The sequence below is a fragment of the Macaca nemestrina genome, chromosome 9 (genome assembly GCF_043159975.1).
Source record: "Macaca nemestrina isolate mMacNem1 chromosome 9, mMacNem.hap1, whole genome shotgun sequence".
NCBI lineage: Eukaryota > Metazoa > Chordata > Mammalia > Primates > Cercopithecidae > Macaca > Macaca nemestrina.
The window spans coordinates 108,211,186-108,283,274 of record NC_092133.1 but is presented as its reverse complement, the minus strand read 5'-3'; the positions used below and the strand labels follow the sequence as shown (position 1 = coordinate 108,283,274).

The window sequence follows — 72,089 nt, the reverse complement described above, 5'->3', positions numbered from 1 at the left end:
ATGGATTTTCTGCTGCTAATTTCTGCTTTCTTTTCGTGAAACCACCATTTTGTCAGCACAGGCCGGGCACACAGTGGCTCATGCCTGTAATCCCAGCACTTTGGGAGGCTGAGACAGGTGAATTACTTGAGGCCAGTAGCTCGAGACCAGCCTAGGCAACATGGTGAAACCCCATCTCTACTAAAAATACAAAAACTAGTCAGGCGTGGTGGTGCTCGCCTGTAGTCTCAGCTACTGGGGAAGCTAAAGTAGAAGAATCATTTGAACCTGGGAGGCAGACGTTGCAGTGAGCGGTGATCGCACCACTGCATTCTGGCTTGAGCGACAGACTGGGACTCTGTCTCAAAAATAAAATAAAATAAAATAAAATAAAATAAAATAAAATAATATCAGCCACGGAGCCTGCAAATCTCTGGATTATCATGGTTGCCTCTGATTTCAACCGGTTTCTAAGTCATATCCAGTATTATTTTCCGAAGGATATTTCTTTATTGTTTTTCATCCCATTGTCACCAGGCTACTCAAGCTTCCAAGCCTCCTCAGTAATTTTTCTGTTGTTAGGAAACTGGTTTCCCTATTGCTTTTCTTGTTCATTCTGCATACCATAAGTATATGCATCAATTAATTACTTTGAATCATCTAATTCACTGGCTTAAAAATATCCGGCGGACCCCTGGCTTGACATCCAAAGCCCAAACTCCTTCACTGAATGTGCAGAGTTCACCATCGTTTGATCCTAGTGGTTCCTGTGTATAAATATGTTCTGGCTAGACGTGCTGTTTTCATACCGATTTTGCACATTCTGACTCCACAAAGCCCCCGGCCTTCTTCCTTCTCTCATCTAAATCTATCCATTCCCCAAAGCTCTGTCCTAGTTTCCCTTCCTCGCAGACACTTCCCTGATCACTGGAAGCTGCAGTAAAATTCTTATCTGAACCCTGCCTTGCCTCGTTCTCATGACTTGGTCAGGAATCAGCCTGCATTGCCTACTATTGGCATTTGCCTTGCATGTGTATTTCTCGCCTGTGCAGTTAAATTTCTCAAGGCCAAGAACTGTGTCATATTTTAAAGGTGCTGCTAATTCTGTTTTGTATCAGTTATGTTTAACATTTATTTCAAAGCTAATTTTATAAACATTGTCCTTTTTAGAGGATTTTTCTTGTTTTCGGGTTCTGTCTTCAGCTCTGGGTCTTTCTTTGTCTTTTGCTTTTCCACATGTTGGAAGCTCTTGAGCAAGGATTTGAACACTCATGCAAAGTCAGGCATCTTTGTGCTTCCAGGAGGCAGGGGTTCTGTGTGAGAGATTAAACGGCCATTCTCTCTGTGGCTGGAGGATTTCACAGGGCACGCCTCTGGAGAGCGGTGAGGTGGAAAAGTGGTTACAAATTAGAGAATACAGGTTCCTGTCCTTCTTTGCTGCTGTTGAGCTGTGTGACTCCGGGAAAATTGCTTTGCCCCTCTGAGACTCGCTTTCTCACCTGCGAAATCCATTCCTTCATTCATCCTCAGATAGTCACTGGGTTCCTACTGTAAGTCATTTTGACTAGGGGATTCTCTGAGTTTCTAAATGTTTTTTCTGCAGTGCTTATGTAACATTTTGTTCATACCAGTTTATAACACATTGTCCAAAAATTAGTTCTATTTATTTATTTTTCTTCTCAGATAGATTTTTTTTTTTTTTTTTTTTTTTGAGACGGAGTCTTGCTCTGTCGCCCAGGCTGGAGTGTAATGGTGAGATCTTGGCTCACTGCAAGCTCTGCCTCCCGGGTTCGTGCCATTCTCCTGACTCAGCCTCCTGAGTAGCTGGGACTACAGGCGCCTGCCACCACGCCCAACTAATTTTTTGTATTTTTAGTACAGACAGGGTTTCACCGTGTTAGCCCGGATGGTCTCGATCTCCTGACCTCATGATCTGCCTGCCTCAGCCTCCCAAAGTCCTTGGGATTACAGGAGTGAGCCACTGTGCCCACCTCTCAGATAGTAGATTTTTTGATGTAAGAGGTAACATTCAATTATCCTTGTATTTCTGGCACCTAGCAAAATGCCTTTGGACTCTGCCTTTTTTTTTTTCTTTTTGAGACACAGTCTTGCTTTGTCACCCAGGCTGGAGTGCAGCAGCACAATCCTGGCTTGCTGCAACTGCTGCCTCCAGAGTTCAAGTGATTCTTGTGCCTCAGCATCCCAACTGGCTGGGATTATAGACATGTGCCACCATTACCAGCTAATTTTTGTATTTTTAGTACAGACAGGGTTTTGCCATCTTGGCCAGGCTGGTCTCGAACTCCTGGCCTCATGTGATCCGCCCACCTCGGCCTCACAAAGTGCTGGGATTACAGGCATGAGCCATCACACCCTGCCTCTGGACTTTGCCTTTTTGGATGAAGGATCATGCAGAAAGGTTTAGGGCCAGTTGTTTCTGAGTGACTAAGTGTAGGAATTAAAGGACGTTATTTTCCTTGAATCTCTGTATAGGAGCTTTTACTTCTGGGAGGCAAAACATGTATTTTGCAGAAATTTCCTGCTTTGGTTAATTGACCACCGACTTTAACTAGAAAAAATTATAGCTAATTTTCTGACTCTTAAACATCCTCTTATGTGAAATCACTCGATGAGCTTTGCAGTTAGGCTTGCTTAACATTGATGACTTCTTACTTAGGTGTCATGTCTAGCCCTAGGATGCTCATTAATCTAGTTGAAGTGATCAGATGCAGTTTTGGTGAAAATAGGTGGAAATGGAGTTTATGTTCTTCAGCAATTGGTCAGGAGTATGAAGATTGATCTAAAAGAGAAAAAGTTGTATAAGCCAACACTTTAACGAGTGGAGAGATTATCCTGAGGTTTACTTTGTATTGTAGACAAACTGATACTAGCTTCTAACTGGGACTTTAACTTATGAAATGGGAATGACATGGCAGTGACTTGCTTTCTAACAAAGCTGCAATTTGCATTTCCTGTCTCCTCACATTCTTCTTTGTAATCCTTGTTAACTGGGAATGTGACATTGAGTAAATTCATAAAATAAATATGGAGATTGTATTAGGCTAAAAATGACTTTGAGTTGTTATGCTTTGTTTAGTGTTCAGTTAGAGTAACTGAATCCACAAAGTTCTCTTCTTTTATCCTTGGAATAATCACAAGCTGGGCTTCCACTGGCTGTTCCAGAAAAGAAAGTATATTTGGTTAGTTGTGTGTGCATGAGTGTATAAGCAATAGGAAATATAAGTATTTTGAATACATACAATAATATACCAGTATTCAGGATTTTCATGGTCTGAGGCAAAATCATGGCTTAGGAATGCTTTCAGTTTGACTTTTCACTTACCATTTCCTTGTGACCTAGCTTCAGATTTGGACTTTTTTCTCCTTCTTTGTTTAGCCACCCTTGCCAGTTTCATGTCATGTGCCAAGGCATGACAAGATAGTGTTTGTAGCCATCTAGGGGGAGAGGATAGTTTCTGGCTGCTGTGAATTGCTGGGGGCAGTCAAGAGGTTGTTTTCTAGCTAGGATTTTTGCACAAGTACAGCAGGAATCCCTTGCATGTGCCCAGTAGAAGCAGAATATTGTATTTTATGAACATTAAGATACTAGGGTCCTCTTTTCTAGCTAGAACCATGGAGGGTGTTGAAGAGAAGAAAAAGAAGGTTCCTGCTATGCCAGAAACCCTTAAGAAAAAGGGAAGGAATTTCGCAGAGCCGAAGATCAAGCGCCTGAGAAAGAAGTCTGCCCAAAAGATGCTTCGAAAGGCAAGGAGGAAGCTTGAGGTCTATGAAAAAGCAAAGCTCTATCACAAGGAGTGTAGGCAGATGGACAGAACTGAAATTCGAATGGCGAGGTTGGCAAGAAAAGCTGGCAACGTCTATGTACCTGCAGAACCCAAATTGGCATTTGTTGTCAGGATCAGAGATACCAATGGTGTGAGCCCAAAGGTCTGAAAGGTGTTGCAGCTTCTTTGCCTTTGTCAAATCTTCAATGGAACCTTTGTGAAGCTCAACAAGCCTTCAGTGAACATGCTGAGGATTGTGGAACCATATATTGCATGGGAGTACCCAAATTGTGGAACCATATATTGCATGGGAGTACCCAAATTAGTAAATGAAGTGATCTACAAGCGTGGTTATGGCAAAATCAATAAGGGAATTGCTTTGACAGGTAACACATTGATTGCTGTGTCTCTTAATAAATACGGCATCATTTGCATGGAGGATCTGATTCATGAGATCTATACTGTCGGAAAGTCCTTCAAAGAAGCAAGTGACTTCCTGTGGCCCTTCAAATTATCTTCTCCAGGAGGTAGAAAGAAGAAAAAGACCACCCATTTTGTAGAAGGTGGAGATGCTGGCAACAGGGAGGACCAGATTAACAGTCTTATTAGAAGAATGAACTAAGGTGTCTACCATGATTATTTTTCTAATCTGGTCAGTTAAGAAACAGTATGGGCTCTCAAACTGAAAAAAAAAAAAGATACTAGGAAATTTAGTCAGTGAAGAGTATATTAAGGAGTATGTCAGTCCTGCCCTTTGGAATTCTGAAACTTTTTCTGTTTTTTTTTTTTCTTTTTGAAATGGAGTCTGGCTCTGTCACCCAGGCTGGAGTGCAGTGGCGCAATCTCCACTCACTGCAACCTCCACCTCCCGGGTTCAAACGATTCTCCTGCCTCAGCCTCCCGAGTAGCTGGGATTACAGGCAAGCACCATCAGGCCCAACTAATTTTTGTATTTTTAGTAGAGATGGGGGTTTCACCACGTTATCCAGGTTGGTCTTGATCTCCTGACCTCAGGTGATCTGCTCGCCTTGGCCTCCCAAAGTGCTGGGATTACCATGCCTGGCCCTGAAACATCTTTAAATCAGGGGTTTCTGAAAGTATGTGGAATTGACTGGACCATCCTTAATTTGCACGTTATTTTGCTTTTTTACTTTTATTCAGAAAAAGAACACGGTGGATGAACAATAGATGGAAATTAGGCACAGAGGGCAAATAAACTATGAGAATTTACTTACCTTTCATGTGCATTTGAAATAAAGGGCAGATGTCTGTTCTGTTCTGGATATCTGTGGATGCTAGTGAATGGTCCTTTTGGTCTAAGCAATTATGTCTAAGAGGTTAGAAATACTAGTTGACTTACATTTGAATCGGAGAAGCTGCTTTTTTTTTTTTTTTTTTTTCTTTTTTCTTTTTTTGAGATGGAGTCTCGCTCTGTCGCCCAGGCTGGATTGCAGTGGTGCGACCTCGGCTCACTGCAAGCTCTGCCTCCCGGGTTCACACCATTCTCCTGCCTCAGCCTCCTGAGTAGCTGGGACTACAGGCGCCAGCCACCATGCCCGGCTAATTTTTTGTATTTTTCAGTAGAGATGGGGTTTCACCGGGTTAACCAGGATAGTCTTGATCTCCTGACTTCGTGATCCGCCCACCTCGGCCTCCCAAAGTGCTGGGATTACAGGCGTGAGCCACCGGGCCTGGCCTTTTTTTTTTTTTTTTTTTTTTTTTTGGACGGAGTTTTGCTCTGTCACCCAGGCTGAAGTGCAGTGGCGCGATCTCGGGTCACTGAAACCTCCAACTCCCGGGTTCAAGCGATTCTCCTGCCTCAGCCTCCTGAGTAACAAGGATTACAGGCATGTGCCACCACGGCCTGCTAATTTTTGTATTTTAGTAGAGGCAGGTTTCACCACGTTGGCCAGGCTGGCCTTGACTCCTGACCTCAGGTGATACTCCTGCCTTGGCTTCCCAGAGTGCTGGGATTACAAGTGTGAGCCACTGCACCTGGCCAGAAGCTGCTGTCTTAATATTTAAATCCCTGTCCCACTAGAAAATTTTTCATGGCCAAATTATATATGATGTTACTGTCAGTAAATTTGCTTGTACCTCCGATTCCTTGAATACATATGAAATCCTTCATTCTTCCCATCTGAGATATATACTAACGGGGCATTATACATTCACCATGTGTAATGGGGCAAGAGGGCTCTCTGGTTAAAGACTTATAAAGACTTAGTGTGGACTCCTCCTCCCTTGCCCTCCAACAGCCCTCAATCCCTCCGTCCCCAGCCTAATGGTGTCTTGAACATAACTTACTAGTTTGACTTTCCCTAAACCAGAGCAATGAACTCATAGAATGATTTTAAGGTTGAGTAATTATGTCTCCAGGTGTTTGACATTTAAAACTTGAAGCTGAAACAGGAGCGTGGTCTCTGTATCCACTTACGATAAATGTCCTTGAAATATTCCACTTAAATACTCAGCTGTAGTCAGTTTGCACTTCAACTGTGGACATCATTAGGAAATGGAAAAAAGGAGTCTTTCTTCATTAATAATTGGGAAGGCAGCCAGTCACCAGAAGCAGGAAGGCTTTCTTTTGAGCTAGAATGATCTGATTCCACTTCCCCCAAGCTTTCCATTCTCCCCAGGTCAGAGCATAGAAACTGGTGGAACCTAGCTGGGGTGACTTTCTTTTTTTAAGTTGTCCATAATGCGGACTGATATTTGGCAACCAAGTGTTTTAAAACATTTATACGCTGTCACAGTAAATAAGTTTCCAGGAGTAGACCTGTGTGAGTTTCTTAATATTCCTAGAGGGTATTTTAGATTTCCCTGAATCTTAGAATGCAACTTTCCTCACACTAATGGAGAATTCTATTGATTGCAGCAAATGACCTAAATACTTTTTGAGCAAGACTGAAATAAATATTATAGCAGCGACAAGGGCGTTTCTCAAGGATAGTAATTTCCTTTGCTTCTGAAAGCCTCCAGGGAATGATTCTATTTGCTCCATCTGGTGGGTCTCACTGTTTAAGTTGATAAATTTTCCAGGACACTGTAAAGTTTCTTCCTTAATGCTACATGAATTTTCTTCCTAGGGAGAAACATTTTGCTGTCTCAAGGATGTCAAATACATTCTATATATGTTTGGGACAGGCATGAGCCACCTCTAGTTCATATATGTCAAACACGAGGCATTGAGTGAGAGTGAACTATACATCCAGTGTCACCCGGTTAGCCAGTCATGTGGAGGGTGAGGACAAAACTGGAAGGAATAACTGAAGCTGCACCGAAAGAAAGTTAGAAGAAAAATATCAGCTTTGCTAGCGGAGAAATCTATACTGTTACAGGAGTTATTAAGAAATAATTTCAGTCAGATAGAGAGGAAAAAGCCTCCTTGGAAAATTTTTATCTCTTTTAAAGCCGCTCCAGACAAATTTCTTGTCTAGCAGGAAAGCTTTGGCTCTTAGAGCCAGGCCCGCAACCTTTAACATGCAAATACCAGCCATTAGAAACTGGGTCCACCCAACATGGCGATTCCCACCGTTGTCCTCTTGCCCTTGCCCACATGTGCCTGGCAGCATGGCCATCCCCACATAACCCCACGTGTGTAGAACATCATGGCGCCCTGTATTTGCATATTAAAAGGCTAGTGCAGGAGGGCCAGTTTTTTTCACGGGCTAAGTGAATGACATGCCAGGTCAAAGCAATCCCTTGAGCCCTGTGCAAATCAGACTCCGCCTCCTCCAGCCTCCTCATATAACTGGCTGGTATCCCCCCTTCCTCACGCGGCATCTTTGTCGGCTTTGGAGCCCCTCTCCCTCTGTCTTGTATAGGGGAGCTGCGTCTTTCTTTCATCTCCCCTCTTTCCTGCCTATTAAACTCTCCTCTCCTTAAAATAACTCCACGTGTTTCCATGTCGTTTTATCTAATTCGTGCAGTACAAGAGCCCTGGTGTTCCTCCACTCATCCGAGCCGCATCTGTACCATCAGTATTAAGTCTTAAATTTACCAGGGGCTATAAGAGTCCCAGTGCCTCCATTAATCCACATCTGTGTATCCCCGAGGAAGTCTTTCTGGTCTTGTTGGTTTCGCAGGTGAATTTGAGCACGTCTGCTAAACATTCAGCCTGTTTACCTTAGACAGATCCTACTTTGAACCTGAAAGCCCTTTTCAAAGTTTCTTCCTTGGCGATTACCTTGCAGTCATGCCCTAGAAATGGCGACATGCACATCAGCAGCTGACGTTTGCCCAGTTCCTTGCAGCTTCCTTTGTCACTGTACCACCTGGCGCTGACTTCAGACTCTGCCCTGTACCCACGGGCCTCTGCTGATCCTCCCCACTGCCTGCCCCCTCCGGAGCAGCCCCAGGCCGTGGTGCGGTAATTGGCACCAGGTGGATGATGAAGGCAGATTTTTATTTGATTCTCACAACAACCCCGAGATAAATAGAGCAGAGATGAGGAAACCCACGCCCAGAGAGATGGAGTGCCTTGCTCACTGCCTCCATGACATGAAATGGCCCCAGAACCTGAACGCAGCTCTTCTGACTTCCAACGCAGGGCTCACCTCATGCCACCACTACTGATGGAGAATTCTCCTTATTCATCACTTGCATCACTGATGGAGAATTGTCCTTATTCATCACTTGCATCGTTAGCTAATCAACTATATAGAATGTTCCTGGAAATCCCCTGAATCTTAATTTGGTATTTTGCCACCCATCTGCAGTTGACTGTAGAGTGAAATCACACCCTACCTGACTGCAGCCCCACCAGCTGCCATGTCCTGGGTGAGTGTTTTCTAGACATGGGCTCATTTATTTTCACAGCCATCCCAGGAGGTATGAGTGATCCTTATCCTCATATTACAGATAAGGGAATGGAGACACAGAGCGGGGAAGCCCCTTGTCTGAATTTCCTCAGTTAGTGAGCAGCAGAGCTGAGATGCGTCCCAGCCATCTGTCTCTATAACCTTAGAGCCCCCAGGCCATTGCTTGCTGTAGATCAGTGTAGCGCTAACTTCTGCAGCACTACGTCTTGATGCCTCACTTAACCCATTCTGTATTTTATTTTAGATTTAGGGGGTGCACATGCATGTCTGTTACGTGGGTATATTGCATACTGGTGAGGACTGGGCTTCAACTATATCCATTACCCAAGCAGTGAACATTGCACCCAATAGGTATTTTTGCAACCTTCCCCCTTCTAGAGTCTCCAGTGTCTATTATTTACATCTTTACTGTTTTTTTTTTTTTTCAAGATAGGGTCTTGCTCTGCTACCCAGGCTGGAGTTCAGTGGCATGATCATGGCTCACTGCAGCCTTGATCTCCTGGGCTCAAGTGATCCTCCTGCCTCAGTCTCCTGAGTAGCTGGAAAAAGAGATGTGCACCACCCTGCCTGGCTAATTTTAAAGTTTTTTTTTTTTTTTTTGTAGAGGTGGGCTCTCACTATGTTGTCCAGGCTGGTCTCTAACTCCTGGGCTCAAACCATCCTTCTTCCTCAGCCTCCCAAAGTGCTGGGATTACAGGCATGAGCCACTGCTCCTGGCCTATTATTTCCATCTTTTACGTCCATGTGTACCCATTGTTTAGCCCCCACCTGTAAGTGAGAACACGAAGTATTTGATTTTCTGTTTCTAGTTAGTTCATTTAGGATAATGGCCTTCAGCTTTATTCGTGTTTCTGCAAACGGCATGATTTCATGGTTTTTCATGGCTGCACAGTACTTCATGTAAACCCGTTCTTATCAGAAAACTAACACCTGAGTTTAAGGCTTTCTGTGGGGATCCTGACCCGGTTGGAAGCTCTCTAACACGATGTCCCTGCCCCTTCCACATTGAACCCCTAGACAATACCTCCATCAGTGTGAAAATCTGTGTCTGTCCTCTCAATCTCTCCCCCACTATAAGGCAGGCTCACAGCATCACTGCCTTCTCTAGACTTTAGGAGAAATGAGATCTCCTGCTTTCTACATCCAGGTGAAGCAATACCACCTGCATTTTCTTCCTTCTTTTCTTGTTTTAATTGGTATATCATTGTTGTGCATACTCACAGGGTACATGTGATATTTTGATGCCTGTGTACGATGTATAATGATCGAATCGGGGTAGTAGGGATGTGCATCACTTAACATTTATCTAATCTTTGTGGTGGGAACATTCCAAACTCCTCTTCTAGCTCTTTTGAAATATGTAATAAATTATTGCTAACTACAATTTGCCTACTGTATTATCAAACACTAGAACTTATTCCTCCATCTAACACTTGTGTGTTTTCTTTCCTTAGGGCCTGTTTTCTGCATCTGTGGTCAGATTAGTTTGCTTTCTCCATATCTTCCTTTGTATCTTCCCTTTTAAAACAGGGAGGCAAACATTAGACATGATGTCTTTGATAGTCAATCAACCACAGCCAGTTAGAGCTCTGGGCCCATTTTCCAGCTCTTGCATCTCATCTGTGACTGTTCCTTCCCAGCTTCATGCTCACTTTCCAGCAAGGGCATTGGTCCCTGTTCAGTGTGTGAACAGGGTCACTCCCTGGGGCTTGCCCAGCATAAAAGGGGGCTTTCCTGAAAGTTTTTTTTTTTTTTACCCTCAAAATATGATGACTTACATTAACCTCTTGAACTTCATTCTGATTTTGTGGAGCCATTTTTGTTTTTGTGTAGCATTTAAAATGTATTGAAACAATACCTTTCTTAGAAACAAAACCTTTCTTAGAAAAGCTTTTGTAAAAGATGTAATCTCATACACACTTTATAAATTACATTATTAATGTGGAAACCTAAATGCAAGTTGCCAAGACTTAAGCTATAAGACTATAAGCTAAGTATAAGTATATATATAAGCTAAAGTATATATGTAAGTATATACTTTCTTGAGCTAGCACCTGGTGGACTGTCCATTTCCCATCACATTTGCACACACACACACCCAACACAAACATGTCAACACACATACACCCCAATATGCACATCTCAGCACACACACACCAACACCCTCCAACACATACATGTACACGCCAACACACATACACATGCACACACACATGCACATGCATACACACGTATCAACACACATACCAACTCACCTCCAACACACAGACCAATGCACACATACCCAAACACATATATTCACCAACATACACATGTACCCGTGCACACACCAAACACACACCCCTCCAACACAACCCCACACACAATACACACACCAACACACACACACCAACTCCCCTCAAAACACACAGAGCAATAGACACACACACCAAAACATACACACTAATACACACCCACCCCCGCACATGTTGAAATTATACACACACACCCAACACACACATGCGAATTTTTGAGTAAGTTTTCACCTACAAAATCCGGAGTAAATTATAGCAAAATCTATATATTGCTTTGCTTTCTACTATGCTACCAGGGGAAGTAGTGAAAAGTTCAAGAATTTTAGACTTATAACTGAATGGGAAAATACTGGAACAGACAGGGAATTGCTGTATATTGGCATAAAGATAAGCAAATAATTCGGAAAGCTATTGTGCTGTGTTCTACAAGTGTTGGTGTTTTTGTGCCAAAAATTTCCTATTCAAATTTAAGAGTATTCAATGGCCTACACAGAAATATGTTTTTTATTATATAGCTATAATTTGACCATGAGCTTAATATAATAATGTAATAGAGCATTTCTCTGCTGCTTAGAGAGAGAGAATTTTATAGTTATTAAATTACAATCACTGTATTCTCAAGGCACATAAATGAATTCATTACTCAGGACAGATTGAAGCATAGAATACTATTTGAATAATGTAAGCCCTTAAGAATATATTTAATTATTCTTAAAATAAATTTAACATTGATAGGGCTTGTTTTCATGACTGAAAAATTGGGAAGCGTGCAAAGAATATAAAATGAGGCTAAGTATAAGGATATTTGGTTGTTGTTAATTGCTATGCTCAAATAATTTATTTTGCTAATAGGTGTGTCTGTCCATGTGTAGTGTGTGTGTGTATGGCATGTGTATATATGTATTTGTAGTGTGTGCATGTGTGTATGTGTGCATGTTTGTGCATACATATACATGCACTCTACCTGTCTGTGCATGCGTGTGTGTTTGTGCTTTTGTGTGTGTGTGTGTGTGTGTGTGTGTGTCTTGTGAAGCTAGCAGCAATGTGAGTTTAGGCATCTGCTCTGGCAATGGGCTCTGCCTCTCTGGATCTTGCAATGTTTTGACACCATCTGACACAGAAGCTTTCTTGCCTGGGGTCTTCTCATTGCATAGACCACATTTTTGTCTCTGGAGTTCTCATGACATTGCTGGTGACACACTGCATTCATGTTCGAACTCTGAAAAAACACTTTTGGTGAGATGAATCCACGTCCAGCTGTTTTCAGATGCAGATGTTTTCTCAGGGTAATCGTTGACTTCTAGCAAGACATCCTGGAGGACAATGGAGGTGAAGAGGAAATGGGACGCGAAGGAAACAGGCCTTGTTCCCCAGCCCGCCCACCTGTGTGTTGCCCTGGGCCAGTCGTATCTCATCTCCACAGTTTGTCTCAAGCTTTGCTCATGGTTTTCTATTTTCTGTCCTTCTTACTGTTTTACCTCCCCTAATTCTACTATTATCTATTACCTCCTCAGATCCAAAGGTTTCCACAATATAAGACCGATCCCCCTTCCCCCAGGCCACACTAACAATAGTTTCTCTGTGTCCATCCTAGTGCCAGGCACCGTACTAAGTGCTTACCTATAACATCTCATAGGATCCTTAAGATAACTCCAAGAAGTAGGTGCTATTATTATCTCAACTCTATTGCTTTAGAGAATGAAGTTCAGGTTAAATATTTGCCCACGATCATACAGGGCTGAGACTGGGGCTTCCAACTGTGTCCTGTCTGCATTGCTGCATCACTGTGTCACTGCCCTCTTGGCTCTCTCCTCTGCACAGTTGTAGCATCTGCGTTAGAGACGTACCTTTTAATTTCCCATAACAGCTTATTCGCTCTCTGGATCTTGCTTTCTTTATTTCCCATGATTGGGTTTCATCTGTTCTAAGAGACTGTCATCATCCCATGTCTCTTGGCTGGTGAGTTTTGTACACCTTTGCATTTACACCTACTATTTTATTTAATCGTGGCTTGTCCTGAATTCACTATGCTTCACCCCCCTATTTCTTGCTGTCTTTTGTATTCCCCACAACTATTTCATTTCATCTCAGACTATAGGGAGATTCAATTTTATTTCTATTCTTTGCTGGTTTCTTTTGAAGTTATATATATTAAATGTAGAAAAAAACAATACCTGTCATGCTCTTCGAGAAAAATACAAGAACTTATAACTGAGATCCCATCAACCTTCACACCCATCTGCTATTGTTGCCGTCTTTTAGATTCAACTTCTATTTTGCAATCCTCACAAATGAGATCTTATCAATATTATGTTTGATTGTTTGTATTTCTTATGTGTAGTTTTCTCCACATTTACCAGTTTCTTTGCTCACCACTTCTTATTTTATTTTATTATTTATTTATTTATTTATTTTTTGAGACGGAGTCTCGCTCTGTCGCCCAGGCTGGAGTGCAGTGGCCAGATCTCCGCTCGCTGCAAGCTCCGCCTCCCGGGTTTACGCCATTCTCCTGCCTCGGCCTCCCGTGTAGCTGGGACTACAGGCGCCCGCCACCTCGCCTGGCCAGTTTTTTGTATATTTTAGTACGGGGTTTCACCGTGTTAGCCAGGATGGTCTCGATCTCCTGACCTCGTGATCCGCCCGTCTCGGCCTCCCAAAGTGCTGGGATTACTGGCTTGAGCCACCGCGCCCGGCTTTCTTATTTTATTTTTAACTTTTATTTTAAGTTCAGAGGTACATGTGCAGGTTCATTATGTAGGTAAACTCACATCATGGGAGTCTGTTGTACAGATTATTTCATCATCCAAGTATTAAACCTCATATCCATTAGCTATTTTTCCTGATCCTCTCCCTCCTTCCACCTTCCACCTCCTGTAGGCCCTCATGTCTTTTGTTTCCATCAATATGTCCATCTATACTCATTATTTATCTCTCACTTGTAAGTGAAAACATACAGTACTTGGTTTACTGTTGCTGTATTAGTTTGCCAAGTATAATGGCCTCCAGCTTCATCCATGTTCCTGCAAAGAATGTGATCTCATTCTTTTTTTATAGTTGCATAGTATTGCATGGTGTATATGTACCACATTTTCTCTATCCAGCCTACCATTGATGGCTACTTAGGTTGATTCCATATCTTTGCTATTGTGCTTACCCTTTCTTATATTCTAGACTTTCCTTTTGGAATCATTTTTCTTCTTCTGAAAGTTGTTCTATTAGCAATTTTTCAAGTTTTTTAAAATCTGAAGATGTTGTAGTTATTATTTTGTTCTTGAAGGAGAGGTTTGCGCAATACATCATTCCATATTAATGGAAAATACCTCACCTTTTGAAGATATTCCACCCGTTTGTCTTCTATTACTGCCACAGCGAAGTCTGCTGTCTGTCTAATTGATTTGTTGTTGATAGTGGTGATTTATGTTTTCTGTTTGGGTGCCTTTAAGATCTTTTCTCCCTCTCTCTTAAAACTGTTCCTCAGTTTCACTATAAATATTGTTTCCTTTGTGTTTATTTGCTTATTATACTTATTATATTTTCAGTTTCTTTTATTTGTAGATTTATGGCTTTAACTGATTCTGGAAAAATTTTAGCTATTATCTCCTTAAATATTTTTTGTACTCGTCACATTTACTCTTTCTTGCTAAAATTCTAATTAGATGCATTAGGATTTTGTGTTTTTTCCTCCATGTCTCATAATCTCTTGCATTTTTCCTTCTTTTCCTCTGTGCTATAATTTATTTAGACTTATTTATAATTTATTTAGATTTGAGTAATTCATTTAGATTTATATTCAAGCTTAGCTGAAGCATGGGCTTAATTTTCCAGGATATTTTTTCAGTTCTATTGTCTTATTATCTTACTTATGTTTTTCTTCTTACAATTTAACCTCTGAGCTTCACTGGCATGTATGTATGTGTGAGGCTGAGAATGTTGAAATAAATGCAGCTGTTCTTACTTCAATAATCAGGCATGTGAATACTGGCCCAGATTTTCATCCTATGTAACTCCATGGGAACTCTCTCAGGACATGATTCAGATGACTGACCTTAAACAGCCACCTCCCTGTTCACCCATCAATCATTCACAAATCCATCTGTTTCTGAGTGGGTTACTGCAATTGTACCCAAACACCTAGCATCTATAGTCTCAGGAGAAATGTGTTGCAAACTTCATCAGTGGTCATTTTCTGTAAGGAAATGTTAGTACAGAAAACAAGCTCCTCACAACAAATTCTAAGTATGACTACCATTATCTATACCCACCTCAACCAAACCAGCAACGATGATGATTATGATTTGGATGGCACACAGTGGAACTAGTAGTTACCCAACAAGAGACATTTTTCTCAAAGTGAAAGAAGTCACTTCACATTTTTTCATCTGCTCACGCCTTAACCATAAATGTGCTTTTGTAATTTTTGCTTTGCCAAGTTTGCTCTGCTTGCCTTGGGTTGCTAAGTAACCAGATTGTTTCCTTCAATCTCCAGTCTGTGTATCTTCATTCAGCAAACGTTTTTGGTTGGAGGTGTGTGTGTGTGTTTAGGTATTTAGGGACAGTAAGGACACAGGAAGAGAGGGTGAATGAGATATGGCTGCTGTCTCCATTTCAATTTCATGATTATGCCACTTCTGATTAGAATTCCATTTTGAGGCTAGGCATGGTGGCTCATGCCTGTGATCCCAGCACTTTGGGAGGCTAAGGTGGTCGGATCACTTGAGGTCAGGAGTTTGAGACCAGCCTGGCCAACATGGTGAAACCCCATCTCTACCAAAAATTAAAACAAAAAAGTTAGCTGGGTATGGTGGCGGGTGCCTGTAATCCCAGCTACTCAGGAGACTGAGGCAGGAGACTTTCTTGAGCCTGGGAGGGGGAGGTTGCAGTGAGCCAAGATAGCGCCACTGCACTCCAGCCTGGGTGACAGAGTGAGACTCCATGTCAACAACAACAACAACAACAACAACAACAAATAATTCCATTTTGTGAATAAAGTCTAGCCACAGTCCCAGTCACACCACCACCAACCCCTCCGGACACAGGGAACTCCATTTCTCCAGATGCCGCTGCTTCCTTTTCCTCTTCCATCTCTTTAGCTATGGGGCATCTCATAAGCCCGGGTCTTACTTTCCAGGGCCTCCTGCTGTAATCCACTTGGTTGGGGAAATCATTCACGTTCATGGTTTCACTTTACACTATTGACTTCCAAACATGCCTAACCTAGAGGCTGTATTTCAAATTACTGACTGGCCCTTTTCATCTGGATTTCTTTAGTCACTTCAAGTTCCATAAGTCCAACATCAAAATTATTAACTTCATCTTCAAATTAATCTATCTTCTTTTCCGCTACTGTGCCCCTGGGACGTCTTCCTTTGCTGAATTTCTGTAGCACTTCCTGAATAGTCTGGCACTTCTTTACTTCTTCAATTCTTTTGGAGGTGTTACTATTCTTCCAGGTTCTCTTGTTAGAAATTTGCAGTCATTCAAAACTCTAATCTTCCCTATATTTATTTATTTATTTATTTATTTATTTATTTATTTATTTTTATGTCAAAAGTTTTTGGGATACATGTGGTTTTTGGTTACATGGATGAATTCTATTGTGGTGAATTTTGAGATTTTAGTGCACCTGTCACTCAAGCAGTGTACACTTTACCTAATATATAGTCTTTCATCCCTCACCCCCTCCCACCCTGAGAACATACAGCATTTGGTTTTCTATTCCTGAGTTACTTCACTTAGAATAATAGCCTCCAGCTGTATCCAAGTTGTTGCAAAAGACATTATTTCATTCCTTTTTATGGATAAGTAGTATTCCATGGTGTATATATGCCACATTTTCTTTACCCAGTCATTGGTCAATGGGCACTTAGATTGGTTCCATATCTTTGCAATTGCAGGACTGATTTATTCATAATAAGCATAGTGCCTAGAGCTGGGGATAGTTTTAGGGGCCCATAAAAATGTTTTAATTTCTTTTAAAATATAAATTAAAAAATTTAGGTATTTTTTCTAATATGTAATATTAATATATTCATCTTTGTAGTAATAAAATATATATACAATATTCATTTTTTTCTTTCTTTCTGTTTGTGGAGGAAGGGGCCCATGAAGGCAAAAGTGCCTAACCCTCAATGACTAATCAGTCTTCATATCTTAGTGATTATTCTCTTGTATTTATCCCTTTCCTCTTCATTCTTCTCATTGTGATCAACTTAATCCAGTCCCTCATTGCATTACTTCTGAATGACACCTACTAAGTGCTATTGGAGCCTGTATTAGCCTGTTTTCAAGCTGCTAATAAAGACATACCTGAGACTGGGTAATTTATAAAAAACAAGAGGTTTAATGAACTCACAGTTTCACGTGGCTGGGGAGGCCTCACAATCATGGTTGAAGATGAAAGTGACGTCTTACATGGCAGTAGGCAAGAGAGAGTAAGAGCCAAATGAAAAGGGAAACCCTTTATAAAACCATCAGATCTCATGAGCCTTATTCACTACCATGAGAATGGTATAAGGGAAACCCCCCTATGATTCAGTTACCTCCCACAGGGTCCCGCCCACAACATGTAGGAATTATGGAAGCTACAATTCAAGATGAGATTTGGGTGGGGACACAGCCAAACCATATCAGAGCCTGGGGATCATGCAAAGGCTCCTTGACTTATGATGTGGTTCCTTCCCAATAGACCCACTGTCAGTTGAGAACACATTTAATATTCCAATAAATCCATCAAAACATAAAAAATCATAAGTTGAACAGGTCACACAGACAGGAGGTCCTTTATAAAAGCTAAGTAAATCCAAATCTGTCTCACTGACATAAGCAAGAGTAGAAAGAACACTGGCCTTCAAGAGTACGACTGGGAATCAAAGATCCTAGCAGTTGTGTTACAGATAAATCTGAGACTTGACTTCTTTACTTTTAAACTGGTTTAATATTTACTCTACCTTCCTTACACTGTAGCTGTGGGTACCAGATGAAACAATGGGATTGAAGTAATTGCATTAATGTTAAGGTGTTCTTCTATGGTAAACAAGCTCTACCTCTGTTTCACTGACTCTTAGATCATGAATGCACACAGATTCCTTCTTCCTTGCTACATTCAAGCCCGGTCTGGCTTTGTGGCTGCCTGTCCCTGAGCCCTGACTCCCTCCCACTCTGTTTCTCACTAAGCTCCCTGGTGCAGATCTCTCAGCCCTCAGCCATCCTCATATCCCATCTCTGCTCCTGGCAACCCCCTTGTTGAAGTGCTTTGTACAGCCACCTCTCATTCTGGAATGCATCCTTAACTCACTCTGTATATTTTCCAACCAGGTTTCATACTCCTTAAGGACAGACACTATTGTCTTTCTTTATCCCATAGAACCTAGAGCAGCACCCTCCATCTAGTTTATGGAATTATTGATTCCCATGCCTTCAGGCGTGCCATTCCTGCAACCACTGTGTCTTGTCCTTCCCAGCCACCTCTCTATAGCCCGCCTATCTCTCAGAGTCCCACTCAAGGCCTGAGTTCCTCCTAAAGCTTTTCCACTACCGTGCCCCGGAGACTCTCCCTTCGCTGAACTTCTATTGCCCTTCCTGAATGGTTTAGCACCTGGTCCCACAGCGTGTGCCTTTCTAGAAGTGAAAGAAGAGAATGTGCTTAGGTAGATGTGTTGTCTGCGTTGTAAAGGGATTAAAAACATTTCGGACTGTTGTATTTTGAGCTCAGTATCTGTTTTGCATGATTGAAAATGACCACTGTCAGATTCCTTTCAATAAAATGCAACAGAGAAAACATCCAGGTAACTCCAATGTGTATTAAAACTGTATTGATTTTGGTCATTGTTGTTTAGAGAACAGCAGTTTTGGGTTTAAAAGCCACTATGGAAATTAAAATGTAGGCATTGGAGGTCCCAATCTGGCCTTCACTAAGCTGACTACAATATTCTGTGTAATCCATGTGTGGTAACCCAACGCTGCTCCAGGAACCCTGAACCTGACACCTCTCTTCCCTGCCTAATTGCTGTGATGAATTTTCACACTTGTAACGCAATATTTGGCTCCGTGCCATAGTAGAGACCCAAAGTTCTCAAAGCGGCTCGATTCCTGAATAACTAAAGAAATTCACGAGTGACTCGAAGGTGCTGAACGGCCCTTATGGGCAGCAACCGGCTGTTTGGGTTGAATGTGAGATGTCTCGGGATTCCTGACGGTATAGGTCTGGTGCGTGAATTCTTTTTGTGGCATAAGGGAAATATCTAATGACAGCAAATTGCTTATTTTGGACCATTCTTGAGCCTGGTTTTAACATTAGGGGGGAAAAACACACCACATCGGCTAAGTAAAGAGCCAGATGAGGAGTTTCGTTGCAGCCTGGGTCCGAGGGGATGCCTGCCGCCCACCTCAAGCCTGGAATCCGGAACCGGCAACGCTGCTGGCTGATGGGTGAGCCATACAGGATGTGCTACCCCCAGGGAATGCGTACTGCCTGTTTTGGAGTCTGCAAAACCTGGGGACTGGGAAGGAAGTGCAATGGAAACAGATCATCTCCTGATTCGACTGTAGGTGACCATTGATTTACTGTAGTTTGGGGACACTTAAACATTTTAAGTAGCAGGGCAGTGCGTTTGTGTAAATGGGCAGCCTAAAAACATAGGTATAACTCCCCCATTTGTGAATACCTTTTAAAATAACCAGTTCTCTTGTCTCTTCCTCCATCCCTCCCAGCCTCTCTCTCTCTTTATCTCTATCACTGTCTCTGATATGTACACGTAACAGAAACCTAAAGAAATTTCTGCTAAACATCGTCAAATGGGCTTAGAATGCAAAGAACAAAACGAAATGAAACAAAACAAAAACCAGACATAATAATGACCCTACTCCAGAGAGAGCTGTGGCTCTCTGAAAAGTAAGAGGAGGAGGGGCACCCGCCGTGGCTGACTGAGAACTCCTGCCGTGGAAAGGTACAAGGGTCCTCATCCAGGCCCAAGCAGTAAAAGGAAATGGGCTGAGTGGACTTCAGGACATCCAATTCTTCAGCTTTTCTTGAACTCTGTGAACCAGTAGGCTTAGGATCCCAACTGTTTTGTTTTATTTATTTATTTATTTATTTATTTATTTATTTATCTATTTATTTAGAGACAGTGTCTCGCTCTGTCACCCAGGCTAGAGCTCAATCGTGGCTTAGGGCAGCCTCAACCTCCTGGGTCCAAGTGATCCTCTTGCATCAGCCTTCTGAGTAGCTGGGATTATAGGCACATGCCACCATGCCTGGCTAATTAAAAACAATTTTTGTTTTGGTAGAGATTTCTTCTTGCTATGTTTCCCAGGCTGGTCTCAAATTCCTGGGCTCAAGTGATCCTCCTGTCTCAGCTTCCAAAGTAGCTGAGACTACAGGTGTGTGTCACCGCACTGGCTCTCAACTATGTATTAGACCTCCTTGCTTGATTCTAATATGATTGCTACATAAATCAGAGACCTGGATGGCAGAGAGGCCTTCCTTTGGGGATCTATCTGTTTCATATAGAGATGAGGCAGGCTTCTAGCAGGGGGTCTGCTGAACCATTCTCTGTAAGGTGGCCATTCTGCTGGGATTCACAGCAGAGCATCTACCTTCCAAGTTACAGTAGAAAATAAGAAAGACAAAAACAAAGCCTCCTTTCCCCCAGCAAAATCAGTTTGTAGTGACTTAATTTTCTTTATATTTTTCTTCGACTTTGGACTAAGAGTTGCTTTGTGAATTTGAGACACCATCAAGCTTCACTTCTATTGGAGCTTGATATCAAATGATAGTTCGTATCACTATCAGCGTTTTCTAGAGCAAGTACTCCGAAATTGGTATCTCCCTATAAATGAAAGTAACATGGAATAAGCATCCACCTATACGTTTTAAAAAAATGAATATTTGAAGTAGCTGTATTTCTCTGAGAAAGGGAAGAAACAAGAAATTCAATGGAGGCAGCGAATAGATTGGTAATGGAGGAAAATCAAACCAGTGACATAGAAAGCAAACTTGAAGAATGTTAGGAGAACAAATAGGAAAAATGTCAAAGGATGAAAATATAAGAGAGAAAATACTAGTTACAGAGGGCAGTTATCAGGGGTGCAGTCAATGTACGGGTGATAGACTTACTGGTAAAACAGAACACATTTAACATCAATAATAAGAAAACATTAAAACAGTAAATACCAGAAGAATACTTCACCCTCTACAGAGAACTTTGAAGGGGAATATGGAGACATGGTGGGGCAGAGACTGTTAACTGTCTCTCAGTATTCATTCTCCCCTTCTTCCTTTTAGTGACAGAAACTTTTATCTGGGCAAATGGCCTCCCAGCTGAAGATTGCATTTCACAGGCTTGCTGGGGCTTGGGTGTGGCCGTATGACCTAGTGCAGGCTAGTGGAATGGGAGAGAAATGATGTGTGGAACTTCAAGTCATTCTCTTCAAGATGAAGCTGCTTGGGTGGGTGCTCTCATTTGTTCCCTCAGATTGGAATGTGAGGATGTCAGCCTAGGCAGTTAGGCGATCAGTACCCAAGGAGATGGTGGGGCTGAACACGAAAGGGCCATGGGTCCCTGGGTCACTCTGTGCTGCTGAGTTTCCTAGCAAGTCTTGATTGCTTCTTCTGGACTTTTGCATATATGAGAAATAGACTTCTGCCTTGTCTGAACCCATAATACCTTGTTACGGTATTATAGACTGTGCTGTAGCTGAAATATGCATGCCTTGTGCATACAAACAACTTGTGAATCATGAATGATGTCAAAGAAAGACTTCTCTGTAAAATGGAGCAACTCAATAGCCCAACACATGGTTTAGTAGCAATTGGACATCATAGGCAAAATATAATTCTTGACCTAAACCCTACACTTTATGCAAAAATTAACTCAAAATGGATCACACACTTAAATGTAAAAGGTAAAACTCTAAGAGTTTTAGAGAACAACAAAGGCAGTCTTTGGAACTCAGGGCTAGGCAAAGACCCTATAGATACCACACCAAAGCACAATCCATACAAGGGAAATTTGATGTTGTGCTGCATCAAAATTAAAAATGTTTACTCTGTGAAAGTCTATGTGAAGAGAGTAAAAAGACAAACCGCAGGCTGACGGAAGATATTTGCAAACCACAGGTCTGACAAAGGAATAGTATCTAGAATACATAGAGAACTCTCAAAGCTCAATAGTAAAAAAACTCAAGACAATCCAATTAGAAAATGGGCAAAATATATTTCACCAAAGTCAATACACAGCAGAAAAATAAGCCCATAAAAAGATGACCAACATTATTAGCCATCAGGGAAATGCAAATTAAAACCACAATGATGTATCACTACACATTTATTAGAATGGCTAAAATAAAAAATAGTGACAATGTCAAATGTTGGCAAAGATGTGGGAAAACTGGATTACTCATACATTGTTTGTGGGAATGTAAAATGGTACAGTCATTTGGAAAACAGCTTGACAGTTTCTTAAAAAAAATCTTAAAGATATAATTACCTGTGACCTAGCAATTGCACTCTTGGGCATTTATCTCCCAGAAATGAAAACTTATGTTCACATAAAAACTTGTACACCAATGTTCATAGCAGCATTATTTGTAGTAGCCCAAAGCTGGAAAAAGCCCCGATGTCCTTCAACAAATGAATCGTTAAACAAATCATGCGATATCCATATGGTGGAATATTAATCAGCAATAAAAACGAGCACATTATTTATGCACTCAGTAATGTGGATGAGTCTTCAGGGAATTATGCTGAGTGAAAAAAGCCAATCTCCAAAGGTTCTAAGATTCCATTTGTATAACATTTTAAAAATGTATACATTTAAGAAATGGAGAGATTAGTGGATGCCAGGGGTTAGGAGCAAAGTGTATTAGGGTTCACCAAAGAAACAGAATAAACACACAGACACACAGATACACACACATACACACACACACACACACAGAGCGAGAGAGAGAATGCTAGAGAGAAAGAGAGGGGAGAGCCCAGAGATACAGAGACAGAGGGATAGAGAGACTGAGAGAGGCACACAGAGAGAAAGAAAGGGGGGCAGAGAGAGAGAGAGAGAGAGATAGAGAATGTTAGAGAGAAAGAGAGGGGAGAGCCCCGGAGATACAGAGACAGAGAGATAGAGAGACAGAGAGAGATACACACACACACACACACACACACACACACACACACACACAGAGAGAGAGAGAGAGAGAGCCAAAGAGAGAGAGAGAAAAAAATTTATTATAAGGTAATAGCTCACTTGATTAGTCCCTACTCTCTGCAAGCTGAAAACCCGAGACAGCTGTTGGCGTAGGTTAAAAGTCCTAGCTTCGGCCGGGTTTGGTAGTTCATGTCTGTAATCCCAGCACTTTGGGAGGCTGAGGCGGGTGGATCACGAGATCAGGAGATCGAGACCGTCCTGGCTAACCCAGTGAAACCCAGTCTCTACTAAAAATACAAAAAATTAGCCGGGTGTGGTGGCGGGCACTTGTAGTCCCAGCTACTTGGGAGGCTGAGGCAGGAGAATAGTGTAAAACTGGGAGGTGGAGCTTGCAGTGAGCCAAGATCACCCAACTGCACTCCGTCTCAAAAAAAAAAAAAAAAAAAAAAAGGTCCTGCTTCGTTTTTTTGTTTTTTTGTTTTGTTTTTGTTTTCTTTTTTGAGATGGAGTCTCTCTGTCATCCAGGCTGGAGTGCAGTGGCACCATCTCGGCTCTGTGCAACCTTTGCCTCCCGGGTTCAATTAATTCTACTGCCTCAGCCTTTTGAGTAGCTGGGACTATGGGCACGTGCCAGCATGATGCCAGGCTAATTTTTTTTTGTATTTTTGTAGAGACAGGGGTTTCACCATGTTAACCAGGCTGGTCTCAAACTCCTGACCTCAAGTGATCCACCCATCTTGACTTCCCAAAGTGCTGGGATTACAGACATGAGCCATAGGGCCCAGCCTAAAAGTCTGAGCTTCTGAGAGCCAATGGCACAGATTCCAGTCTGGGTCTAAAGACCTGAGGACCAGAACCACCACAGGTAGGAGGTCAGTGTCCCATCCCAGTTCAGGCAAAGGGCAAGGGAAAACTCTTTCTCCACATTTTTGTGCTATTCAAGCCCTCAGCCTATTGGATGATGTCCACCTATATTGGGGAGGTCAATCAGCTTTGCTTAGTCTACTTCAAATGCTCATCTCTTCTGGAAACACCCTCACAGACACACCCAGAAATAATGTTTAACCAGACAGCTGAGCAGCCTGCCATCCAGTCAAACTGACACATCAAATTAACTACCACACGGGGTGTAGAGGGAGATTAGCCATCAGGGAAATGCAAATTAAAACCACAATACCTTTTTCTTTTGGTGATTATAAAAAGGTGACACAAGTTATCCTTGCAGTGATTGAGCTTTTCAATATTTTGATTGTGTTGGGGGCTACACAAATCTACACATGTGATAAAATTGTATTGAGTGTGCATGTGCTTACATCTTCCCAACACAGGGGTACAAGTAAAACTAAGAAAATTTGGATAAGACTGGTGGATTCTATTAACATAAATATTCTGGTGGTGATATTGTGGTATAACTTTTGCAAAATCTTGCCACTGGGGGAAACGGATAATACAGAATTACTCTGTATTATTTCTTTCTTTTCTTTTCTTTTTCTTTTTGAGACAGAGTTTTTGCTCTGTTGCCCAGGCTGGGGTGTAGTGGCATAATCTCAGCTCACTGCAACCGCCGCCTCCTGAATTCAGGTGATTCTCCTACCTCAGCCTCCTGAGTAGCTGGGATTACAAGCACCCACCACCAGGCCCAGCTAATTTTTGTATTTTTAGTAAAGATGGGATTTTGCCATGTTGATCAGGCTGGTGAACTCTTGACCTCAGTCATCCACCTGCCTTAGCCTCCCAAAGTGCTAGGATTACGGCATGAGCCCCTGCGCCCAGCCTGTATTATTTCTTAAAACTGCATGTGACTCTACAGTTATCGCAGTAAAAATTTCAATGAAAAACCTCCAGGAACCAGGAAATATCCACAACCTTTCTTAGATGCACTAGTCAAAAACATTTTCTAGAGCAATGAGAAATAAAAGAAAATTAAGAACTTGCTTTGGAAAAGGACTGTAAGGTGAACTATTATAGCTAATTCCTGATAAGAGTTTTACATACAAAGATATTATAAAGAGATGGTCTACATTTCATAAAATATGACCTTTATACACCCAAATGACATTGATAAAAGTTGTGATCGATGATGAGTGAATCAAAAGTTTCAAGTTTTTTATCTTCTATAAAGAGAAAAAAAATTGCTTTGTCATTGCTGTTGATAATTAAATACATGTTTAGGACCTTGGAAACTTGGTTGCCATCTGTATTAGTTCGTTTTCGTGTTGTTGATAAAGACATACCTGAAACTGGGAATAAAAACAGAGTTAATTGGATTTACAGTTCCACATGGCTGGGGAGGCCTCAGAACCATGGCGGGAGATGCAAGGCACTTCTTACATAGTGGCAGCAAGAGAAAAATGAGAGAGAAGCAAAAGTGGAAACCCCTGATAAACCCATCAGATCTCGTGAGCCTTATTCCCTATCATGAGAATAGCACGGGAAGGACTGGCCCCCATGATTCTATTACCTCCCCCTGCATAGAGGTAGGTAATAGAATTCTATTACCTCCACAATGCGTGGGAGTTCTGGAGATACAATTCAAGTTGAGATTTGAGTGGGGACATAGCCAAACCATATCAGCACCATAAGAATTAAAAGCAGAACCACCTTCTGAACCATTGTGGAAGGAAAGCAAACTATCTAGTCTATAAACACACATACACACAAATGCAAACACTGTAAAAGTAAATATAAAGCACGATGATATAAATAAGAGAAAAGCAGGTACAATTAATCTAAAATGAGAAGTAGAGGAACTTGAAATGCTGCCTTGGGCTGGGGTGTCTTGAAGCCTGCCCTGGGCACAGGGATAGGGTTGGATTCGCCCACAGGTTGTAGAGTCAGGAGTTGGGGGTCAATCCAAGAGACAAAAATTTAGGATAAAAAATGAAAACAGAAATGTAGGCAGAGAGTACACACGAAATGTGGTTCCAAGACAGAGAGGCAGAGTGCAGATATGAGTCCACAGGACAGATATTGAGGCCACTTGACCAGTGCAAGGGGATTTAGCATGAAGGTTGATATTGAATCTGGAGTGATTTTCCAAACTATGAGGTCATAGCAGGACTTAAAAAAATACCTTTTTCTTTGCGGCAATTGGAAAGAGCTGCTTCAAGTGTCAGGCCAACTCAAAGATGCTGTCTATGGGAGATACATCTGAAATACCCAATGGAGAGAAAGTGGCTTCTAGTATCACCAAGGGTAAGCAAAGAGAACTTGGGGAATAGAAGCTGGGGGCACCTAGGGGGCATTCTTGTTGACAGAGTTGTCTATGTGCCTCCCAGTTCTCTCCCTGGTTCTCTCTTGAATATTTTCCAACCAGGCTTTTGCTACTGCTGCCTCACAGAACAGCTCTTACCAAAGTCACCCCAGGCTCCACTGGCTACTAATCCAGCCCTGCCTTGCTGACTTACTGGGATTGTTTTCGTTGACTCTGCTGAAACACTGGCTTCCAGGACACCCTAGCCCTGGTTCTCCTCCCGCCTGTCTGACCTCCCCTTCTTACCTCCTTTGCTGGTTCTGCCTCCCCTCTTCAGCCCCTACATGTTGGAAGAGCTCAGGTCATAGTCCTTTGACCTCTGAAACAATTTAAAAAATTATGATCTATACTCGTTTTCCAGAAGAAGTCATCCAGTATCATGGGTTTAAGGTCCCTCCATAAGCTGATGAAAAGGAAGATCTGGATCTAGTCTGCATGTGGATGGCTGCTGGGAAAGCCAAGGTAGGGTTTCCCATCTGATTTACCCGTCTCAAAGCCTGGATGAACAATGCTATGTGAGTCAGGTTTCTCAGCATTGGTGCTATTGACATTTTGGACCAGATGATTCTCTGTTGTGGAGCTGTCATGTATTAGGGGATATATTATAGGAGGTGATATGGTATGATATTATAGAATGTATTACAGGATGTGATATGATATCATATGATATAGAATATATTATAGGATACAATATGATATGATAAGATACGATAGAATAGGGTGTATTATAGGATGTAATATGGTATGATAGAATGGGATGTATTATAGGATCGATATGATATAATACAACATTATAGGATATATTATAGGATGTGGTATGATATGATATTATAGGGTGTACTATAGGATGTGATATATGATAGGATAGGGTGTATTACAGGATATATGATAGTATAGGATAGGATGTATTATAGGCTATTGAGCAGCATTCCTGTTCTCTATCCCTTAGATCTCAGCAGCACCCTCGCCAACAGTTGTGACAATCAAAAGTGTCTCCAGACATTGCGAAATGTCTCCTGGGGTGCAAAACTATCCTGATTGAGAGCACTGGTATAGGTAGTGAGAGGAGAACACTGGTATAGGTAGTGAGAGGGGAAGGCTAGAAATAATCCCCAGAGAGAAGGAGTAAAGGCTGGATGTGTGTACTCAATGAATGGGATTAGTGTAAAAATTAAACATGCAGAACATGAAATCTAGAGAAAAAGGAGGATCCTGAGGTACAGTTTGTTAACCTTCTGATTGGAAAAAATATTTCATATGTAGTTGGTACCAAAGTGCTCCTCAAGAAACAAAGTCTCCAAGGGCCGAGCCAAGCTGACTGTTTATTTTACATAAAATTTCTGTATTTAAGAAGGGAGGGAATAAGTTAAGTGGTTGGCTAGGAAAGTCAAAATTCCTGATGTTTATTTGCCTGATTGCTGACCTTTTTAATAATTTTGTTTTTCCATTTAATGTTGCCAAGTGGAACTGAGTATTCCTTATGGACTCATACGTACATAAGTCCAGAACTCTTTTTAGCTCAGTAGATGTGTTTCTAGGCCCAATTTACATGGTCAATCGAGATCACCTATTAATACATCAATCACAAAATGATTGTTTTAGGGTGACTGCTTAGGATGATGGGCCACTCACTGTTACAATAGATGAGCAAATTAAATGGAAGTTTGAAGGCTAATTATACAGAGTCCCTTAGTTTTAGGGTTTCCCCTCTTCTTCCTTCTTTCCCTCTTTCATTCTCAATTTCCATTAATTTCTTCTTCCCTTATTAATAATAATAATATGCTTTTGCTGGTGCAGAGAAAAAGACAAGCAGTAGAGTGGAGAAGTGAATATAGGAAGAGAACAGTACATTTTTGACAGCAGTTGGGAAGGAATTGTAGTGTTTAAAACAAGCAAAACCCTAAAGTCTCTCTATTATCACAGGTCTATTATTAATCTTCCTGGAATGGAAAGAGACGCCAGATGCATTCCGCTCCTAATATTATCTTTTGTAAATCTTTGCCTTGCTTTAGAATATTTCCATAATGAAGTCCACACAATACCTGCCTTTTACAGCTTTTATTGAAATAGTGATTTTTGTTATTTTAACTCACAAATATAAAAATTTGCCAATATTAATCTGTTTTTGCTTTATGTAAATTCAGATGGTTTAAAAATAAGAGCCAAGGTAGAAAAATGAGTGTAATGCTGAACTGATTATGAAAATATTGGAAGTGAATGTTAAAGAGGAAGCAGGAAGTTTGAAAAAGTCTTGATTATGTTTTCATAAATATTTGTTCAGTAGATGCAGCTAATTCCAATATGTAAACTCTATTAAAATAAGCCTTTTCCTCTTTTTTTTCCTTCCCCATGAGTTTTGCAGAATTTCTAACCACATTTCCCCTCCCTGCACTCACCATTGCTAATTTGCATGTTGTTAGGCTACATGATTAATAACTATGTGGAAGTAGAAAATTAAAGGCAGTTTTATGCCACGGACCACAGCTTTTGTGCATATAACATTACCAATGGCATTAGAGATACAATGGCATTAATGGATAGGTCCCATTTACAATATCTCAATGGCCTCTGAAGGGAGTGGTTCAGATTTCACAAATCCCCTCCTCTCCCCTTCCCTCCCCTCCCCTTCCTTTCCCTTCCCTTCCCTTCTTTCTTGAGTCTCACTGTCACCCAGGCTGGAATGCAGCGGTGTGATCTCAGCTCACTGCAACCTCCGCCTCATGAGTTCAAGCAATTCTCGTGCCTCAGCCACGCAGGTAGCTGGGATTACAGGTGTGTGCCACCACGTCCAGCTAATTTTTGTATTTTTAGAAGAGACGGGGTTTCACCATGTTGGCCATGCTGGTCTCAAATGCCTGACCTCAAGTGATCCATCCGCCTTGGTCTCCCAAAGTGCTGGGATTTCAGATGTGAGCCACCATGCCTGGCCACAAATTCTTCCTTTTTAATCTAGTTTTTAAAATGTAATTTTATTTTAGATTCTGGGGATACGTGTGCATACTTGTTACACGGGTATATTGCATATGGTGAGAACTGGGCTGCTAGTGAACTCATCTCTCAAATAGTGAATATTGTACCCAATAGGTAATTTTTCAACCCTTTCCCCTTCCCACCGTCTTCACTTTTCGAATCCCCAGTGTTTATTACTTCCATCTTTATCAGACTTCCCAAATTCTTTTTCTTTTCTTTTCTTTTCTTTTGTCTTTTTCTTTTTCTTTTTTTTTTTTTGAGACAGGATCCTGCTCTGTCTCCCAGGCTGGAGAGCAGTGGTGCAATCCTGGCTCACTGGAGCTTTGATGTCGAAAGCTCAAGCTATCCTCCCACCTCGGCCTCCCAAAGCACATACATTCTTCTGACAGATTGGGAGAATATGCTTCAGTTCATGAGATAAAAATGAAACTTGGTGCACATTTGCATTTATTTTGCTTAAGAGAGCTGAATGGTGTTTTCAGAGGTAGATTTACTAATTAAATTCCTAATGAGTGAACTGAGGGCAAGACTTTATCCAGAAAAAGCAAGTATCTTTCAGACAACTTGTTCCAGTGCCTATGACCTTGCCTATTCTTTTCCCTAGTTAGAAGTGCACTATTTAAGAAATGTCCGAGAGATGGCAAGAGGCTATTTTTTTGTGACTGGAGAACATCTTTCCACGAGTGCAAAGTTTCCTGCAGTGGGAATACCCTGAGTTACAAGCCTGGCTCGGGCGATTCAGAATCCCTGACTGAATCTTGGGAAAGTCATAGGTTTTCTCTGGACCTTTGGTTCCTTCTCTGTAAAATAAGGTGGTTGAAATAGAAACCTTGCAAGCTTCTTTCTCACATCCCATGATGACATACTCTTCAAGTCCTTAAGCAGGATAATTATGGCAAATGAGGGAAACTTCTGGGGGAGTGAGTTGCTTTAGATAGTGAAGTTTGTTCTTCTGGAGAACTTATGTTTTTGGCACAAATTACATTTTTTTCTCTGCCTGGTTCCTCTTGGAACCAAAGCAAACAAAATTCTCTGCCTTTTTTCCCCCCCTAAATTTCCCTTATTCAATTTTCACAAATGAAGGTGACTATCGTCTTCTAATTCAACTTTAGGAGAGGAGTATGAACTAGCTGAATGATGACAGCTTAGTAGAAAATCTGTGCCTTGTTCATTTATCTTGTTGCTATATTTTGTTGCTAGAGAGATAAACATTTTGTGGCAAATCATGGTGCGAGTCAGGATTTTGGCACAAGACAGATTTTGTAGACGCAGTAAAAAGGTGTTTGTGTCTAGCTCTGAATCCAAGCTTCTGATTGAATGGACGAGAGAAGATCAAATGAACTTTTACATTTATTCATTCTGTTTCATTTCGGAGCTTTGCCTGGGTCAGGACAGCTTACTCTCCCGTCACTGCCTTCAACCTTGGTGCGCTCAATTTTTTCTCTGGTGTCATTACCTAAACTCCGAAAACTCCATTTATTTCACAAAACATTTCTCAACCAATTGAATCAAAATTGGTGCATTCCAAACCTCTCCCCTTCCACTCCCCTCCAACCCTTGGTTTTGATACAGGAATACAATCAAGAAGGGAGTCACATACTCATTTTGCTTTGAAGAATTTTCATTTACTCCAATGCTTTTGAAAGGTTAAAAATCATTTCTGTGCCTGTTCTTTTTGGAATATTGTCTCACTAAGACTGAGGAAAATGTCCTTGAATGCTTTAATTCGATTTTCAAGAAGTGTGTTCTCCAAACTCCACATTTTGGCCTTACACAAACTTTAATCTCTATATGCCGTAGAATATTAAAAAATGCTTTTTTCTCATGCAAGCATAAATTAGACAATGCTGGGTGAATAAATAATAATCATCTCAAATGACTGCTGCAGGAAGAATGCTTGATAGTGTTAAACGGTCAATGCTGCAAAAATTGGAGAAGCAGTTTTAGTTTCCAACTTTAAGCAAGAAGCTCATCTTCTCCATAAAATGATGTTAACCATCCCCTGCCCTGGTCCCCACCAGCCCTGCTCCCCTCTCTGTCCCTCACCAGTAACCACAGGGCAGAAGCTGATGAGACAGAGGGAGCAAGCGTGCATTCGCATTACATAATCCGGTTAGAGAGATAATAACTGCAGTCGTGTGGGCTTGTGGTCAGAATTTGGCAAGAGTACTAGAGGAAAGCAGGTCAGGTGCTGTGGCTCACGCCTGTCATCCCAGCCCTTTGGGAGGCTGAGGTGGGCGGATCACTTGAGTCCAAGAGTTTGAGACCAGCCTGGGCAACATAGTGAGATCCTGTCTCCAGAAAAAAATTAAAAAACTAAGCCGGGTGTGGTGGCACATGCTTATCATCCCAGCTACTTGGGTGGCTAAGGTGGGAGGACCACTTGGGCCTGCGAAGTCAAAGCTGCAGTTAGCTATGATTATGCCATTGTATTATTCCTGCCTAGGTGACAGAGCAAGACCCTGTCTCCAAAAAAACAAAACAAAACAAAACAAAACAAAACAAAACAAAAAAACAAAGAGAGAGAGAGAGAGCAAGCAGGCACTTCAGTAGAAATCCATACACAACCTGCAGCCATCAAGCAAAGCACACAGGGAGCTCCTTGAATCAAGAGGCAGATATTCCAGGTTGGGTGCAGTGGCTCACACCTGTAATCCCAGCACTTTGGGAGGCCAAGGCCGGGGCCGGCAGATCACTTGAGGTCAGGAGTTCGAGACCAGTCTGGCCAACATGGTGAAACCCCATCTTTACCAAAAATACAAAAATTGGCTGGGGGTTGTTGGACACGCCTATAACCCAGCTACTCGGGAGGCTGAGGCAGGAGAACCACCTGAACTCAGGAGGTGGAGTTTGCAGTGAGCCAAGATTGCACCACTGCACTCCAGCCTGGGCAACAAGCAAGACTCTGTCTCAAAACAAAAACAAAAACAAAAATAAACAACCAAAAAAAAGAGAGTCAGATATTCCAGAATGGCCATGGGACATGGAACCAGTGCTTGGTCACACTCGGGGGATTTCACAAGCTCTTTCCTGAGGAGAACTGGAGACAGATGTCAACACCCAGTATGAATTCTTTGGGATACAATGACTATAATTGATATACAGGGCTTTTTATGTTACCTGGATTCCTGAATATGAATCCAGTTATTCTCAACAAATTTGCATTGTTTCAAAAGTCCTCATAAAGGCTGGATGTGGTGGCTTATCCCTGCAATCCCAGCAATTTGGGAGGCCAAGGTGGGAGGATCACTTGAGACTGGGAGTTTGAGTCCAACCTGGACAACATAGTGAAACCCTGTATCTAAAAATAAAATTTAAAAATTAGGTAGGTGTGGTGGTGTGCACCTTTAGTCCTAGCTACTTAGGAGGCTGAGGCAGAAGAATTACTTGAGCTCAGGAGTTTGAGGCTACAGTGAGCTATGACTATGCCACTGTGCTCCAGCCTGGACAACAGAACGAGATCCTGTCTCTAAGAAAAATAAACAAACAAAAAATGAAACCTCTATAAACACCCTAGCCTTAGCTGCTGCAACAGATAACTATGGTTGAGTCAGTAGCTTAATAATTTCCTAGAAGTTTCTTGCTCACAAAATGGTCCAATGTAGTTGTTTGTGGCCAGCAGGACCATTTGCACCACGTGGTGATTTAGGGATCCAATTCCTTCTATCTGTGGATCTGTCCTGTCCTAGGGGTTCAAGCTCTCTTCATTGAGATGCCGGAAGAGGGAAGCAACGTTTTACCTGCTGTTGTCATTGAAGTTGACCCCTCATCACTCAGTGCAGCCTCAGAAAAGAAATCTGAGCTAATCTGATTAATTTTTCAAAGGCCTGGTTTAATAAGGGCCTTGAACCAATGTGGAAAATAACACTTAGAAGGAAGTCCACTGGGAGATCTCTGGGAAAGGCTTTCTTTCCCTTAAGGAAAAGTTACGGGGGAGTTGTTCTTTCTTCTTTTCTTTCTCTGAACGATTGTGTCTCTCTCCTGTTCCCTTTAATCATATGATGTGCCTGTCTCCCCTTCACCTTCCGCCATGAGTGGAAGCTTCCTGAGGCCTCACCAGAGGCAGGTGCCAGCAGCATGCTTCTTGTATAGCCTGCAGAACCACGAGCCAAATAAACCTCTTCATGAATTACTCAGTCTCAGGTATTCCTTTATAGCAATGCGGATAAACACAGTTTATTATTGAGATTTTTCTATTTGCAATTATAAGAAAATACATACTGGAAATGGAGCTGAAACGAGTCAGAGGCTTTTGTCAGTTTTCAAAATATTATTTACCAGGAATATTTGATGCTTGTATGTTACATGTAAAAAAAGTAACATGCTTGTTATTTACCAGCTCCCAATTGATTGCATGTCCATTGTGCATTGGGGGTTATTTCATTGTTAGTTGAAGCAGCTACTTAAGCTGAAATGGTTTATTTTGTCACTCACTTGACTGCTAATTGTTAAATGTTCCTGTGTCTTTTGATCACGAGCATATCCTAGAAGCAGCTATTTGCCTATGAGAATTCCAGTGCACACCAAACTGACCCTAATAGGTCTGGTTTGGCTGGTGAACTTGAATAGTAGGAAACTCCATTGCTTTTGTTGTCTTTAAGAAAATGACATAAGGTACACAGTGATTGCGCAGTTTCCCTTAATCCCCAGTAAAAAGTTGGCTTTCAGAATTAATTCAGCATTGATCTATTGCTTCGTGACCCACATCAGTCAATTTAATAATAATGGAAAATGCTTTGGGTTCATTAATAGCTATTTCGAACATTCCCAGGGTAAAAAATATGATGTCTGTTATTATTAATCACAAAATAACCCTTTTATCATTTAGAAATTGTACAGAACATTATGATGAAGATTATTTCAGTTCAGAACTTGATTACAGTTCTGCCCATCTGCAGTAGGAATTTCCTTGTGGAGCTCCAACCATGCGGTTTTATTACTTGAGCTTTAGTAGTACTGAGAGCACATTGTTAGAAAAAATGGTCCATTAATCTCAGTGGCAACAGTTTAGTTTAGCCCATCCCTATAAATCCATGATACAAGTTTTAACATGATGCAGATGTTACTGTGATTCTAGAGATGAACACTTTCTTTATTCTGTGCTATCCCAGTTCATGAGTATATTTTCTCCCTTGGGCAGAAAATGAAAGTGCTCACAAGACTTATTTTTAAAGGCATTTTTTCTCTTCTTCAGTGTGTGGGAATTATATAAGTGCCTTTGATTTTGGCTTTGCCATGGATGCTTTTCTTGAGCCGAATATAAGTGTAATTCTGTGTTTTAAGTTCTACCTGATTGTTTTCACAGTATACGAATGCATTTCCTGAAGAGTAAAACTGAGCATTGGAGGATGGAACCATTCATTCATTCAATACATGTTTATTGAGGACCTACAGGACACAGCCTTTGCACCAGGGACACTCACAGACAGATAAACAAATCATTACAGTGCTTTGCGATGAGAGCTGCAGCCGAGGAAAGCACCATAAGTGAGTAGTGAAGATGGAGCAGCTGATTCTGCCTTGATGGGGCAGTATGAAATTTGTTGGAGAGACTGGATGTGGTGGCTCACGCCTGTAATCCCAGCACTTTGGGAGGCCAAGGCGGGTGGATCATGTGAGGTCAGGAGTTCGAGACCAGCCTGGCCAACATGGTGAAACCCTATCTCTACTAAAAATACAAAAATGAGCCAGGTGTGTTGGTGGGTGCCTGTAATCCCAGCTACTCGGGAGGCCGAGGCAGGAGAATTGTTTGAACCCAGGAGAAAGAGGTTGCAGTGAGTAGAGGTCATGCCACTGCATTCCAGCCTGGGTGACAGAGCCAGACTCCATCACACACAAAAAAAAAAAAAAAAAAAAAAAGAAGAAGAATAATTAAAAAAGAAATTTATTGGAGAAGATAATGTTTAAACTCAGTCTTGAAGGATGAATGGGCATTAGCAGAAGAAAGACCTTCTAGGCAAAGGAAAGAACATGGGGAAAGAACAGAGAGGCTTGAGAGAATATGATGCATTCCAGAGAACTTCCAGGATTTTACATGAAGGATTTTAGTGCAGGAAGGTCTGTGTTGAAGGGTGGTGAAATTTGAGGTTAGAAATGTGGCCAGGACCAGATACCAATAGGGTTTATATGTAATAAAAGTAATATTTCCCCTAAATGAGATCAGGAATTAAGATTTCATGCCACAGAGAGGTTCAGTCACCTTGTTGAAGACACATTTCTGACATGGGGAATGGATTGAAGGATGGGACTGGAGGCAGGGAAATATGGCAAGAGTAATTGGGGAGATGTGCTCAGGTGTCACAAGTGGGATGCTGGTGATGGTGTTACTGGGATGTAGTAGGTAGAGCCAGGTTGCTACTAAATGTTCTATAACACATAAGATAATTTCCACACCAAAAAGTTAACTAGACCAGAATTTCAATGGTGATGAGGTTGAGAAACCCTGGGTAACAGTATGATAAATATTTCTAACACTAGTCGGTTGGCTAACTTGCATTTTTGTTATGATTACTTGGATATGACACAAACACAGAACTAACAAGTAGAGATGCGTCTGCTGCCTAATAGAAGTATACAAAACATTAGGGCCAGAATAGCCTTCAAGGTCAGCTGGCAGTATCTTTCTTTCTCAAGCTCTCTCATTAAAGATAAATTCCTATGTTTTAATGCAAAACCCTAAGGAATAAAGAGGGAGAGGTGCAACTCCTCTTGCTGTTTCAGGCACTTCCTGGGGCATCTTCTAGAAACCCTGGGATTCTGCTCCACACAGTTTGAAAAATACTCACCTTGTTTCACAGTGCCTTAGTCAACCTATAAGAAAATGGAAACTTAGAGAGATTAAGTGATTTTCCCAGGATCGCATGTCTGGTTGGTGACAGACCAAGGTCTTCCAATTCCAAGTCCTTCCACAACAGAGCAGGCAAACAATTAAACCACTTATTCTTGCTCTTTTTTTTCATTTCACCAAACTATATCTGTATGGTCTATTGAAATACACACTAAAATCATATATATATACACACACACACACTAATTATATATATACACACTGTATATTATATATAATATAATTAGTTATGTATGTGTGAGTATTAGTTATATGTATGACTTTGCTAATACATAATATAGAAATAGTTTGCTAATATATAATTTAAAAAGCAGTATACAATTATATATAATTATAATATACAATTATATATTATATATAATTATGTATTATAAATAATATATGTATTATATGTATATTAATATTATATGTAATATATACAATTATATATAATTGTTATATATTATACACAATATGTACTTATATATTATAATTTCAATAATTTATTTTATATATATTAGACATATATAAAAGTTTGTGGCTGGGTGCGATGGCTCATGCCTGTAATCCCAGCACTGTGGGAAGCCGAGGTGGGTGGATCACGAGGTCAGGAGATCGAGACCATCCTGGCTAACGGTGAAAGCCCGTCTCTACTAAAGATACGTAAAAAATTAGCCAGACGTGGTGGCAGGTGCCTGTAGTCCCAGCTACCTGGGAGGCTGAGGCAGGAGAATGGCATGAACCCCGGGGGTGGAGCTTGCAGTATGCCGAGATCACACCACTGCACTCCAGCCTGGGCAACAGAGCGAGACTCCAAAAAAAAAAAAAAAAATTTACTAGGACTGCTATAGCAAAATTCCACAGACTGGATGGCTCAAACAATAGAAATTTATTTTCTCACAGTCCTGGAGGCTGGAAATCTGAAATCAAGGTATCTGCAGAGTTGGTTTCTTCTAAGTCCTCTCCCTTTGGCTTCCAAATGGCTGTGTTCTCCCTGTGTCTCCACTTGTTTGTGTTTAAATGTCTTCTTCTTCTTCTTTTTTTTTTTTTAGAGACAGGGTCTCATGCTGTCGCCTAGGCTGGAGTCCAGTGTAGTAATCATGGCTCACTGCAGCCTCGAACTCCTGGGTTCAAATGATTCTCCTGCCTCAGCCTCACAAAGCTTTGTGATTACAGGCATAAGCCACCATGCTCAGCCCCAAATCTCTTCCTCTAAGAAACCAGTCATATTGGAATAGAGCCCACCCTAATCATCTCATTTTTAACATAATTACCTCTTTAAAGGCTCTGTCTCCAAATACAGCCACATTTTGAGGTACCGGTGTTAGGACTTCAGCATGTGAATTTTGCGGGGACACAGTTCAGTCCATAACAATATAGAGATATAAAGCTTGTGTTTGTTTAAGGGTGATGATTACTCTCAAATCTTCCAGCAGAGTGCTGCTATCTACCTTATTATATGATGTGAGACCTGTTCTTATTTATGAAATGGGAATGCAGTGACAGACCCCTTTCTACCAGGTCACTCACTGTAAGAGTGATCTACAGAAAAGATTGTAAAATATCTAATATTAGGAAGTGCTCCAAAGATACTCAATGTGCTGTGAGGCTCTTTGATAAAAATCTTTAAATAAATTTTGCACACCAGTAAGTCTGAATTATAATTATATTGCATTGCTGTTCCCGCCACGAGCACATTTATGACAAAGTTGGGAGCTCCCCAAGCACTTTCCGCATGCTAGGATTCTAGAAAGCTGACCTGAAGAAGCAGAGGTAAGGGACTCAACACTCATTAGCTTTTGGAATTTATCAGAAATGTGAGCTTTGAGATTTTATGCCTGCCGCTTTCTACCTTTAGAAACCTAGGAGCTTATGTTCAAACTCAGTTTTTGAACTTTGGAGAATGGGTTTCTAGTCTTGCACTTGAATTGTGTTGTTGAAGACTTTCATGTAAAATACCTGTATTCATTTGTTCAGTGTGGGGTTTGTTCAAAGCAAGTGATACCTCCTAACTTTGGGATGATATGCACACCTGGGTTGGGAGAATTCTCTACACAAGAGAGAGAAAATGTGATGGTATTACTTTATGTATGTCCAAAAAGAAATAAAGACCTTACAAAGTTGTGATTTTGATATAAACAGACAAAATTACTGTTTGGGAATCACTTTTTGGAAAGCAGTGACTGAGATGGGCCTCGGGAGAGGAGTTTCTGCTGCTGAAGTGTGTCCTGGTAACACTTTGTTTCTGTCTTCACTGTTCTAGCCCTGGCTTGTGTTCCCGCCTGCCTGGGTTCCTGCTGAAGCCCTGGCCTCCCCGCCCATCCTTCCCACTCACTGAGCCAGGAGAGAGATCTGCCAAAAACACCATCTGATCACACTGCTCCCCTACTCCTCTTGGAAACCTTTGAGTGATTCTTCATTCCTTAGAGACCAACGTTCATCTGAGCTTGGTGTCTAGATCTCTCATATTCCACGCCTTCCCCTCAATTCCCTCTTCACCTCTGAATCCCGAGCCTAATTCACTAATCCCACTTCCTTTCCTCTGAGCCTCTGTTCAAATGGTCTTCTATTCTTTGAATACCATCATTTCTGTCTTGTCACCTGTCCAATCCATTTCTTGAATTGCAATCCTCCTCTTCTCCACAGGAACCTTCTCAGGTCACCTCAACACAACCCAACTTTGTTAGCTGCCCGACATCTCACCGTTTACCTTGCATCTGAGCATTTATTTATGTACCAGATTTTTTTTGTACCCTGCAACCTAAAAGGTAGAACTGTGTCTCAATCATGGGTCGTTTGTTCCCCAATACAGAGGCCAAAGTGCATTGTACAGAGGACACCCTCAACAAATATTAGCTGAATTGTAGAAATGGAACCATTTAGCTATTAATGATGAAAATTTACCCCGTCTGTAAAGGTTTTGGATATACTGTCAGTGCCATACAATTTGAAGCTCTAACCTCTCCACCAGACAAGCGAACTGGGATGTGACTGAGCTATGGGGCTGTTGAAAGGTGATCTTGCTTCTCAGGGGTGAGTGGATTTTCAGTTTAGTTGGCTCAGCTTGTTGCTGAGTAATGGTAATGAATGAAGTGCTGATAATGAATGAAGTGCTGATATGACATTCTTCTTGTACTTGGTGGTTTTGATAGATGAATGTTAACATCCAGTGAGCATAACAAACTAGAATTGGTTTTCTTTTAAAAGCAATGGCTTGTTTGGAAAATCTTGATCCAGGTGGATATGCAGTGTGGAGTTTCTATAGTCACATTTCATGATGGGCCCTGAATTCGGATGTAATTTCTATACACTGCTTCATATTGTTGTTCTAATTGAGCATCACTTTCCATTCGTAGAATTCATTTGTGGCAAATGCCTCATCGAATTTCCTAGGATTTAATGATTGAGTCTGGTTTGCTTATAGGAAGTATTTTATGGGTGGGATGTACATAGACTGAAGACATCATATTTACTATATTTTAAATACATTTTAGCTTTTGTATTTTTTTTCTAGTGACTTTTAATTAATTTATTCTTTTGAGAAGGATTCTTGCTCTGTGATCCAGACTAGAGTGCAGTGGCACGATCTTAGCTCACTGCAACCTCCGCCTCCCGGGTTCAAGTGATTCTCCTGCTTCAGCCTCCAAGTAGCTGGGATTATTATGGAGAAACATGCGCCACCACATCCGGCTAATTTTTATATGTATTTGTTAGTAGCGATAGGACAGGCTGGCCTCGAACTGACCTTAGGTGATCCACTCACCTCGGCCTCCCAAAGTACTGGGGTTATAGGAGTGAGCTACTGCACCCGGCCTGTATTGACTTTATTAAAAAATTTTTTTTGTTTTTTTATTATTATACTTTAAGTTCTAGGGTACATGTGCACAACATGCAGGCTTGTTACATATGTATACATGTGCCATGTTGGTGTGCTGCACCCATTGACTCATCATTTACATTAGGTATATCTCCTAATGCTATCCCTTACCCCTCTCCCCTCCCCACAATAGGCCCCGGTGTGTGATGTTCCCCTTCCTGTGTCCAAGTGATCTCATTGTTCAATTCCCACCTATGAGTGAGAACATGCGGTGTTTGATTTTCTGTTCTTGCGATAGTTTGCTGAGAATGATGGTTTTCAACTGCATCCATGTCCCTACAAAGGACACAAACTCATCCCTTTTTATGGCTGCATATTATTCCATGGTGTATATGTGCCACATTTTCTTAATCCAGTCTATCACTGATGGATATTTGGGTTGATTCCAAGTCTTTGCTATTGTGAATAGTGCCACAATAAACATATGTGTGCATGTGTCTTTATAGCAGCATGACTTATAATCCTTTGGGTATGTCCGCTGTAATGGGATGGCTGGGTCAAATGGTATTTCTAGTTCTAGATCCTTGAGGAGTCGTCACACTGTTTTCCACAATGGTTGAACTAGTTTACAGTCCCACCAACAGTGTAAAAGTTCTCCTGTTTCTCCACATCCTCTCCAACACCTGTTGTTTCCTGATTTTTTAATGATTGCCATTCTAACTGGTGTGAGATGGTATCTCATTGTGGTTTTGATTTGCATTTCTCTGATGGCGAGTGATGATGAGCATTTTTTCATGTGTCTGTTGGCTGTATGAATGTCTTCTTTTGAGAAGTGTCTGTTCATATCCTTTGCCCACTTTTTGACAGGGTTGTTTGTTTTTTTCTTGTAAATTTGTTTGAGTTCTTTGTAGGTTCTGGATGTTAGCCCTTTGTCAGATGAGTAGATTGCAAAAATTTTCTCCCATTCTGTAGGTTGCCTGTTCACTTTGATGGTAGTTTCTTTTGCTGTGCAGAAGCTCTTTAGTTTAATTAGATTCCATTTGTCAATTTTGGCTTTTGTTGTGGTTGCTTTTGGTGTTTTAGACCTGAAGTCCTTGCCCATGCCTATGTCCTGAATGGTATTACCTAGGTTTTCTTCTAGGGTTTTTATAGTTTTAGGTCTAACATTTAAGTCTCTAATCCATCTTGAATTAATTTTTGTTTAAGGAGTAAGGAAAGGATCCAGTTTCAGCTTTCTACTTATGGCTAGCCAATTTTCCCAGCACCATTTATTAAATAGGGAATCCTTTCCCTACAAGCCATATTGACTTTAACTTGATACCCTTCAAGTATATAATTTCTTACTGATGTTCATAGCATTATATCTCACTGTTCTTCCTAGTGGAGTCAAGTGGATTTACTTGCTGTACAATGAATACTCTGGTATAATTTTGCTCATACTCTCCCTGGTCTGCACGCATGTCTTCATCTTCCTTTTGTCTGTTTCAATTGTGCCTATGTTATTTTGTTATTCCTAGTGTTTAATTTCTCTTTTGCCTGATCAGTTTTGCCAATAGTTTATTCATTTTGAATGTTTTTCCTCTAAGAAGCTACTTTTGCTTGTGTTGTTTCTTTTCATTGATTTTTTGTCTTTTTAATTGATTGCTATATGGATCTTTATTATTTCCTTCTATCTATGTCCTTCAGATTTATCTGTGGTCTTTTTTTGGTTCCGTTTATTCATACAAAATTTTTATTGTATTATTGAGTTGTAATTTACATAACGTAAAGTTCGTGATTGTTAAGTATATAATTAAATGAGTATTAGCAGATTTATAGAGTTGTGCAATTATCAGTACAATTTAGTTCTGGAACTTTTCCATTATTCCCAAAATTTCTCTTGAGCCTGTTTTCAGTCTTTGCTTCCATTCTTCCTCCCACAAGCCCTAAGCAACCACTGATCTATCTTCTGTGTCTAATAAATTTGCCTTTTCTGGACATTGGCTATAAATGGAATAATACAATATGTAATTTTGGGGGTCTTGCATGTTTCATTTTGCAAAATGTTTTTGAGGTTCATCCATATTATACCATGTATTCATATCTTGTTCTTTTTTACTGCTGACTAATATTCTGTGGTATAGATATACAATATTTTATGTATCTATTTACTGTTGTTTCCAGTCTTTAGCTATTATGACTAGCACTGCTATGAACATTATACAAGTTTTTGTGTGATTATATATTTCCATTTCTTTTGGGTATGTTTCTAAGAGTAGAATTGCTGAGTTGTATGGTAATTTTCTATTTCACTTTTTAAGAAACTGCCCAGCAGTTTTCCAAAATGTCTATGCTATTTTACATTCTCATCAGCAATGAATGAGGGTTTCAGTTTCTCCATATTCTTGCCAACACTTTGCATTGTCTGTCTTTTTGAATATTGTCATTCTTGTAGATGTATAGTGATATTCTCATTGTGGTTTTAAGGTGGATTTCCCTAATGTTTAATGTTGTTGAGCAGCTTTTCACATGCTTATTAGTCATTTATATATCTTCTTTGGTAAGATGTCTGTTTTGGCCATTTAAAAAATTGAGTGTTTTGTCTTTTTATTTTGAGTTGAGAGTTCTTTATATATTCTACATGATTTGGAAATACCCCTAGTTTATTGCTTGTCTTTTCAATTACTTAATTGTGTCTTTAGAAGCAAAACATTTTTGACTTTAATGAAGCTCAATTTAATAATTTAAAAAATGATTTGTGCTTCTACTGTTGTATCCAAAAACTCTTAGCCTGATTCCAGATCATAAAGATTTTCCCCTGTATTTTGTTTCAGAAATTTTTATACTTTGAACTCTTAATTGACGATTCTGGGATCCTATTTGAGTTATTTTGTGTATGTTGTGAGGTAAGAGTCTAAGTTTTTCTTTTTTCTGTTTTTGCCTATAGACATCCAGTGGTCTCAGCACTATTTGTTGGAAGAACTGTCCTTTCTCCACTGAATTATCTTGGTAATTTGTCAAGAATCAATTGAATGTAAATGTAAGTGTTTCTTTCTGAATTATCTGTTCTGTTCTATTGATCCCTGCCTATTTTACACAAACATCAAATCATTAATGATTATAGCTTAATAGTAAGTTTGAACATGGGGTAGTGTGTGTCTTCAAACTTGTTCTTCTTTTTCAAAATTACGTTGATTCTGTAGATCCTTTGCATCCTCATCCACATTTTAGGATTAACTTGTTGATTTTCTACAGACAAGATGATTAGATTTTTAATAGAAATTACATTTAATCTATAGATCAATTTGGGAAGAATTGTCAAAAGTTTGACTGTGATGTGATTTGTTTGTGCTTAGTCTTGAGCTTCTTGGATCTGTACATTATCTTCCCTTTTTATCAAGTTTAGAAAATTTTAGGCCATTATTTCTCCAATTATTTTCTGCTTCTTTTTCCTTTTCTTCTGGGAATACCATTACAAGTGTATTGGTACCCTTGATGTTGTTCCACAGGTCTCTAATGCTTTGATAACTTTTTTTTTAAATCTTTTTTCTCCGTTCATCAGATTGGATAACTTTTATTGATCTGTATTTACATTTACTGATTCTTTTTTCTGCATTTTAAATCTGCCAACCAAATATTCTCCTAATGAATATTTCATACCAGTTATTGTACTTTTAATTTCAGAATTTCCATTTGGTTCTTTTTAAAAATAATTTTTGTGTATTCAGATTATGTGTTGAGTCATTATTGTCACAGTTTCTTTTAACCTTTAAATATGGGGTTCTTTAACTTTTAAGATATATTTATAATAGCTGCTGTGAAGTCTTTGACTACTAAATCCAACATCTGGAAACACTCAGACAGTTTCTGTTAACTGCTTTTTTTTTTTTTTTTTTCTTGAGAAACACTTTCCTGTTTCTTTCTATGTCTACTAATTTTTGTTGTTCTTGTTGAATTCTGGATATTTAGATAATATATTGTTTTAACCACAGATTCTGTTTTTCCTCCCTGAGGTTTGTCTGTTGTTTAATTACTTGCCTGAATTAAATCTGAGAAGTTTGTCTCCCCACAATGTGTACATGCTAATATCTCTGCTCAGTTAACTTTTTATTTTTAAGCCTTGTTTCCTAGGGTTTGTTTCCATGTTCGCCTGTCTTGGTATTCAGTCAAAGATTAGTCAGAGGCTGAGCTCAAATGCCTCAGGTCAGTAAGGCTTCTCTACTTTGTGCTGCTGGATCTACATGTGAGTCAGGGAGCACGTTCAGTCTTGGTCCACTTTTGAGTCCACTCCAGGCCTTATTTTATGCAAGGCCTCTTGCATCTCCTCTGAGCATGTGCAGGGCTCCATCAACTAGGAATGCATGGATGGGTTGGACCTCCCCGGTCTGTGTTGCTCATGCACAAGGCTTGGAACAACTTGGAATATGCAGAAGACCTTATGAGCTCCCTTCTGGCTGTCTCACCTCCTAGAACTCCTCATCAAATCCCTGAATAGACCACTGGTTAATTACTAGTCTTCACCATGACTGCATTCTCAGGTTAGCAGAGCCACTAGCCCTCTCTGTTCACCAGGTTTGGCTATAAGATTTGCAGGTCCTAGTGCAAAATGAAAATTGCTAAAAAATCATTGTTTATGTTATGTCTGCTGATTTAGAAGTTATAGATTTATTGCTAGTTTTTATCTAATTAAAATATATCCTAAATCATATTTTTTGACAAGGCTTAAAGTTATTTAGTTTTTCTCCTTCCTAAACATGACATGAATCTTGGCATTCTGTTCCATTAACTCCACTTTCTATTTCTCCTTTTTTGATTGCCATCTAGAGTTTTGTCTTGATGTGTTCTTTTAATACAAAAAGAACTAAATCGCTTTTTAATTAAGTTAACCAACATTTGATCATTTGCTGTGCTCAAAATAATTTCTTATATCCTTTAAGAGTTCATTAAGTTGAGATCTCGGAAAATCAGCACTTTTGGTTTTTGAATATCTGGAAATACCTGCATTTTGTTCTTACCTTGGAGGGATTGTTTGGTATAAAGTTCTTGATTGAGAGTTGCTTTATCTCCTCTCATTTACATAATCGTCTTTTGAATCTGTTGTTGATGTCAGTCTAATCATTTTTACTCTATAGATGATTTGTCTTTTCTCTCTAGTGGATTCTTAGATTTTTCTTTAGCGTTAGTGTTTATATTAGTGTGACTATGTGTAAGTTTTCTTGACTTTATTGTGTTGAGTAGTTAGAATGCATTTTTGATTTGAGCATCCATTTCTGAAAAGTTTCCAGTTCTCTTTTAATCTGTCCATTCCTTCCATTGTCTTTTCTGTCACTCTATTTATTTATTATCATGTTTGTAGAGCTGGAGTCTTGTTGTGTTGCCTAGGCTTATTGAACTCCTGGCCTCAAGCAGTCTTCCTGCCTCATCCTCTCAAAATGCTGGGATTATAGGCATGAGCCACTGCATTTGGCCATAACTCACTTTAGACATATATTAGAATCACCATTCTCAGCAGGTAGCAATTTTGCCCCCCAAGGGATATCTGGCAAAGTCCAGAAACATGATTGGTTCTGACAACCTGGGGATGCTACTGATTTCTAGTGTGCTGAGGCCGGGGATGCTGGTAAACATTCTACAAAGCATAGGACAGTGTCCCACTCCCAAAACACAACAAAGAATTTTCCTTCTCCAAATACCAACAGCCCCTGGCTGAGGACATCACCTGAAAACCACTCTCAAATCTTAAAGTATTTTTTCATCTTTTTTTTTTTTTTTTTTTTTAAAAAAAAACACTCTGTTTCTTTATACTGTATTTTAGGTGACTTCCTCAGCAGTGTTCTCTATTCTCTCATTTGGTTTCTGTTTTCATTTTAACATTTATCCAGTTGAGTTTTTTTCTAAAATTTGGTAGATTTTATTTGTCATTTCAAGATATTTGGATGATTCTTTATAACTTATTTTGGTTTTGTTTTTCTTTTGTCTATGTCTCTCACCACCAATAATTTCTTACTTTCTTTTAATGGAAGTTATTTCATTTCTCTCTTTCAGCATCTAAACATACTTACATTAAAGTCTATATTATATTGTTTCATCACATTGTTTTTACCTGGAATATATTTACCTCCTTGTTTTTGACTATTCAGGCTGCTGTAACAAATATACCATAGACAAGGTGACTTATAAACAACAGATATTTATTTCTCACAGCTCTGGAGGCTGAGAAGTCCAACGTCAATGTGCCACGAGATTTTGTGTCTGGTGAGTATTGACCTCCTGGTTCATAGATGGTTGGCTTCTTGCTGTGTCCTCACATGGCAAGAGGTGGAAGGAAATTATCTGGGGCCTCTTTTATAAGGACACTAATCCCATTCATGAGGGTTCCACTCTCATGACCTAATCACTTCCCAAAGGCTCCATCTCCCAATATCATTACATTGGAAGTTAGGTTTCAACATACGAATTTCAGGGGCACATGAGCATTCAGTCCATAGCATTTTCTTTTTGCCCTTCAGAATTCATGTTCTCACATGCAAAATACATTTATTCCAGCCCAACTGTGCCCTCCTCCCCCCGCCCCAGTCTCAACTTTTTCTAGCATCAACTCAAAAGTTTAAAGTTCAACATCTCATCTGGATATTATCTAAATCAGATTTGGGTGCGACTCAGGCTTCAATTCATCCTGAGTCAAATTTCCCCCAAGTTATAAGCCTCTGGAATCAAACAAGTTACCTGATTCCAAAACACGATGGTGGGGCAGGCAGAGGGCAGACATTCTCCTTCCAAAACAGAGAGAAAAGAGAAGTGATAGGTTCTAAGCCAAAACCTACGAGGACAAATTCCATTAGGCCTGAAGCCTTGAGACCAATCTTCTTAGGCCTGATATTCTGCCTTTCAGGCTCCATGGGGTGGACGTCCCACCTTCCAGATCCTGTCTTCTGGACACACTGGGGCTATGATCCTGCCCATACAGCTTTCTCAGGAAGAAGCTGAGCCCCCAATGCTCTTGGTTGGTCTGCCCCATGAATTTGGGAGGCTTTTTCCTAATGGTGACCCCCTGCCTGGACTCCACCCCCATGATTCCAAGGGATATTTCTCCTGTCCTCTGAAATCTAGGTGGAGGCATCCATGTCCCTTGGACATTCTTTGTTTGCTACCAGAGTTTGCTGCCTGTGTCCTCCAGAGGGATGACCATCATAACCTGTGCCACACCTGGGTCTACCAGAGCCATAATTGAGGTGGCTGAAGAACTTGGTGCTGGAACATGGGGAATGGAGTCTGTGATGTTAGGTGGTGCTGGGCAGTGTGCACCAATGTCCCACAGGCAGTGGAGTCCCCTCCTTTGCATTCGTCCATTGTCTTGAATAATAGTACCTGGTTGAGGCTGCTGACTGATCTTATCAAATGGTCATGTGGCCACACCCTTAGTGTTTCTTCTGAATACACTTTCTCATTTTTTGCAACATGAGCAGGCTGGGAATTTCCCACACCTCTAAGTTCTTTTTTTGTTTTGATTAACAATTCCACCTTTACACCATTTCTCTCTTTTCTCATCTGATTATAAGCAGTCAGGAGGAACCAGGTTGTTCCTTCAACATTTGCCTAGAGTTTCCTAAGCCAAATCTCTAATCTCATCACTCTCATGTTCTACCTTTCACAAAACACTAGGACAAGAACCAATTTAGTCAAGGTTTTGCCACTTTATAACAAAGATCTTTCCTTCCACTTCTTTGCCAGGCCTCATCAGAATGGCCCTTAAGTGTCCATATTTCCATCAACATTCTCTTCTGGATTACTCAGATATTCTCTGAGAAGATTGAGCCTTTTTCTACACCTGTCTTATTTTCTTCCTGAGTCCTCATCACAATCACTTGTGGTGAGGTAGGCTTTTTCTAGCATGAACACCCAAACTCTCTCTGCCTCTATCCATTGCCCAGTTTCAAAGCCACTGGCATATTTTTAGGTATTTGTTACAGTAGCACCCCCTCTTCCTGGTACCAATTTCTGTTAGTTTGGGCACTATAACAGAACTCTGTTACCAGGCAGCTGATAAATGATAAACATTTATTTCTGACAGTTCTAGAGGCTGGGAAGTCCAAGACCAAGGCACCAGCTGATAGGGTGTCCAGCGAGGCCTCCTTCTGCCTTTCTAGGAGAGTGTTTTCTTGCTATAACCTTACATGGTAAAGGGGTGGGAACTCTCTGAGGTCTTATAAGGGTGCCATTTCCATTCATGAGGGTTCTGCCTTCATGACCTAATCACCTCCCAAAGACCTTATCTTCAAATACCATCACATTAGGGGTTAGGATTTTAACATGAATTTTTGGGACATGCAAACATTTATGGTACCTCCATGTAGAAATTTTATGACTATTCTATAGTTTTTCAAATTTAGATTTTCAGGTTCATTTTAAATGGTAAGTTTTACGTTTAATTTTTTTTTTTCTGTTTCTCTCTGTTCTTACTTCCCTTTGTCTATGGGTTTTTAAATTTTCTGTCCTGAGACCTCTGGGCCCAGTCCAGACCAGGTTTTATGATGTTATTTTTGGGATTCCTATCCCAAGTCATAGTAAGGGGAGCACAGATTTTGTCCCTAGGCCAGCAGGTAGCTTACTTAAGTTTTGGACATGAAGCAGTGTCTGAGCTTGTCTACTTTTGTAGGCATGCAGCTTGTTCAAATCTGTTTTAAAGGGGGGGTTTGGTACTGTTCCCTTAAATTCCAGTATAAAGCACCATCACAGCTTCTGATTTCAAGCCTATCCCTGCTTGGCTATGTGACTTAGAGAATGCCTGGTTTCCTCTGACTCACAGGAACCAAACTCTGGCTACCACCTCCAGCAGGCTTCTGTTTTCATTCAACTTGCTGTTTCACTTCCTTCTTCTGTGGGTGTCCATCTTTTGTTTTTGAAACTAATTTTTTGTTTTAATTTCTATATTTTGTTTTGTTTATTTACTTTTTGAGAAAGGGTCTTGCTCTGTCACACAGGCCGGAATACAGTGGTACAATCATAGCTCACTGCAGTCCCCAACTCCTGGGCTTAAGCAATCCTCCCTCCTCAACCTCCCAAGTAGCTGGAACTATAGGTGCATGTCACCATACCTGGCTATTTGGGTTTTTCTTAATTTTTTGTAGAGGGGGGTCTCACTATGTTGCCCAGACTGGTCTTAAACTCCTGGGCTCAAGCAATCCTCCTGCCTTGGCCTCCCAAAGTGTTAGGATTATAGGTGTGAGCCACTGCACCTGGCCTATATTTTATTTATAATTGCCATGTGTTTGAAAGAGAGAGGGTACTTCAAAGTATGAATTCACCACACTACCATGTCCAGTAGATTTAAAATTTAAGAAACAACTTCTAATGCCTATTATTTCTTTCAATATTCAGCTAAAGGGACACTTCTTGATTTAAACTTCTTTCATATTCTTATTGTCTGTATAGTTTAAAAAAAAATCAATCTGTGTTATGTTTGATGATATCTTTTGTATTCTTATTCTGATCATTTTCATTACAATTCTATTTTTATCCTTATTTCTTATCTTTTTGACTAGATTGTGAGTTTCTTAAGTGTAAGGGCTCTATATTTTACTTCCTTTATTATTCTACAATGCATAGAATAAAGCTTTGAATGGAATAAATGCTCTTTGTATTTCTGTTGCATTGATTATTCTAGATAAAGGGGAGGTATTTATGAGCTGTACTTAGGGAACCAGCATCTAGATGTTACCCTACAGTGAAGAAATGGATATTATGGTTTTAGAAGTAAGATAATCTGGCATAAGTTTTCTTTGATTAAATACCATTGATGACATGAATTTGCATTGAATTCTGGAACCATGGAACATTTGACCTGGAAGAAATTTCACGAAGCTTTTATTCTGACCCACTTTATCAGTTAGATTGTGTTTGTCCCCCAGGAAAGAAATCTAAGTTACAGTGAAATGAAATAAAGGTTATCTTTCTCCTGTAAGGGAGAAGGCCAGCGATGCTCAGTGTAGCCAGGCTTAATGTGACATCCAAGAGGTGCTGATGGGGACCCACTTCTAGTGCTCTGCTCCTGCTCTTTGGTTGGTGTTTTTCTTCCTGAAGGACTAAGACAGCTGCCATGCCTCCTGCCATTGTTGCTGCATTCCAGGTAGGAATTAGAAGGAAGGGAAAAGGGCAAAAGGCCTATGTTAACTATCCCATTTGATCAGAAAAATAAAGCTTTCTAGAAGTGCCATGCAAAGATTTCTACTTACATCTCATTGACCAGAACTGGTAACAGTGGGTCTGGGGAAATAAATTATTTTCAGCTGGACACATTGCCACCCTATACAAATTAAGAGTTCTATTAGTAAGGATGGAGGGAAATGGAAAATGGGTAGGCAAATTGTAGAGTGTGACCGACTCCCAACACTTATTTGATAGAAAAGGACCCCCCTGGAAGGATTTTGAAGGGATTTTCCAAATGATGAAGTTGAGGAGGACAGATTATAGATGAGAGAGGCTACTGACAGATAGACCAGTTAACCTACTGATGCAGGAATCTAGGCAAGAAATGGTTCTGAACTAGGGCAGTGGTAATTATGGCTAAGAGGTAGAGGCAGGATTTAAATGATTAGGAGTTGGAATGGATACGTTTAATGACAATCACAAAACCAAAAATAATCTCAATTTTATTTTACAGTTAGATTTGCATTAGTTGTAAAAAATCTAAACCTCTTGTCTTTCAGCACTGGGGAAGAATTGCAGTTATGTATTTTATTTCATTCCATTTTATTTATTTATTTTTAAAAATTTTACTTAGTTCTGTATTTTAAATAAGAGTAGAAGGAAGAGGTATGAGTCAGCCTCAAATTTCAGAGGTTAATAAGACAAAGAGTTGTCTGGCATGTTTGAAGAGGGTATGCTACATAAGGGCTTCGGACATGGTGAAAATTGAGCTGGAAACATGGTGAGAGTAATATATCCCTTTTGTAGGAATTTGGGCTTGAAGTAATACATATCAATGAATATTTTAAAAATAACTGCTGTTTTAAAACTCACAACCAAGTTTATGTAATGACACTGTTCTTATTTGGAGCATTTTACTCATCCTTAGACCTCAGACTCCATACTGCGAATGATGGTCAGTGTGTTTCCTAAATGCAGCAGATAAAATAACCATCATCGCAGCCCAAGCAAGATCTATGCCTCTGTGACATTCTTTTGACCCAAACAGTTAAGAAAAGGTTGAATTTCTAGGTTTGAGAGAAGGCTACTCCTTCTGAGCTGTCATTTGAAATGCCAACATATCTCAGCTGTAGGTCAATGGGAAGTCGCATGTTTTCTATTGACCACAGAACAAAGTAGCCAAATATTAATTAACATGCTTGAGAATGAGTGCAAGAGCTGAATGCTACCAGTTTGAATCCTTCAAGAAGATTAAAAAATTATGTGTCTCCAAATCTTTTTCTTTTTCTTCTTCTTCTTTTTTTTTTTTTTTGAGACAAAGTCTTTCTCTGTTGCCCAGGCTGGAGTGCAGTGGTGCGATCTCGGCTCACTGCAACCTCTGCCTCCCAGGCTCAAGCAATATCATGCCTCAGCCTCCCAAGTGGCTGGGATTACAGGTGTGCACCACCACACCTGGCTAATTTTTGTATTTTTAGTGGAGACAAGTTTTCACCACGTTGGCCAGGCTGGTGTTGAACTCCTGACCTCAGGTGATCTGCTCGCCTTAGCCTCCCAAAGTGCTGGGATTACAGGCGTGAGCCACTGTGCCTGGCCACCTTTTTCATTTAAGAATATTAAATGAAGTAATATTCAGAAAATGGAAATACAGAGTCAAATTCAAAATTTAAGTGTTATGTGACAAAATTATAACTGATGTGAAAAACAAAACCACAGGAGAGTTGAAGAAGAGTTGGAGACTTGAAGGGGTTTATAGGCCAAGGGGAGAAAGCAAGTTTGATTGAATTTATACTCCAGCTATGTGGTCCTGAACTTCTGGAAGTTTCCACACATTGTCATTAGTGCTTGTAGAAGAAATAGATCATCTGGATACCTGACTGATAGTTTTATGTCTTACTCAGATATTGTTGTGTGTTCTTACTGGAGTTAACAAACATACATCTGGAATCCATGCCTTTTAAGCAAGGATGAAAGTTGTCTTTAAAATGGTATAATGAAAACTTAGGAGACAAAATGAGAGCTTTATAATTTATTCTTCAAATGTGGTTGGGTTATGGTAAAGATTTTCACATGTGAATGGCTATTTATGGAAAAAATCATCTGACTGCTTAATTTCTTAAAAACAGTATTTCAACAATTTAGGTCAAAATCAACAAAGATGTTACTCTCCTTACTGCACATGGCTCATTCTTGCATTTGACTTCAGTTGAGTACATAACGCCTTTTATCTCACAATGTGAGTCTGTCTACCTCGTTAGAATTCATAGAGCTGCAGATTGGAAATGTGGTCTAAATGGAACATTTTTTGAACATAATGTGGTGCATGTCATTATTTTTCTTACCAGAAAATAACATTCCAAAAAAGATGATTTCATTTGATGAATGGATCCACAAAGCAAAATTATCATGCCCTAAAATCCAAATAGCTTTCCAAGAAACATGTACGTTTCCCAAATTTCAAAGTCAGGTTGTAAATACAGCTGCTGCGTGTGTGATCTTCTACCAATAAAACCTTTGCAGTGAGCAAGTGCAGTATTTTGCTTGGAAAGTTATTGTGTTAACTTGTGATCCAGATTATTAAAGTCATTAAAAAATTATACATAATTCTGTGATCTAGCAGCTGGGACAAAACATAGTTTTGATTGCCAGTACAATATAATAATTTCTTGAGTTGGTATTTTAATAATTGAGAACACTACTTAAATTACGTATTTTTTTTAAGGGAAGGAGGGTTCTTAATGGTTATTCAGCCCAGTTTACTCACTTGAAACTGAGGCTCAGAGATCGTATTTGACTTATCCATGGCCACAAACCTGCTTAAACACCTTCTTAGTTTGCCTGGTCTACTGGATTCTGCAAAGAATAAATACTGCATGCAGAGAATGTTGCAATTTGGGATTGCCTTTCAAATGTGTGTTGATATGTGTGTTGACAGGATCTCTATTAGAATTTGTTGTTTTTTTTCTGTTCACCATTCCTTTTTTCTTTATGAAGAACCCATTTCATATGGGTTCATGTGGGAGTAACTTCCCCACAGGTGGCCAAAACACAGTAGCTTGGTCAATTGGAATTTCATACTCTTTAGGCCACATGACTGGTTCAGGGGTGGGTAGTAACCTTGTCTGGTCCATCAGAGCCCTCCCCAGTCCCATTGCTGGAGCTATATAAAAATGATACTCTCTGTCTTCTATAATTGCTAGTATTAAGCCTAAAATATCTGATGACCATCTTAAGAGAATGAGGTCAACACACATGAAACCAGAGCAAACTAAAGGATCAAAACTTGAGGACATTGTTTGAGTGTCTGGATCACACTGTGGCTGAAGCAGGTGTATGCCTTGGATGCCTTCTTGCTAGGTGAATAAGTAAATTTTTGTTTTTTGTGCTGAGGCTTGTTGGAGTTCGTTTCTGCTACTTACTACCTGAAAAATTCTAAGTCACATAGGACTTAGGGAACACGGGATCTCAAACATTTTTGTGCTTCTACAATGGGCAAATGAATAACACATACTGATCCTTGAACAGGAAAGGCAAAAGCGGGGGCCAGGAGCTTGGGTTGTAACCCTGCTCCAATCCAGAGGATGCTATTTGTACAGAAGGCCAGGTGCTCCTGGAGGTGTATGGCATCACAACTGGGAATTATTAGGGGAAAAAGGGGTGACTGAAAAAAAATTCTACTCTTTCACCCAGGACATTTTGATAGGTTTCATCAATCCTGTGGTGAATATACCAGAAGGTACGTTAGGATGAGGAAAAGAGCCTTCTGTGCTGATGCAGGTGGAGGAAAGGTGGCCTGGTGCAGTGCAGAGGTGAGGAGTGGACTGTGCGGGGCGGACTTCCTGGCACAGCATCCATGAGTGTGGGCACCTGCTTCATGGCTGGACGTTCACTTACCTCTTCTGTGAAACAGAGGTGATTATAGAAACAGACGGCTGTGCCTGTCGATAGGGCCACTGAGAACAAACTAAGATGATACCCATGAGGCACTCAGAACAGTGCTGAGCTCCTGGTGGGTGTGCAGTCAATGTTAGCTAGTTAATGATTTTTTTTTTTTTTTTTACAAGTAGATCTTTTTTTTGTATTAACTGATGTCTGGGAATGTTGGCTAGAACAGAGGAGACTTAGGCAGGGAACTTTTAGAGGAATCTGAACTCACACTTCTTACCCTTACACACAAGTTCTTTTTACAGTACTGGGGTTGCAATTCCTGTCCATCTAGAGCACCCTGCATGCATTTGCATTCTCTTGTTAGTTGCACGGAATCCCGTTTGCTGTGAATTATCCAGGAGAGGCTAGAGCCTGCCCATTGGAAAAAGGGGCTAATTTCTTAGAAGCTAGTCTGAAGAAACAGATGCTGATGAGTAGACCCACTCAGATAATACCTGCCTACTGAGTCTTCAGTCTAGTTAAGGAGCCAAGAAGTCATAACAGGCACAAATAGCTGTGTGACCCTGCAGAATTCACTAACAGCAGGAGGGCAAAGGAGACAGCCACAAGGAGCTGGGAGTTGCTGTAGAGTTGTTGAGCTGCACGGTGGATGCTGAGGCCAGGGTGGTGGCGGCGTTTACAGATCCCTGAGACCAGCCCCAGGCGGGGTGGCTTAGAGGCTGGGAGGAATCAGTCACTCAGTCCCTATAAGTCTCTTGTGAATATTTAAGAGCCTGGGCAGGTGTGAAAAGTATTTGTTATCCAAATTAAAGAAGGAGGCTGGGCATAGTGACTCACACCTGTAACCCCAGCACTTTGGGAGGCCAAAGTGGCAGAATCGCTTGAGCCCAGGAGTTCACGACCAGCCTGGCCAACAAAGTGAGACCCTGTCTCTACATAAAAATAAAAACAATTAGCCTGGTGTGGTGGTGTGCGCCTGTAGTCCAAGCTACTTGGGAGGCTGAGGTGGGAGGATGGCTTGAGCCTGGGAGGTTAAGGCTGCAGTGAGCCGTGATTGTGCCACTGCACTCCAGCCTGGGCAACAGAGTGAGACTCTGTCCCCCAAAATAAAACAAATGCAGTGGCTCACACCTGTAATCCCAGCACTTTGGGAGGCCAAGGTGGGCGGATCACTTGAGGTCAGGTGTTCGAGAGCAGCCTGGCCAACATGGAGAAACGCCGTCTCTACTAAAAATACAAAAAAATTAGCTGGGTGTGGTGGCACATGCCTGTAGTCCCAGTTACTTGGGAGGCTGAGGCAGGAGAATTGCTTGAACCCAGGAGGTGGAGGTTGCAGTGAGCTAAGGTCACGCTGCTACACTCCAGCCTGGGCAACAAAAATGAGACTCTGTCTCAAAAAAAAAAAAAAAGAAAGGAAAAAAAGGAAAACAAATGAATTCAAGACGGGTAACATGCCTTTTTTTTTCTTTTTTTGAGGCTGGAGGCTGGAGGCTGGCTAGTCAACAAAAGAGAAGGAAAATCCTTAAGAGTACGGCCTCTGTTTTGTGAGGTCTGCAGTCTCTGGGTTTGGCGTTTCCTCCTTGCCTGGTCTTTTCTGTGGCGGAAATGAAGGCAATCGCCCTCAAAAAAAATTTCTTTGCCCCTCAAAAAAAATTTCTGTGGAGAAAGTACAGGAGAGCAACGGGATAGCTTACTGCTCCTGATTTATTCACTGGTACCTGGGCTTCTCAGCTGCCCCGTGCACTGATTCTCCTCCTTCAGGAATGCTGTGGCTTTAAGTACAGCAATTGTTACCTAGAGCAGGAAGACTGGAAATGGAAGGAATTGGAACTTCCTTCTTTTGAAAACGATCTTTTCTGGTATCCTGACAATTCTACATAAGCATCTGTTAAGAGTTGGTGAGAGTCTGCCTGTGTTTTGCTCATTAATTAGTTATCTTGCTGAGGGGAAAATGATTTATTATATATGTAATTAGAGAACTGATTTCACAGTATCCATAGTTAAAGTCCAAAGTTATTTACTTCAAATATTTGCATCTTCCCGTCCCCTCACCCCCTAAAACTTGTTAGAATTAGTATATTTATATTTCTTTCTAAAATGCTGGTTGAAGTACAAAAGGCATAGGCTCGGGCTATTTGCAGTTCAATCTTCTGGATGGATGCTGGTTTCCAATAGAGAAATGTGCAGCTTCACAAGTTCCTCCAGGCCCTGAGTCAGATCATGGCCACCTGGTTTTGTGATGAGTATGTTTGATCTTAGACCCTTCAGAGGTCCAAAATAAGAAAACAGACAAGTTGAGTCTGCTCAAATCATGCTCTACTATGAACCAGGACATCCCCAGGACAACCAAAATTGATCAGAGGATGAAGACGGCTATAACACTTAATCAATCAGCCTGGTGATATCTTTTCATGGATAGCATTCGGTATGTCTTAAGCACTATGAATATCACCAAGGAGGGCAGGACAACGGTTCTGGTAAAAGACCCAAATCACACATGCCGAGGAACTGCAGGCACAGACCAATGCAGTGTGGTCAACCTGGAGTCATCCACATAGTTGCTGAGTAGCTACCACATGCAGCACCTGCAGTAAATACAGAGGACACAGCCCCAGCCTCAAAGTGTTTAGAATCTGAGCATGGAAGCAGTATATGAAAATAGAGCACCAGGCACAGGGGCTCACCTTTGGGAATCCCAGCACTTCGGGAGGCCGAGGGAGAAGGATCGCTTGAGGCCAGGAGTTTGAGACCAGCCTGGGCAACATAGCAAGACCTACCTCTACAGAAATTTAAAACATTAGCTGGAGGGTGGTGGTGCACAGCTGTAGTCCCACTTGCTTGGGAGGCTGAGGCAGGAGGATTGCTTGAGCACAGGAGTTGGAGGCTGCAGTGCATTCTGCTGGCAGCCTGGGAAACAGAGTGAGACCCTGTCTCCAAATATGTATATATTTATACTTCATCCCTACTGAGTAGGACAGATGAAAAGCTACTGGAAGTCCAAGGTGGGAGACATTACTGTGACCTAGTGCAAAGGATCAAAGCTTCATCAAAGAGGTAGCATTTGAAATTGATTCTTGAAGTAACAGTACAGTTTAATGATTTGGAGAACATCGGCTCTAGAAAATCATGGCTGTAATCCCAGTGGTCCAGGAGGCGGAGGCAGGAGGATCACTGGAGCCCAAGAGTTCAAGACCATCCTGGACAACATGACAAGACTCTGTCTCTACAAAATAAATAAACAAATAAATATTAGCCAGGCATGGTGGCATGCACCTGTTATCCCAGCTACTCAGGAAGTTGAGGTAGGAGGGTCCTTGAGCCCAGCAATTCAAGGCTGCAGTGAGTGGGCTACAGTTGCCACTGCACTCTAGCCTGGGTGACAGAGCAAGACCCCCCGGTGTCTCTCAAAAAAAAAAAAAAAAAAAAAAAGACAGAGGAAATCATCGGAGGGAAGTCTCTGAGGATAATTTAGAACTCAGGACCACAAACTTCACCCTTTTCTATCTCTAGTTTGTGGTTTTCCCCTTTTAGGACAATAGTGAGTATGGTGTGATACAGGCTAACATGCCTAATAAGACTTGGTGGGGCTGATGAAACCGGATGGATTCCACATAACACCAGAACATAGTAAGTGTGTTCTACGATTCATCTCCCAAAGGTCTTAGTCCATGACTGATTTAGTCCTGTCTGGTCTGTTGCATAAAAATGAAGATTAAGCCAGTTCTAAATGTCTTAGCAAACCTCTGGCGTGGCTTGTGGGATATTTTAATGCTTGAGGTCACATAAAAGGGACTTGTCTATAGCAGCAACTGTGTTTCTCAAGCAAAACAAACAGGGGCAAATTCATTGATCTGTTTGGATTGAATTACCCAGTGGGAATAGGAAACTTACCTTGGGCAGTGCTGTCCACCAAGAGCAATGGGAAAATATCCCTCGGGGAGGAGGAGCAGATTCTGGTAACAAAATGTTGCTGTGACAGGAAGTCCATCTATTTGAAGTTAGAAGCTGCCCCAGCACCATGGCCTGGAGCCCGGTGAACAGGTGAAACTGAGCTCCCAGGCTGTAGTGCTTGGGAAGTGCGCCCCTCAGCTGCCGGGCAAGGCCCTCTGAATCTGCAGGGATTCAAAGACCCCAGCAAGAGCAACCCAGGCCTCTTCAGGCCTCCTGTCCTGCCCGTCTGAAGACTGTCTTTCCCCAGCCCACTTTAAAAATAAGCAAAAGAAAACTGCAGTCCATTTAAATGCCCCTCCTTCCCTTTTTTTGAAACAGAGTCTTGTTCTTGTCGCCAAGGCTGGAGTGCAATGGCACGATCTTGGCTCACTGCAACCTCCACCTCTCGTGTTCAAGCAATTCTTCTGTCTTAGCCTTCTGAGTAGCTGGGATTACAGGTGCCCACCACCAAGTCCAGCTAATTTTTGAATATTTAGTAGAGACGGGGTTTCACCATGTTGGCCAGGCTGGTCTCGAACTCCTGACCTCAGGTGATCCGCCCACCTCGGCCTCCCAAAGTGCTGGGATTACAGGCAGGAGGCACTGCGTCTGCCCTAATTGCCCTCTTTTTGGTTTAAACTTTTTTTTGTTTGTTTAACCAGAGAGGTAGTGATGTCTGCAATGATTCTCTAGAGTGGATGCTCAGAGCAGAATCTATGCCTCAGCATGTGAGATACTAATAGGAACTCTGAGAACTTCAACAGTGAAAGAAATCAGATAATGATGACTTATGACAGTAAGACTTGAGTCCCTTTGGCAATTAAAAGGTTAAATTTGCTGACGAATTTCCTCTTTATGAAAAAGTCTAAAAAGTCAAAAGAAGAACAAAAGCATGGTGTCTGGCTGGATCCAACACATTCTCCTCCTGTCCCTGGTGCATCTTCCCTCCAAGACTGGTGGGAGGGACAGAGAGGGACAGAGAGAGAGAATTTGAGTCTCACTCTGAAAACCTCAAAATGTCAATGTTATTACAGTGTGAGGCAGTAAGGAGGTTTCACTAAAAAACAAGAAACAAAAAGAAAACACACAGGTGAAATACTGTTGTACATTCTGCCTTTTCCATGGCAAAATCTGTAAGAACCATTATCTCCATGTCTTTCTGCCTCTGTCATTGAGCTGCTGTCCTCTCTGGTCACTTGAATGAACTCTTCGGGATTTTCAGTGGCTTCCTTTTCTACCTTTCCACAGCCTCATTCTTCTTCCGTTCTTTTTCCAGAGTCAGGGTCTTGCTCTGTCACTCACGCTGGGGTGCAGTGGTGCAGTAATAGCTCTCTGCAGCCTCTGACTCCTGGGCTTGAGGGATCCTCCTCCCTCAGCCTCCTAACTAGCTGAGACTACAAGCATGTACTACCATTCCCAGCTAATTTTTAAAAATTATTTTTTGAAGAGATGGGGTCTCACCTTGTTGCCCAGGTTGGTCTCAAACTCCTGGCTTCAAGTGATCCTTCCATCTTGGGCTTCCAAAGTGCTGGGATTGCAGGTGCGAGCCACTGTATCCAGCCTAGTCTCATTCTTCTTAACATCTTGGTAGCATTTCACTGCCGCTTCCTCCTGGAAGCTGTCTTTCTTCACTGCAGGGAAACTGCGCCATCCTCCTGTGTTTCTGAGCAGTTCCATCATCCTTTGCTCCCTCTTTGCTGGCCAGCTCCCTTCGAATGCCCTCCAGCTTTTTTGAACATTAAATGAGGTGATATTTGTGAAAATATTTAGATGATGTAGCTATCCCAACAAAAAGTGTTGCTAATGTGATCATGTTCTGTTTCATGTCTTCTCAGCTGAAAGGTGATCTATTTTCCAGTTGCCTGTTCTCTTTGGGTTTCTTGCTTTTCCCCTGGGGAACCTCATCCTGCACTGAACCGATCACATTTCTCTCACATTGGCCCCTCGTTCTGCCATATCTCCTGTGCTTACTTAAGTTGGACAGAGGTCCCAGGAGGACAGAGAATTGTGGTGCGAAGGTCACAGCTGCTCTGAGAGTCTGTCAGTGAGGAGACATTGCTGGACATTCCTCAAAGGAACTCTGTTTGTCAACAAGCATGAGGTCCTGTTAGAACGACAGAGTAACCAACGCCATGGCCTTCAACACACCAGCAAGCTTCCTAAAATTGCTATTTTCTGGGCTAATTGACCTGTTCCTTTTTGTTTCCTCAATGCTTCCAATAGTTCTGTAAGCAGGTCGCTGTGTTAAATCCCCTCTGTTCAGAATATCCAGTGTTGTTTCTGTTCTCTGGGCCACCTTAATTTGTTCTCTCTGCCTTTCCGAACTCCAGGGGCACTGGAGCTTTTCACTGGAGCAGGGTCATTCGCTTACCATCAGATTCCATAATCTTGTCTGCCGAGTCCAATCATAGTTGGAAATTTGACCGAGGCTTAGGATATAAAGGGCTCGTGTGTACGTGTGTCTGTAGAGGGGAGTGGTGGTGCTGTGATAATAAACAAAACATTTTATTTTTTATATTATGGATACATAATAGTTGTACATATTTATGGGGTAATGTGACATTTTGATACAGGCATACAGTGCATAGTAATCAGAGAAGACCTCAATGCCCCACTTTCAGCATTGGGAAAACCGTCCAGACAGAAAATCAACAAGAAAACATCGGGCTTAATCTGCACTGTAGACGAAATGGATCATTCCACACTGGTAACATTTTCTAGTTTAGCAGTTTGCTGTAGTCTTTTTCGAAGACTATGAAACATAAGTAACATTTTTGACATAGATCTAGGCTTTTCAGTACAATTTGATTTTGGATTGTATCAGGAGACAGAATATCCATGAAATCTTAATAAAATAATAACCCAAGAAGAAAACAGTGTCTGGTAGGATCCTTCTGTGTTCCAGCACTTTCTGGTTCTCATAGGCACCGGTTAGTCAGGGAAGGTAGGGGCTATGCTGGTGCCAGAGCCCAGAGCATCAAGCCACGTGGGCATCAGAGCACCAGGCCATGCGGGCCAGCTGGGGCTGGAACTTCCCCCTCTGTGTGCTTTCCAAAGAGCTGTGGACTCTGGCTCAGGCCATGTTCATCTCTGCAAGGAACTCTGCAAACCTATTGCTTCTGTGTTTGTTTTTTATTTGTTTTTTTGTTTTCCAGACTTACAGTAATCACAGAAAGAATTTAACTTCGCTTAATTTAAAAGGATTTGGAGCGGGAGGAGCTTTTCAATTACGCACAGGTGCTGTAGGGGCTGGTGCAGGCAGTGGGGTTGGGGGAGTTCCACTTTAGAAACCGAGGTCAGCCACACTCCCTGGTGGGAAGATACTGACGCATATCCCAGTGAACACTGCCAGCCTAGTCCTCTAATTGTTGAGTAACTCCTGGGGGACTCGCGTCTGATTGCTCTTTGGCAGAGTCTCAATCTGAGCTTCAGTGCTTAAAATGCATGGCATCTAATTCTAATTGAGGATAATTCCACGTCCCCACATTGATTTCAGCTCCCTGTTTCTTATGACCAAGGAACTACATTGAAACGAGTGTTTCCTGGCTGTTGATCGATGATGAAACTGAGTTCCAGCTTTCTCGGTTTGGATCTAACTGGACTGGAACAGGTCGTGGGAAGCTTCTCTTGGCATTTTAGTTGCTGATAAATGAACAATAAACTCTATTTAATACTAAGCTGTGATTTTTTTTTTTTTTTAAAGATGCACCGCCCTTCATCTTTGGGCAACATTTCTATGACAGTGAAAGTGATCAAGGCACATGACTAAGGGGAAACTCCATGAAATGACACCCCTTTAAGAAAGAAAGCCCTAAGCCTCAAGCATGTTAAACGAGATCATCGAAGTCAGGTGCTCAGCATCAAGTCACCATACAGCACATGCTCAGTAAGTGTCAGGCGCCGAGACAGGCAGTCTTTCCAGGGAGGAGAAATGAATATGAAATAATGGGTAATCACAGCTAGATAGGAGGAAAAAGTTCCAGTTCTCTAGACCACTGTAGGGTGACTATAGTTACAATAGTATATATTTTTAGATAGCTAGAAGGATTTTTTTTAAACTTACATTTTAGGCTCAGGAGTAAATGCACAGGTTTGTTTTATAGCTGAGCTGCATGTCACGAGGGTTTGGTGTACAGGTTATTTCATTACCCAGGTAATAAGCATAGTACCTAAGAGTCTTTTTTTCTGATCCTCTCCCCTCTCCCAACCTCTACCCTCAAGTAGCCCCCAGTGTCTATTTTTCTCTTAGTGTCCATGTGTTCTCATTGTTCCCACTTATTAGTGAGAACATAGGGTATTTGGTTTTCTGTTTCTGTGTTAATTTGCTGAGGATAATTATCTCTGGCTCCATCCATGTTGCTGCCAAGGGCATGATCTCATTCTTTTTCATGGCTGCATAGTATTCCATGGTGTTTATGAACCACTTTTTGTTTATCCAGTCTACTGTTGATGGGCATTTAGGTTGATTCCATGGTTTTGCTATTGTGAATAGTGCTGCAGTGAACATATGTGGGTGTATGTCTTTATCGTAGAACAGTTTATATTCTAGAAGGAGAATACTGAATGTTCCCAAAATAAAGAAATGATAAATGATAGAATTGATGGATATGCTAATTACTCTGATGTGATCTCTATATATTATATGTATGGAAACATTGCTATGTATGCTATAAATATATATAATTATCATGTATTAATTAAAACATAAAAATTAAAAAATAGGTAATCAATATTAATCAATAAATCCAAGAGATCAAGTATTAAAAGGTATTCTTATGAAATAAAGTTCACATAATTTCCACATTTCTCCAAGACTGGCCTGAATCATTTCACTCCCAACAACCCAAGACACGACTCAGAAGAGTTCAGGTAGCACAGCACACTGCTCACTCGTGAGCTTTGGTTATGTTTTTTATCTAAATGGCGATGGTCATATTTACATGACCAGGTCCCTGTGGCTGCTAGCCTGCTAATTGTACCAACAGACTTAACAACGCAGCAAGTCATATGGTTAGCCCTGTGTCTGATGGGCTGCAGGACCTAGACCTGAATACACAGGAAAGACATGCGAAGTCCTAATTCATGTCTGTTAAATTCTGGCTGGCCACAACGGAAACAATGAAGTAATTGAAAGACAGAACTGTAACAGAGTAAGTTGCTTAAATGCTTAGTGGGGAATAAATTCTGTAGACCTATTGCTTTTGTTCTTTTAGCTCCAAGATAGCAACATCAAACTATGTCGATAAAGGTTGGGGCCTAAATAAAAACTGGAATGACTCTTTCCTGGGTAATTTGTCAGAAAGCAGAAGTCTTGCTTAGTTTTCAAGAATTACTTCCAAATTTCAGCCCACTTCACAAATCACCATTAGATCAAACATGTTTTAGACTTCAAGCAGTTTAGAATAAAGGCCAATTTAACTTTACTTAATTCAAAATGCTTTTTTTGCTAGTTTAGAAAGCTTTCTTGCCCAATATAGCTATAGAATATTAAGAAGAATCTAAAACATTTGCAAGCAGTTTTTCCCCACTGAGAATGAAGAGAGAAATTTAAGAACAATTCTTTTTTTTTTTTTTTTTTTTTTTTTGAGATGGAGTCTCGCTCTGTCGCCCAACCCAGGCTGGAGTGCAGTGGCGCGATCTCGGCTCACTGCAAGCTCCGCCTCCCGGGTTCACGCCATTCTCCTGCCTCAGCCTCCCGAGTAGCTGGGACTACAGGCGCCCACAACCGCGCCCGGCTAATTTTTTATATTTTTAGTAGAGACGGGGTTTCACCGTGGTCTCGATCTCCTGACCTTGTGATCCGCCCGCCTCGGCCTCCCAAAGTGCTGGGATTACAGGCGTGAAGGAACAATTCTTGACCCAATTCAAGGTTTGAGTGTATAAGGTACCTTCGGTGATTGTCACTTAACAGAGGTATATATATCCTTCTTTTAATCACTAGGACCCCAAAACCAAATGACTTAGCTTGCAAAAAGCAAAAATGAGAAGGCATCTACCTAACTGCATTTCATAGGTAGTGTAGAACTACCACAGATACTATAAAATTCATAGCTGACAGAAATGCCATTGGTATGAGATTATAATTTTATAACTATAAAAATATTTTTGTAATAGCTGATGTTAGGAGTTTTTGTATAATTTCCTATATAATCATATTTCACAGCTTGGAAATCATAGACAAAAACTGACTCTTACAGAAGGTCAAGAAAACTGAGGCTCAGTTGTGAGAGTTGGAAAAGGAAAATATACAAATAGGAAAATGCAAGACACAAAACATCTTAGTACTGGGGAAAACAAGAACTTCTAGGAATCTTGTTTGCCATCCCTGATGGTGAAATGTTCATTCTATTTGCCAGAACTTCAATTCAGAGGCTTACTAGACAAACGGAATTCTATGGGATATTAATGTTTCCATCTTGAAAGTCTTATTACTTCCCAGCAACAACTTTGCCGCTAAGAAGCAAAGATCTTCACACATTACACTTGTAAGGTGATATGAGTGAAAATGCTTTAGATGAAAAACATTAAATTAAAAATTGCAAAGATGTGCTGTTATTTAAAACTTGGGTCTTTTACTATGAGGATTATGTTTTCTTGTAGTTATTTTTTCCCTCTAATGATTTGGTGGCTTTAAAAGCTATTTCCCCTCCTTTTACTGTTAAATTTAAAAACTCTATTTAATGCAGTTTTCTCTAATGATCAATTCCATGAATGAAATAGCAACTACCTACTCCTTTATTATAAGAGGATACATTTAGAATGAGCTAATTCCTCCCTTACTCTTCACTCTGTTTTCTAGTTCTTTTTGATGAAACTGGAATTATAGATCCAGATAATTATTATCTACTTATCTTTCACATCTTATATGTCAATAATTACCTTTGACCTTGAATTCTGTAATCACATGAACAATGATTTAGAATTGGTTTTGTGTCCTGTTGAGATACATTTTTTTGCCTATAATTTTTACTACAAATTTTCCAACCTTGAGTTACTTAATTTTATTCATCTCTTCAGATTACATCTTTCAGAAATTTCCTCTTTTTTCTTCCAACTTCTTTAAACTGAAAATTTGAAAGGAACTGGAGGATATTATAAAATAGGAATATATTCTTTTTTATTTTTTGAGACAGGGTCTCACTCTGCTGTCCAGCCTGGAGTGCAGAGGTGCAATCATAGCTCATTGCAGCCTTGACTTGGGCCCAGGTGATCTTCCCACCTCAGTCTCCTGAGTAGCTGGGACCAGGGCGCAAGCTACCACCCCTGACTAATTAAATTTTTTTTTTTTTGTAGAGACAGGGTCTCACTATGTTGCCTAGGCTGGCTTCAAACTCCTGGGCTCAAGTGATCTTACTGCCTTGACTCCCCGAAGTACTGGGATTACAGGCATGAGCCACTGCACCAGCTAGGAAAAAGTTCTTAAGCACGATGCCCAGTAGAATATTCCATAGAGGCTAAGGGAAAAAGAATGGAAGAATATCAATGTTTGATTGGGATCCCTTCCTGGCTTCACCCTGTTTCTGGGCCTTGCTTCTCTGCCTTGAGTCCCCACCCTCCGTTCTCCTGGGTGAGCCCACCCTCCTTCAGTTCTTCACAGCGAGCCTCACCACACAGTTAAAGAACATCTCATGATCTGGCCCCTGCAGCCATTCTTCTACTGAGGTACAATGTGCATATACTAAACAAATCTTAGGGGTCCAGATAGGTGAATTTTTACAGTGTAGCCCATTTCCCCAGGACATTTTGGAGGTCCCACTAATTCACAGCTTCACATTTCCCAAAGCATGGTGTATGTGGTCCAGCTAGTAAGCAGAGCTTGGGCATAGTAGACTCTGGTGGGTTCTGGCTTCTGAGTCAAGTGAAATAGTGCAGGGTGTACTGTGCACCCCATGGATGAGCTCCTTCCCAGGTCCCTATCAGCGTTGGGGTGAAGATGTGCTTCCTCCATCTTCCTGGGGCCTGCTGGTCTGTGGGAAAGTCTCGGGCAACACACATTCAACCTTCCCAAAAACAGATGATAATTTGCAGAGAGAGAATCTCTTAAAATCAACTCAGAGAACTGTTTTCCTAAAGGCAACATGTTCAGGGTTTCTCTGCTCCTGGTGAAGACAGTGTTTCACATTGTTATTGAAAGCTGTTGTCAGGGTCCCCTTGTCACCCTCCTGACTCCAGATCATGCCTTTTTCATACAAGTGGTGCCTACCACTGTGCCTTTCCAATTCAACATCAGTCTGCTCCAGTCATGAACATTATATACCTCAAGAATGGGCAGGGGAGCTTTCATTTCTCTTCACTTAAGTTCAGCTCAAATTGTGGGCATGGCTCCCTCCCTCCCCATCCATCTCTCTAAGCGAACAGGAATTAACAGATGCCTTCATTTCTCCCCTTGTGCAGAGCAAGATCTGAGGCACCAGGAACATTTTGCTGGGATATACCTGGGTATTGCACTCTTTTCATTAATATTCCAAGCTACTTGTTGTGAACTACGGATGTCCAGGTTCAGGGCTTTCTCCAGTCTAGGGAGAAAGATCTTCTCAATTCTGATGATTTCTTCTCTTTCTGTGCTGGTTTTCCCTTCTGCAGTATTGCTTGTTGCAGTGAACTTTCTGTCTTCATCTTTGAGTTTTTGGCTGCCCGTCATTGACCCCAGCTTGATTTCTTTTTGTGGAATTGCATTTCCCTCCTTGGGTGCATTCTGTTGGGACTGGTTATCTGGGAGTCCTGCCCTCTCCTCACTAAGGAATGTGAGTCTTCACGCTTACATTCCTGGAATTTGAATTTCCAGCAGAGTGATAAAAAGTCTGACTATGGCTGGAGTTCATTTGCTTCCACGATTGTGTCTGGATGAGACAGTTGAGTAGTCCCTGCTCCCCTGACCCGGGCAAGCATTCTGCTCCGTCCCAGCCTGGATCTCTAGCCTTGCTTGGATGATGCAGTGAGCTCCCTGGCTCCTGCCAGTAGCTTCCCTCTGGACTTAAGAATCAGAGCTGGTTCTCGGAAACTTAAGCAATCAAAGAAACATCGCTGATGTGCATAGGCTGCCTCTTTTTGATATCTTTCCCTCCTGTTTATTATTTTCATATCTTTTCTTCCTTTCATTGAGTTTTTCTTGCACTTCAATGATTTTTTTTGGCAGCTTCCAAACTTTTGAATGTTGCTGTCATGTGTTTGTCGTAATCTGGCCCTGACTTATTTCTTGTAGCTTCCTCTTTAGCCTTTGCCCCTCTGTCCTGCTCAATATATTTAGCCACAATAGTTGGATCTTCTTCCTCATACTGTCATTTTCACTCTAAACTTCCTGCAAGCACACATTGGGTATTTTCTTGTCCTAAACTATTATTTCCTTGCTTTTCATTCAGGCACACTTTCACTTGTAGAAAATATTGCTCAAACACCATCTCTTCTTCAAAGCCTGTTCTTTCTTCTCTAAAAAATGAAGAAAAACTCCATTTTTATGCTCCCTTTATTGGAAACCCTTAGTACTTGGTCTTTTTTTGATCTGTCACTTGAATTATATTTATTTTCAGCATGTCTCTCTTTTCCAATAGACTGTGAGCTTCTTGAAGACAAAGTCTATGCTTTACTTACCTCCGTATTATGTATTTAGTATCTTGCACAGTGCCTGACATTTTTTCATGTTCCCAGCAAATTATTGGCTGATCACATGTCTAAGTGAATAGATGAAGGTTGCTACAGAACGCCCTTCTCTGCAGTAGAGGTGGACTCATTGGTTGTGTGTCCTTAGCCTGCTGTTGGGGTCTGGCACATTTTGAGCATGCATAAGTTGTTTAGATGTGCGACTCTCCTTTGTAAGAATTAGACAGTGACACTGTTGGTGATTATTGGACCTGGGCATCCTACTTCTGACACCAAAATTTTTGGCCTTGCCAAATATAAGAAAGCATTGATTCACTTCTCTATATAAGCAATATTTATTGAGTATCTATAATGCAAAAAGCTCAGTACTGGTCACTACGTGAGACGCACAGACAAATGTGAAACATATGGTCCTCAAGGAACACCCAGTAGAGAAATGTGTTGCTACAAATAACCATCACCTAGGTGAAGAGTGTTGGGAACCACAAAAGATATGCACCCTAGATATTTGAATAGGCCCTTAAAATGTGGTCCATGATCAATATGAGGAGATGAGAAGGTGGCAATTTTGATGTACTCACGAAGAGGTAACTTTTTTCATTTTTCATTTAACGAAGCGTGTATTTCTGATATTACAAAAGACCTATTTGGAGACTTTTCATTCATAATTTGAACTGATCTTGACTTTCTCATGGAGATCGTTTACCCTGGAATCTTTAAAAATGTCTTTAAGTGACTCTTTGGATAGGAAAACACTCCTACACAGTCCAGGGAGATTTGGTTTTCTTTGACATTTTCATCAAGTTTTCACAACAAAAGAGAAAATTTAATTCAAGCATTTTGAGGTTTTGTGTTCAGGTCTTTTTCCCATGGTTCCCACACAGGAGAGAAATCTGATCCATGGAGAGACAGCAATCATGAAGAAGATCACAGACCCAGGCCAGTCAGCATGGAGAGGCACCTGTGATCTCGGCCAGCCACAGTCAGCTTTGATCTGCCTTTCTGGAATCTTCTGTAGTTGGTAAAGTTGGTGAGGATTTAGTATTTACCTCTCTTCTTAAGTTTAGTGCATGAACAAAGACACACTCAATTACGGTGGTCCTTAGAGGAAATGACCCCATACGAGAGATGCGGCAGGAGAGAAATGTGAGGCCTTCAGAAGATCCAGACAGACAGAATGACATCCTTGGTTTGGCTGGGGTTACCAGATTATCAGCAGTGGCTTGGTCAGGAGGAACAGGGATTCTTATCAGAACAACTGCATTTTCCTTAGAGGTCATTCTACAAAAGTGTGTCCAGCAAATGGTCAGGATTCTCCTTGTAGGCCATGTGTTCAGCCATTCTCAACAAATCCATAACATTCTGAGTCAAAGAATCCCTCAAGATACAGCTAAATATACATATAATGAGTGAGTGCAATATACCTGATCTCTAGAGTCAGCACTGGGGTGGGAAAAACTAGATAAGTAGAATTCTGTTTGGATACACTGCAGATAACAACATTGTTTTCAAATTTACAGACCTAAACTCAATGATTTACACATGGGTGTGCATTTGTTTACTTATCATCCATCTGCCCATCCTACAAATTAGATTGCGTTTATGAATATTTATTGAGTACCTGTTATAAAGAATTGTACCAAATATTTTTTCTGGGGAGTACAGATAATTTATGTCAAAAAGAGCTCTGCCTTTAAGAGTTTTCCAATGTAGTTGAGAAATTAAGACATATATATATGCAAAATAATAAGAGGATGAGTGGTAAGAATGGCTGAAAGTGGCAGGGGAAGCTTTCTCCATGGTGTTACAGATCCAGTGTTAAAGGAATCGTGCCAAGAGACACTCAGGGGAACAGGTCTCTGCACACCTTTGGGACCACTGCAGGACTTGGGGGGCAGGAATTGAGGTAACATTTGGAGGGGTTAGCAGGGTTTGCCTGGTCTATAGAGGAGAAGGGAAGGTATTAAGGGAGAATTCTCAGCTTGAGCGAAAGCCTAAAGACCAGAAAATGCCCAGGATAGACTAGGGTAATGAGTGAGCCAGCTGCACAGGGTATATATAGAGGGGAAGAGGTGGGAGGTGAGAATGAAAGATACTCTGGGGCCAGACTGGAGAGGTGAAATTAGATTATCTATGTCTTAAAGGGCACACAAGTCAAAAAAAGTAGAAGTAAGTTTTTCCTTTAAACCATATAATTTTAATTTTTCTATTAACTTGCAAGCATAGCCTTGTATCATGAAAACACCAAAAAATTGGCAATGAGAGGCCTTGGAGTTCATGGCTGTCAGCTGGTCCACAGCAAATCCCATTCTTCCCGGGCAAAAGCACAGGAATGAATAGCCACTTAGGCCCCATCCAGCCCTGAGATCTTGCCACCTTTTTGCTCCCTGTCAAATATCCTGGGTGAGGTGGTGCATTGTCCCACAAGTGGACCATTTTTGGAAAGCACAGGGCTCATAATTTGGAGAAATCGGAGTGACTGATTTCTGTATTGAAATCTCTGTTGAAATCAAAATCTCTATTGAAAGCAGATAAAATCTGCTTTTATCTCTGTATTGAAAAAAAGGAAGAAAGCAAAAAGAAACAGGCAGGTGAGCCCAGAGAAAACAAAAACCCATTTGATAAACATTCTCCCAGTCATTAGTAAATTCTGACAAAAGAGACATCTCAATCCTCAAATATCAATGGGTGGTAGACAGCAGTGAGAAGCATTCTGTCCAGCAAATCCTCCCTGCCTTGGAGCAGATTTTGTTGGGTGGTACTCCAATTCCATCTGTGGCAGCCAGGGGAGCTTCACCGAGAGCCCTGAGGGCATAGCATGGATGGCAGGTCTTAGGCAAGGCTCTGATGAGCTTCATGTTTCAATGTGCTTTCCAGAAAGGCACCCGAGAATTTGAGAATGAACACAACAGTGCACACCTTTATTGAGTGGGCAAGTCGTTACTTCCTCCCAAGAAACAAAACAGAATTAAAGACTTTTTTTTTTCTTTTCTTTTTGAGATGGAGTCTCGTCCAGGTTGGAGTGTGGTGGCATGATCTGGGCTCACTGGAACCTCCACCTCCCAGGTTCAAGTGATTCTCCTGCCTCAGCCTCCTGAGTAGCTGGGACTACAGGCACCCGCCACCATGCCTGGCTAATTTTTGTATTTTTAGTAGAGACCATGTTGGTCAGGCTTGTCTCGAACTCCTGACCTCATGATCTGCCCGTCTTGGCCTCCCGAAGTGTTGGAATTACAGGCGTGAGCCACTGCACCTTGCCAGAATTAAAGACATTTTAAGAAGAAAGGCCAATCTGTCTCAAAAGGTCCCTTTAAAATCTGAAGGGGATGTCTACTGGAAAGACAAAATGATCAGCCCCAAACCGCAATTACCTTTGCACCCACCTAGTTAATCGTCTGAAGGTATTGTCAAATGGAACATTTTAATACAAGTTTCCAGTTGGATTGGCCAGGTCATTTAAAAACATAGTATTAAGTAAAAGAATGTTTGCACGAGTCAGGTGCCCATCATTTACTGAGGCCATTCCCATTTTCTGCTGAAGAATGTGCAGGGCTGGGTGGTTTCCCATTATTTCTGGGGTTTGCAGCCACTTTCTCCTTTTCTGTGTGGATGGAATTAATTTCCCCATGGATAGGCTAGGTGGACTCTGTGGGATCCTGGTGACTACCACTTTTGGATTGTTTTCAAATGACAGAGTGCTCTATGGAATTAATTGTTTGAGTCATTATATAATGAGTAGAATTCCAGTATCTTCATTTTTTTAAAAAAAGGTTATGACTATCATTAGTGGTACTTTTTCTTGTTTTGAAGAGTTTTGTTCAACAATAATAAAAAAGCAATTAGAAATATAAAATCATGGAAACTCTCATACCATTAAGAGGTCATTAAACTTGGCAAGAATTGCTACATTCAAAATTTTGGTCTCATTCCCTGGTCTTCGGATTACATTAAAAAAACAGTGATTACATAAATTTTAATAAAATAAATGATGTTTGGCTAAATCTTATGTATTTCTTTGGGGAAAAGGCAAAACCTTGTGAATTTAAGATGGAGAAGCACACTTAATTCTTTATTACTCTTTATTATTGCTTTGAATCCAACTTTTAATTACCAAAAATGGATCCAAATTTTGGGGGGGCCAGAAGCTTAAATGACTTTGAAGGACCCTCTTTAAATTGTGAATATAAAGTTAGGTAGGAAATTGAACATTTATTTATTAATTATTTTTATAGTGATGGGGCCTCTCTATGCTGCCCTGGCTGGGTCTCTCTATTTACAGGCACAATTATCGCACTCTGCAGCCTGGAATTCCTGGGCTCAAGCATTCTCTCACCTCAGTCACGTGGGTAGATGGGATTACAGGTGCTCACCACTGCACAGGGCTGAATGTTTGTTTAGGATGAAAAAAAATCACATTGCATCACAAACTTAGAAATTCCACAGACATGACCATAGACAACAATGTCCTTTTAGACTAATCCATAATATGCTGCTAAAATACTTTTCCCTGGTATTTCCTTGATTTTTATTGTACTTGTTAGATGGTTGAAGGATTTTCCACAGACTAGCTTCCACTTCTATTTGTTTCAAACACTTTCTCCTATCACTGAAAAACATGGGACTCATTCTCCTAACAATGAAACTTCCGGCGCTGACCTG

General features: G+C 40.9%; 1 long non-coding RNA gene and 1 pseudogene across 1 annotated transcript; both read left to right on the top strand.

Moving 5' to 3' along the window:
- Positions 1-3,612: 3,612 nt before the first annotated feature.
- LOC105495955 (large ribosomal subunit protein uL30 pseudogene) lies at positions 3,613-4,387 on the top strand (annotated as a pseudogene).
- Positions 4,388-42,815: 38,428 nt separating this feature from the next.
- LOC105495956 (uncharacterized) lies at positions 42,816-49,992 on the top strand. The gene is made up of 3 exons (XR_011607500.1): positions 42,816-42,912; positions 46,077-46,127; positions 49,835-49,992. It is a non-coding gene; the product is annotated as an uncharacterized lncRNA (long non-coding RNA).
- Positions 49,993-72,089: the final 22,097 nt, after the last annotated feature.